This window comes from Taudactylus pleione, unplaced genomic scaffold (genome assembly GCF_031769625.1).
Source record: "Taudactylus pleione unplaced genomic scaffold, aTauple2 ptg000191l, whole genome shotgun sequence".
NCBI lineage: Eukaryota > Metazoa > Chordata > Amphibia > Anura > Myobatrachidae > Taudactylus > Taudactylus pleione.
In genome coordinates, this window is record NW_028284593.1 from 3,682,531 (window position 1) to 3,754,619 (window position 72,089).

The following is a 72,089-nucleotide window of genomic DNA, read 5'->3' on the forward strand; positions in this document are numbered from 1 at the left end:
AAAGGTTTTCTGGTTTTCGAACAATGATAAAGTTATACTTGAAGTTTGTCATAATAAATATACAATGTATACATCTGTAGTGTATGGATGATACTCCTACGGAGTTATTATATAGACACATGTTTAGGTGTCACTGGTCATATACTGATGTGCACATTAGACCCACAGCAGAGACGGCTGTTTGGAGACAGGAGGAGAGCACTGGTTAGGGAGCAGCTATATATGGTCACATCCCTACCACTCTCATCCTTGCAGTAGTCAGTGAGTGAGTGTCGCGACAGTCAGGGTGGCTACCCCGGGCCAGCACACATTCGCCAACCTGAGGACATTACCTTCCTGTGCCCGATTTGCTGCGGGGCTCAGACGTCCCGCCTCCGCCATCTCCTCATTGGGGGAGAGTACCTGAGTACAATGACGTTATCTTCCGTCATTGGCCGAGTGGCGGCGCCGTCCCCCATCCCGCCTCCCTGATTGGAGAACGGGTCGGTGCGGTTGTCTGGAGCCGGCAGTCTATGCAAGATGGCGGCGGGAATCCATCTGGACTGGACATGGTGATGAGTGGCCGGAGCCCTCTCGCTGGAGGTGAGAGAGTGACCTGGTGGGGTGAGTGTAGGCCGGTGTTACGTGTGGTGGGATGTGGATATGTGTTAGCGGGAGGAGGCCGCTGTCCTTAGTCAGTGTGGGCCTGCAGCCTCCATGTAACCGGGCAGCCCGCACTAGTACAGCTCTACATGCATCTCTTCATGTAACCCCCGAGGGGTAGTGCCAGTGGCCACGGCGCTAGTCTCATATAACAATACATCCGTATAACGTAGCTGTCCCGCCTGGTGACCGGACCTTACCGTGCCGCTCGGTGTTAGTGTGAACGAGACGTGGTCAGTATGGGGCCTCGGACTAAAACTGGAAAGCTGCAACAAAACTCACATAAACGAATATAAGTGGTCTTATATGCCTGTCACTGCGAGCAAGTGTAGGCTCTGTTATTATTGTTGGGTAGCTTTCCTGGGGCTTATTAATGCTTATATAGCGCCGGCATATACCGTTATTCTTTACAATATTACGGTTTTTAACTGTTTTTCCCTTTGGCAAATGAATGTGCAATTATCTAACATGTATGAGCCATGTACAAACATCGTTTATTGACTTTACAGTATGTTAACATGGCAAGCTATGCAGTACTCAGGCACTGTCAGCTTGTGCTCCATTCACATTTTACATACAAGCCTTTGCCCCAGCCATATACACAAGCATGTTATATACTGTAAAGGTGGCCATACATCTGCGACGGGATTTAGCAATGCGATTGGAAATGCCGATCTGCCAGGTGGAAACGCCGACCGCCCACCATCGATGTTCAGCGATCCGTCGCAGGATCGCTGAAACTTTACATGTTAAATGTCCCTATTTGACGATCATGATTGTTTTTTGATCGCGATCGTCCTATCTGGAAAATCCAACATGTTGGATTCCTGCAATGCCGGGTTGCAGCATCGCAGGATAGCGGCAATCTGTCGCTGATGTACGGGGCCCATAACTAGCCTATACTTTTCCAGATGTAATCTACCAGACTGATCCTATATAAATTGGAAAGGAGCAATAGAATGTGGCATTGGCATGAAGCGTTTACTTGCTCAATTCCCTATAACATATGTTGCGAGCTCCAGGTCTCTGTAATTATAAGGGCTCAGTCATGCCCTTATATTAAGGCTGGATCGAAAAAAAACGGAATTCTCCATAGAGAATTCCGGGTGGGGGGTGGGGGGGGACGGGTTTATGGTGTTTAAGGGGCTACACCTCAAAAGCTATAGGAAGTACCGAGCTGAAATTTGCCATGGACAGGTGGAACTGTCGCTCGGTGTCGCATGCCAAATTTCAGGGCAAGAAAAATAAAAAATGAGGATTTGGGAACAATCTCTAAAGTTCCAACTGTCAGTTTTTTTCTGACCTCTCAGGACCACTTTACTGCTGCTCTCTATGGGGGATTTTTGGGAAGGCATAACTCAGGGTAGGGGGCGAATTTAGTCTTGGGGTTTGTTTTATTAGGTAGCTCTTGTTCCAGGGTAGGGCCTTTTGGGGTTCAGGTAATTGAGAAAGTTACAGTTTTTAAACTATTACCTCACAATTACGCCATTAAAGAGATGGGAAGCTTCAATTCGTTGCGCAGCCTCAGTAGGAGCCTCCAGCAGGTGTACTCACTGTGGCTTCACTTGGGTGCACCAAGATTGCGGGCTTTAGTAGCGGGGCGACCCTTCAATGGCAGCGGGCGGGAACATGGCGGTGGTGCGGCCTGCGGGACCCAGCGTCTGTGTGGGTGTTGGCGGCGGGCCATGATCCGAGAGGATCTAGTCCTTGCCAGTTAATCTGCCAAGTTCGGCAGCGGAGCCGATTTAAAAAATGGCACCTCAGCGCCATTTTTTAAATTCATATCTGGCTGCTGCGAGCCAATCACGGCTCGCGACGTCATCACCCTGCCCACTTGGCTGGCTTATATAAGCCAGCGCGAGGCGGCGGAATGGCAGTCTGACGGAGGAGAGGGAGCTGTCAAGATTTCCCGAAGAAAGAAGATGCTGGAAGTCCTAGTGGGCAGTGGCCATGCAAAAGAGCTCGCACAGGCTGCCGCCCACTAGGTGAAGAGGACACCAGAAGCCCTAGGGAGGTGGCAGCCGCGCAAAAGAGCTAATTGGCTGCCACCTTCTAGGCGAAGATGCCGAAGCCCTGGCGGGTTGGTGCCTCCCTTTTTCTTTTTTTAATTTTTTTTTTTTTACACATATTCAATTTTTAAATAGATGCATAGATAGATCTCACTGATACATCAATGCATCTGTGTCTTATTGATTTATTTTCTCAGATGCATGCCTTGCGCCAGTGAGCCCCTCTGTCGCCAGCTGATGCCCCTGTGCACTGCTCCCGCTGCCCCGCACTCCTGCAGCCCACCCCACAGCCATCTCTCCCTGTGCACCTCCAAAACACCACCTGTGTGCCGGCCTTCCTCCACCTGCGCTAATGTACCATTTTGTGGCCCGGCAGGTGGCCTAGTTTTCTCCTTCAAACCCTAATGACATTCCATAGACAAAAAACCTAACGGTTTCACATGTCCCATTAAGGCTTCTTAAATATGATCTCAAATTTCACAAAACCTATTGAATTTCTGCCACTCAAACTTAAAAAAGCAATGAAATTCCGATCATTAAGACTGACGCCTTAATGGACGCATGCCTTGCGCAATACAGATATGGTATGCCATCACACCCTGTGGTTAACTGCAGATTCAGCAGTCAGATGGGTGGGACAGAAAGGCGTGTAGGGGGGAGCAAAGTGATACAGATGGGTGGAAAACAGTGGTGCGGATAGGGGTAGGAACAAAGTGATGCAGATGGGTGGAAAATAGTGTAGCAGATGGGGTGGAAACAGTGGCACGGTTTGGGGGGAGGGCACAGAGTGGCATGAACATGGGAAGACAAAGGTGCAGATGGATGAAGACAGATTGGTGCAGATGAGGAGGAAGATAGAGTAGTGGGGGGGAGACAGAGTTGCACAATTGGGGGGGATAGAGTGGTGCAGATGGAGGAAGACAGAGCGGCGTGGCTGGGGGGAAGGCAGTGGTGCAGAAGGAAAGAAAGTGGCACGGATTCAGGGCGGTGCAGCTGGGGAAAGACCGGTGCGGATGAGGGAACACAGACTAGCACAGTTGGGAGACCACACAGCAGTAGGGATTGGGGAAGATATAGCAGCATGGAGGTGTATAGGGGAAGAAAGTGTACATGCAAAGACAGAGTATGATAGTTTTAGCAATTAGGGAGCTGAATGTGAGTGTATTCTGAATAAGATGGCTGTATGGAGTGAGAAGGATGTTGGAACCCAGTGAGACTGCTGTGGTGATCCAATGGGAAGATTGTGGGCACTGAGTGGGATGTGGGAGCCACATACTGCTCAGACCACTTTGCCTCCCCCCCCTCTGTACTGCTTAATATTCTACCCCCCATCCCCTCTACACACCTTTCTGTCTCACCCATCCACACCACTCTTATTCCATATGTGCAGCTCTATCTTCTGCTCAGACCTCAGTTGCATAGACTGCATGTGTGTATTCCAATGAGCACACAGTTCTGTGAATTAGCTCCACCATTTTGTGAGTGACTGCAATCTCACTCTGTGAGAGTTCTGAATCTGCAGTTAACCACAGGGTGTAATGGCATACCGTATCTGTATTGCACAAGGCACACATCCATTAAGGCGTCAGCCTTAATGATCGGAATTTCATTGCTTTGGCAGAAATTCAATAGGTTTTGTGAAATTTCAGATTATGTCTAAGAAGCCTTAATGGGACATGTGAAACCGTAAGGTTTTTTGTCTATGGAATAGCAATATATACTTGTCTAATATTGAGCCAATACTAGTTGCTCCTGGCAGAAACTTAAATTTAGGCTGTCATGTTCCAATAACGAAATTTATCACTGGGCCCCAGTTGCCCCGAAACCTCCCTTTCCCTCTGCCGGCGGCTCCAATCATAGCCCCAATGGCAGTAGTATATAATACAATTTTATTAGAGCTGTGACCACAATATGCAGTATAAAGGACATAAGGTAGTTGCTGTACATGTCCAGTAGTAGCAGCTTTTCCTAACAAGTCTGATGTAATCAATCAGCACATTGGACGAGAGAGGAGCAGCAGGCAGTAATAAGATAGGTGTCTAACCCTGAGGTGGGAGACTGTGCCTAGACAGCTCAGATCTGCCTCTTACTGGTTATATTATGTATGTATACTGATTGTGGGATGTTTATCCTTTTCCTAACCACTTATGTTATTTATATGAGAGACAAAAAGGGGGCGATTTAATTGTTTTTCCTGATCGCTTCTTATTTATCATCTAAAGTGATGGGGTGATATTCAACATATTTTTTTTTTTTAACGCACTTGTTAGCTGCTTAAAACTACTAAACCCATCTAAAGTTTTGGTTAGCACACCCAAACCATAGACTTGTTGCATGTTTCTGCTTGTCACTTCAGGGGCATGCCAGGAAAAATCTTGCTCCCGCGGCTATTTACACCAGAAGCAACAATTGATTTGATCCGTCGGACACTCATTACACCAGAGTTGCGCTAAAAACTATCTTGATCTGTGGTAAAAATAAAATAGGCTAGTAGAAACCCTAGTCTTTCCTTTCCTGTCACTTTATCTAAGTAGAGAGATAAGAGAGATTAATAGGGGTATTCAATTTGGAGCAAAAATTTCGGAATCGGTGATAAATTATCGCTGATGACGTCATTTTCGCCGATTTCAATTATCCCTGTATTCAATTTCAAAGACTTTTCGCAGGTTCGAAAAGTCTTTGAAAAAAAAACGGGGATAACTTTTCACCACTGAATAGGTGGCGAAAAAAAGTGCAGAATTGGGGTTTAGGGGTGCAGGCTTAAAAAAAATAGCCTGCACCCCTGGGAATGACATTTTAAAAATAACTGTGTCAAAAAAAGTATTTAAAAAAAAAAAATAGGGACACCCCAAAAAATTTATTTCAAAATTGGGGTGAAAAAAGTGTGGGAAATAGGTTCAGGGCTATTCTGTAAGTATGCGGCAGGTGTTTTCTAGAATAGTTTATTAGCGGCAGGTGCATTTTTGCTGAATTTTTTTAAAATTACTTTAGGGACATAAAAATATGCTAGTACCCATTTTCATGTACCCCAAATTTGATGGGACCACTTAAAAAAATGAAAAAAAATAACCTAAGTGCTCTTCTGCATCACTTCAATGTCGGAAAAAAACATCTGCCGCGGCTATTTAAAACCCCGACTTTAATTTGCAGGATAAAACGGGGGTACCCATAGTGATTCCCCATGTTTTGACAGCTTTAGGGGGGGTCCTACAATTTATTTCAGGTAAATCCCGGTTTTTGTCGCCGATCCTATTTCGCCGGCCCCGTTTTCATTGAATACGGGGATAAAGCAGGCGCGTGCCCGATACTTTACTTTATCCCAGGAAAAGCTTCGATGTGGAGCGAAAAGTGCAGCATGGACTTTTCGCTCCCATATTGAATACCCCTCTAAGCATGTTTCCTAGTAGCCTAAAGATATAGGGGTCTATGTACTAATAATTGCTGACCAACCGCGCTTATCCCCATCGCTGGGGATACTTTCACTTTTAATGAAAATATCCCCTCTATGTACAAAAGGGAACTTGCAGGGACAGCAGTTGCAATAACTGGTGTTCCTGCGAGTTATATCCTCGGCAAATTGGAGAAGTGAAAGACTTCTCCGGGGAAAAGCTGACACCACGTTTGCGCACAATGTCCACTTCCAGAGCCGGCTGCAGGAAAGAGATCGAAAGATAATAATGGGAACTGCAATCTACAGCGCTACTTAGCACTTTGCTGGAGATTTCTGTGAAATCTACTGCATTGTGTTTTTAGTACATAACTACAATACATAAAATTATGCAAAAATTGAGGTTTCTCCATAATTTTATGTATAAAACGGCTTGATACATAGGCCCCATAGTGCCTTCCAAAATGACTTTGGGATTATGAATAAAAATGTAATATAAGAAATTGTTTTCTAACAATTTTAAAGATCTTTACTTTCTTTGTTTTTCATAATGTATTTTTCAACAGTTTTATTAGCACATCTAAGTTTTTTTTTTTTTGTTGTTTTTTTTTCCCTCCTTTTTTTGTCTTTCTGTTTTCCAGGTAGAAAAAAAGCCGGAAAGTACCACAATGTCTGCCTAGCGATCTCTCTTCTTAAGCTGAATACATTGTGATTTCCAGTAATAGAGACAGTATTTCTGAAGGCTGTCTACATTAATGAAAAGAGCAATGTAGTCAGCTTAACTGAATCATCTGTGTTGCCAATTGAGATATGCTCTATCCACATTGTTGGAAAGTCACCTTCTAGGACTAAAGAATAGTTATTTGTTAAGTACTTTTTGTGTAGTCTTTAGTTGTGCTAACTTAGTATTAAGTATGGAGCAGTGTGAGCTTGTAGTCCCTCCCCCTGACGAACATGGAAGCAAGGAGATGGAATTCACACCTGCTTGTCCCCCACCTCTGCCGCCAAATGAAGAGCCTCCACCACCTCCCCTGCAAACGTCCAGTGACGCAGAGGTAATGGACGTTGGCTCTGGTGGTGATGGACAGTCACAAACCCCAGCTGGGGACCTGCAGCTAAACTACGGAGCACAGCTACTCACTAAAGGGTCGTCTTCATACAAGAGTCATCTTTCAGTGGTAGATCCATTACAATGTGACCAAAGTCCCAGAACAGCTCGCCATGCACCAACAGTTAAAAGGTTTACTCCAGATCTCAAATTACTTAAAGATGTTAAAATTAGTGTAAGTTTTACAGAGAGTTGCAGAAGCAAAGATAGAAAGGTTTTGTACACTGGAGCAGGGTCAGAGGGTCTGACAGCCATAGATAGCAATAAAACTGTCAATGGAGACTTGCATGTTTGTCCTTTTGCTGATAGTAGCAATGGTAAAATTGTGGGTAATAATGAAATTGCAAATAAAAGAAATGAGGAGGCGGAAACTGATCAGGAGAAGAAAGTGGAATATGCTGTTCTTGATGATCTGGAGGATTTCACTGAGAATGTGATGGAGATAGACGAGGACGGAGCAGAGTTTGCACCGGAATCAGTTCCTCAGAGTGATAAGATTGATGAAGAATCCCTGATATACAACTATGAGGTATGTTTGTTTATATAGGCTGACACAACATCCCATATCCTACTAATTCTAAGCATGCCATCTCTTATTTAGACTGCCTTTTGTAATTAATTGTCGTGTGTTCTCATATGCATCCTAACTTCTTGCCTGATATGTATAATGTATATTACTGATTGTAAATGAGTGTTGTGTTGTCACGCATATTGTAGACCTGTTTTTTTGCCATCCTCTCTAGCTCCAGATTGGAGGTACATGCTTCTGCTGAATGTAAATGGGATTTTACCTCTCCCAGCTTTTGGTAGAGGGGGCTTGCCTGATAGTTTGTTTTGCAGGATGACTTTGATAACGATGTGGATGCGCTACTGGAGGAGAGTCTTCATACACCCAAGAAGAGAAAACTGGAAGAAAAATATGACCATGAAAGTGACCACCATTCAGATGGAGAGACCAGTGTGCAACCAATGATAACCAAAATAAAAACAGTTTTAAAAAGTAAGGAATGTTTTGCTCTCTTTATGTTCCAGTGTTGGATGCATGCTATGACTGCAAATCTACATAGAACAGTGGCTCAGTTCAGTTGCTTGACCCAAACTAATTAAATATGCGAATGTATAAGAAATAGATTTAATTCATTTTAGTTTCAATTGACAATGGGACAGGCATAAACCACTTACCTGGTGACATCACGTGATGCGACAGCATCCAGCAGTGCTTCAGCTGGCAAGGTCACATCACATGTGACTGCACCACCCCATTGTGTCCCCCTGCTTTAACAGGGAGATCAGTTCTGCACAAGTACAGAACAATCTCCTTCTGACTCCCCAGACCCCGTGACGTGTCGGTCTATGACTGTCGAAATCACTTCTGGAATCGCTCTCCACAATGCTGTGCTACTGGCACTTCAGGGTGCATGCGCCAAGGATCACAGTGTCTGGAGGGTACTGTTACTAGAATTTATGACCACTGGGTGGTCTATTGTCAGTGGAGGGTGGGAAGTTATTTTATAACTGGGGCCTATGGACATGGTGGGGGGGGTGCAAAACAACCCCTAGAATCCTAGATATAGTTTTTTAAATAATTATTTTTTTTAATATATTAAATACTTTTAAACTTTATTAAAAAAGAAAAGAAAAAATATCTCTGAGCGGTTTTGTGGGGGAAAAAAAATCACCAGTTAAGTGGTTAATAACCCAAAAAGTTATAATTTCAGTTGTTATATAGAAATTGGCTTCATGTAAGGATTTTTTATTTTTTTTATTCCAATATAAAGGTCGTGGTCGCCCTCCTACAGAACCCTTACCTGATGGATGGATCATGACATTCCATAACTCTGGCATTCCTGTTTATTTACATAGAGAAACAAGAGTGGTCACCTGGTCCAGGCCTTACTTCTTGGGAACTGGAAGCATAAGAGTGCGTACAAAAGGAAACCATATGCTGCTTGCCACATTTCTCACTGTTTCACTTGTTGTAAATGTCAGAACACATTTGCTTTTCTCACAAATTTCACCTACTCCACTGAATGCTTTCTTTACTTGAGATATAAATTCACATCCATTTACTTTTAACAGGAGTTTCCAAACCAGTACAGACCTAAAACAAAGGTTTGTTTTTGAAGGCAAAGGGTCATCACACCAAATATTTATTTGATTTAGATTTCTGTTCATTCAATTTGCATTTCTTCTTCGGGGTCCATAGGGTGATCCAGGCACCAAACAGTTAACAAGCTCTCAGCTCCCAGGATGCACTGGGTCCTCCTCCACATATACCCCGCCCCTGGCTACAAGCAGTTAGTTTTTTTGTTTGGCGCACAGGAGGCACCTTACTGAACAGTGGAACTGCTGCAAACAGTCCCAAACAATTTTTTTTTTTTTTTTCTTAGGAGTAAGCAGCACTAGGCGTCCAGACTGACACCCATGCTGCTGCTCCATCTTCCCCTGCCGGCGCTGCAACACCAGTGAGGGAACTGGTGATTTAGGCGGGTGGCAGAAGCTGAGCCCAGGACTGCAGCCGGGAACATCGGGGATGCAGGTAAGGTGGTTCCCCCCCGGCCGATGCGGCTGGGAACCACGTGGCAGTCCGTGCCTCCGGCGGTGGAGGCTCACCGGAGAACGCTGTAGTGAGGAGACAGGTAAACTGCCTCCCACACTGGACCACCGGGACATGAGGGATCCTGACAGCCAGGGGTAAAGTAAATGGCGGCGTCAGTGTGCCGGGTGGATCTGTATAGCAGAGGGGAGGTACGCTCTCCCCGACGGCCCCGACCCAGACGCTGGTCTAGATTCGAGGGTTCCCGCTTCTAGGTTGCTCCGCTCAGCATCCCTGTATGTGAGTCGGCCAGAGACCACTCTCAGGTGCTGTCAGTGGCTGTGTTCTCAGGAGGCTGGGTCTGTCTCCCTGTATGCCTCTCCCTAGGTGATCAGGTTATACAGAGCTCGATATCCTACTTGGCCTGAGGCTGTTTGTAGTTGACTAAAAGAGCTTACTAACTATATATATATATATATATATATATATATATATATATATATATTTGCATTGCATGTGACTTGTGAAATCTGATGTGTGTTATACTGCCTTTTTGTACTAGAATAACTGTCAGTTATATATCACTGCTGTTTCTCCTCATAAATCCTCTGCTACAGGTGTGTGGGTTATTTTGGGTGTGAAACATTGTCACATTATATAAGTACTTTGCATAGCATTAGTGATGTCCAAAGAAACTGAGAAGCAGGTGGCTGAAGCCCCGGTGCTGGTGTCATGTGTGGCCTGTAAAGGGGGGTTATCCCCTCAGGATTTCATACAATATGGATTATGTGGTCACTGTTCTAAAGAGTCACCACATCAGTCAAACCTGCCAGTTCCTTGGCAGGAACCCCCTCGGGCTTTTCCCAGATCATGGCACAGGTTGTAGACTGGTTGGCAGCCCCTAGGCTGGCTCCGACTATGGGGTACCCTCAGCAGCTACAACCTACTATGTTTATCCCCACTCAAATCAGAGGATGGCTTCGTCCTCTGCTGCCTTTCAGCAACCACTGCAAGCAGCTAGACTGGTACAGCCTAAAACCATAAGGCAGTCGGCCTCATCCTATTATTCCGTCCAGCCTACGGACTCTGGGGCATCTTCTGATGAGTGTGGGGATATACAGAGCTCCTCAGGAATCTATCAGGAGAGGACAATTTTCCAACAGCAGACAGTCAAAGCTGTGCTAAAAATAGATAATGAGGAGCCAGTGCAGAGAAAGGCGCTTGAAAGTTGTGAAAGCTGAAATTTCCAAACCTGAGTACCTCTCGGAATTTATGGGGGAAGCATGGAGTTCTCCGGATAGGCGATTCCATATTATAAAGAAGGTTGCAGCCTTATACCCCCTTCCACCAGACGAGTGCGCCAAATGGGAAGGTCCGCCTTCAGTAGACTCGTATGTAGCACATATGGTCAGGAGCGCCACGTTGCCCATACCCGCTGCATTCCTCTCTTATGGGTTTCACAGATAGGAGACTTGAATCCTGTCTCAAGGCGGTCTTTTCTCTATCAGGAGCTGTTACTCACCTGGCCATGGCTACGGCCTGGGTGTCTAAAGTCATTGAGGAATGGATGAAGGCACTGGAAGACCTTCCAGAGAACAGCTGACCATGATCTCCTATGTTAAGGAGGCAGCTTCCTATTGGAGGCAGCGTTGGATGCTATCCTCTAAAGCATCAGCGGTCTCAGTCGTGGCTCACAGAGCTCTTTGGTTAAGGGACTGGAAAGCAGATGCAGGATCCAAAAAAGCCCTGGAATCCCTTCCGTTTACGGGAGGCATTCTGTTTGTTACTGAACTGGATAAGATTGTAGCTACGGTGGCAGCCTCTAAAACAGCTGGTCTACCTTCAGCATCGACTCCTAGACCTAGGCAGTCGTCCTTTCGGCCATACGGAAAAGCAAAAGGTCTGTCTTCCTCTAGAACCAGTTCTCGCAGGAAACCACAATCTCTAAGAAACCCTGGGCAAACACACGTCCGGCTTCCAAGTCCGTGGATAAACCCACGGCCCGATGGAACAGGCCTCCCCTGGGGGATCCCATGGTAGGAGGCCGACTTTATCAATTTTCAGACACCTGGCATCTCAAAACAACAGACGCCTGGGTTCGTGAAGTGGTCTCTCAGGGGTACGCCCTTACCTTCCAGAGAAGTGCCCTGCAAAGGTTTTTTTGCACAACTCCTGCAGCGGAGTCTGTGAAAGCCTTGGCCCTCCAGCAGGCCATTCATTCTCTGCTAGTCTCAAGGGTAATAATCTGGGTTCCAGTGAATCAACTAGGAAAGGTTTATTATTCCAACCTGTTTTGATCCAAAAACCCAGTGGGTCTCACCGGCCTATTCTCAATCTAAAGGGCCTCAATACATTTATCCGGGTACCCAGATTCCGTATGAAAACCCTTTGGTCAATTGTGTTGGCAATGGAACCAGGAGATTTTATGGTGTCTTTGGACATTCAGGATGCATATCTTCATGTGCCAATTACACTGTCCCATCAACGGTTTCTGAGGTTTGCGGCGCTGCAGAAACATTTCCAATTTCAGGTGCTGTGTTTTGGGTTGTCTACCAAAATCATGGCAGTGATGACTGCCTACCTCAGGCGCCAGGGAGTCAGAATACTGCCTTACCTGGACGATCTCCTGATATTGGCACAATCTCCACAGGTGTTGCAGCATCATCTCAGACTGACAATTACCTGTTTACACAGACATGGGTGGATCATAAATTGGAAGAAGTCGTCGCTTCTCCCAGTACAACAGATGGTACATTTAGGGGCTCGCTTAGATTCTCTGGCACAGAGAATATATATGCCAGAAGACCCGATTGCGGCCCTTCAGTTTCTTCACAACCAGTCAGTATCTCTTCACTCGGCAATGCAGGTTCTGGGATCCAAGGTGTCCCCCTTCGACATGGTGGAATATGCTCAATTCCACTCCAGACCATTGCAACGGTTAATCCTCTCACATTGTGACTTTGAGTGGTACTCCCTGTTCCAGACGATCCATCTCTTGCCAGAAGTGCGACTGTCCCGGTCATGGTGGTTAGACATTTCGTCTCAACAGGGGTCACCCATTCTGGATTCCAGATTGGGTACTCCTCACTACTGATGCCGGCCTCCGGATGGGAAGCCGTGACTGGGTCAACACACATTTCAGGGAAAGTGGACGACCAGGGAGAGTCTCCTGCCATTGGTTCACCGACCTCCAGAGTCTCTCCATAGACACTCCATAACCTCTTCCTCTAAGGCCAGACCTGCTAATACAGGGTCTCTGCCTGTATCCGGACCTTCCTCGTCTGCCTTTGACGGTGTGTCTTTCGAAATTTCCATTTTGAGGGCCAAAGATTTCTCCACTTCCGTAATTCAGACAATGCTTAGGGCACGAAACCTTCCTGTGCCCGCATTTATTACAGAATTTGGCACTCGTATTTTCAGTGGTGTGAACATAGAAAATATGATCCTAAAGTGTTTAAGGTCTCTCGAGTGCTGTCTTTTCTTCAGGCCGGATTAGACCGGGGTCTTCGTCTGGCCCCCCTGAGGGTTCAGGCATCTGCACTTGCAGTTTGGTTTCAGCGAAGGATCGCCCCGTTGCCTGATGTTAGGATGTTTTTTCAGGATATTCTGAGGGTTCTGCCTCCCTTTGTTCCTCCGGTAGTGTTTGCTTAAACCTTCAGCTCTGATGTCATTTCTCTCAGTGGCCTCTCTGTCCAGTGCAGCAATGACACTCACCAAGGATTCTCTTAAAGACTGTACAGCAAAGTCAACAGACAGCCACCTAGTGTCACTTGCCATTTTAAGTTTAATCTGAGGACACTTCACTATATTTTGGATTTCAGTTAAACCTGCCATTCTAACTGGGGAATTTTGAAAAAAGAACAGTTGTCTTTGCTACGCCTTTGTGCTTCCCAATCGTAACAGCAGCTCCATCAGAGCCTAGGCCCACCAAGTTAGATTTTTTTCAACCCTATATTGTCAAATTGTTCAATTATTTTGTTATAGTTTTAGCTTTGCCATCAATGATACTACATGTGGATAAAACTAACAGTAATCTCTTTTTTTACTTGACAAACATATTAAATGTATATAATAAGTTGCTTCATAACAGAGATGTCTGTTTCATCACCTAGAACACTGAAATATTCTGCTGAATGCAATTGTTTAAGTACGAGGGTTGTTCAAAAAGTAATGCCTAAGTGCTCACAACTCAAATTTTATTATAGATACAGATTTGAAAATTTGCAGTAAAATACTTTGAAGTCTTGGTAACAGAATGACTCTACTCAAAAAATTCACCATCTGCCCTCAAACATTTTCTCGCATGCGCCCGGCGTCTATTCTCTGGCGGTGACCGGGTCACTGCATGTTTGTCCACCCGCGGGACACTGCGTCCCGCGGGTGAGAACGGCTCCCGCAGGCTGTTAGGGCAGGGCGCTTTTTGCCCTCCAGAAGGAGGGCAGGGCGCCGCGCCCCGCTAAAACAGCCTAGCGGGAACGCTAGTGTTTCTACAATGCCATGGCTACATTCAAGTTCATCACTGATATCTCTGATGGTCACACGACGATCTTTCTGAATCGTGGCATCGACTTTGTGTCGGTTCTTTGCTGTCACTGCAGTTGATGGTCTGCCACCACGAGGTTTGTCGCACACGGATGATTCTCCCTATTGATAACGCTTCATCCACCTTCTGACATTGCTATAGTCAATTGTACGCTCACCATACACTTTTTTCAGTCTTCTGTGGATTTCTGTAGCACTGCAGCCTTCTTTTTCCAGAAATTCAATGACTGCTCTTTGTTTCACCTTTGATTCCATGGTATTTCTTGGACTACCTAAACAAAAAGACATATATAGCTAGCAGACATATTAAACTACAAATTGACATAGTCACAAATAAATATTGCATACTATTTCAGAGTTAGGAGCAGTTAGGCATTACTTTTTGAACAACCCTCGTATTTCACATCTGATCTGTGAAGCTAAGATGTCAAGCAGTTCTTGCATTATTCTTTCAAAAGTGTAATTTGCATAATTTCCAATATCAAGATGGCGTAAATATGTACAACCCATAGCCTTGCAGTGCTTAATCAAATTTCCGTACAGTGTAGTATGTGGTGGTTCGTTTTTTGCCAAGCAATACATACTTCTTAAAGCTCCCACAAAAGCATCTCTCTGCAAGTTAATCAAAATTGAAACTGATCGTTCAATGTCTCCTATCCCTGTTTCTTCAAGAACACGTTTTTGAAGTATATTTGAACATGAATCGGTGTGTAATTTACTTTGCTCATGGTCAAGTAAGCTTTCTTTACGGAGTCTTTTGCATGGAATAGTCACCCAAGTTACCTCCTTATTTGCAGCCGGTCTCTTTCCATATTTTATACAAGTTAACACATCATTCCACTATCTTTTACCAACAACCACTGAAATGTTTTAAACCAGTCATAGTTTACTCCTGATTTGCGATGTTTAGAGAAACATTTATTATGTGAAACAGACTGTGATTCAGAAGATGGTCCGGCCTCGTCTGAAGTGTTCTTGTTGGAAATCTCTGGCTGAGATTTTGTTAGTATTTTCATTTTTCTTAAAAAAAACTTAAAATTGTTGTGTTCTGATTTAAATTCTTACTCATTATGGGTAATAAGTGGCTGAACACAGATGTATTTTTTAACAGCTCCCAGGTACTGTCCCCACTTGCTGGCACCAAATAAATGTTATTTTTAAACAGCCCTCAAATACAGGCCTAACTTGCTGGCACAAATTAATTTCTTTTTTATACCAGCCTCAACTATAGGTGACTTGCTGGCACAAATGAATTTTTTTTATAGCACTCTCAAATACAGGTGACTTTCTGGCACAAATCAATTTCTTTTTATAGCACCCATATTGGTGACTTGCTGGCACAAATTAATTTCTTTTGATAGCACCCTCAAACACAGGTGACTTGCTGGCACAATGATTTTTTTTTTTTTTTTTTATAGCACCCTCAAACACAGGCGACTTGCTGGCACAAATGAATTTCTTTTTATAGCACCCTCAAATACAGGTGACTTGCTGGCACAAATGAATTTCTTTTTTATACAGCACTTAGATACTGGCCCCTAAGGCTCCTAAATACAGTCCCCACAGATTAGTTTGAGCTCCAACACAGAGAGTGGACACAGGACTACTCTCTTTAATCAGCTCAGGCAACTGTTCCCGCCTGAACAGTGCGCCTGTGATTTTATACAGGGGGAGGGATCTTTGCACTGCATCTGACACATCCCCCTGCCCAGCACGGTCATCCACCCGACACCTCCCCCGTTGCATAGCCGCACCCCTTGTCCGGCACCTCCCCCGTCCCAATGCAGCGTCCGCTGCCCGGCACCTACCATAGCAGCATCCCGACTGGCACCTCCCCCCGTCCCAATGCATTGTGTCCACCGCCCGGCACCTCGGAGTCCAGCGTTGGCATCACATCTGGCACCAGCGTCGGCGTCATATCCGTGTTCTTGGCAACAGGCACACATTGAGGGTGACCAGGAGACGTTGCGCATTGTGGCCAGGGGGGGGAATGCTAAGTGAGCGGTGGCAGAGGTTAGGAGACATATAGATCACAAAAGATAAGCAGCGCTTGGTGCATTCAATTAATAGGGAAAAAAAATGTTTATCCATATATAAGTCAAATATTGAATATAAAATGACATATACAGTTTAAAGCAAACTAAAAAGAGGAGAACGGGGTGGTACGGGACTGTACAGTGACTCCATTTTATCCCGTTTTGCTCTCCATCACATCGGGACATTGCCTTGAGCATATTTTTCTTATACTCAGTAACTATTTTTGTTACCAACAGAAATAGACACTATTGCCTTTGGAACTGTTTGGATACAAATTTTAAACATAAGGACATTTTAAACTGAATATATGCAAGTTCCTTTTTTCATTGTTTCACCCTTCGGTGGTACTATTATATGCATAGGCTGTGACTTTTTAAGTATATATGTGGGGATTTATTTCTCCTCTTTTTAGTTTGCTGTAAACTGTATATGTCATTTTATATTCAATATTTGACATATATGAATAAACATTTTTTTTCCCTATTAATTGAATGCTCCAAGCGCTGCTTATCTTTTGTGATCTATATTTCACCAGGACACTACCTGGTAATTGTTTGCAGCAGCTGTAGCATCCAGAGATAGAGAAACTTTAGAATACGCTATATAGCGTTACCTTTTATCACTGTTCATTCTCAGAGGTTAGGAGACGTTGCACATTGTGGCTGGGGGGGGAATGCTAAGTGCCGGGCGGCAGAGATTTCTTGCCGGACGCTGCGCCCGGGACATAGAGCGTGGGGAGAACACTGCAGCTAGGTACACACTGGAGTGACGTGCAACGAATGCCTGTAAACAGTGATTGTGCCTCCACACTGGATGACTTTAATGAACGACTTAACGATGCATTGGCCACAGCAATATCGCTAGGTTTAATGTGCTGCACATCAAACCTGGTGACCGTCGCTAGTGACGCTGGAGTGCGCAATCATGCGTACACACTGTGTGATGTAGACGATATGACATTTCGTAACAGCATATTGTCCCGACATTGCTCCAGTTTGTACCTAGCTTAAGTAATAACAGTGTGGCGTAAACTATAGCTGCTATCGAATTTTATAACCAGTACATGAATAATACACCGTAGGAGAGAGCTGAATTATCTCTTAAGCCATTTACAAACTCTATTAAGGGGAACATTTCACATTATGCGATATCCTGAAATCTAATGTCTTTGTAAATATCAGTCAGGGAAATCTATTTTACAAATAATAATCAGTTCATAATTTTGTTTATTCAACTCACTATTACTATATTTTTTCACACTAATTCTTGACTTAAAAAAATAGTTTTAACTTCGAATGACAATAGCTGTGCGTTTAAAATACATTTTAGTAATGAATTAAAGTATGTAAATTTAACAGTCATAGGGCCTTGCTGGTTAGCATACACAACGAATGTTTAGGCGTCTGCGCATGTACAGAACAGGTCCAGTGATGTCGCTCAGTCTCTCCCATTAGCTGCAGCATGATTGACATGCTGCAGTGTTTGGGGGGCGGAATGGGGGCATGGCTGTACACTGTTCCCGGAAACATTAGATGAAATGTTTATGCATTGTTCTACATAAAAGCAATAAATATGCTACAAGATTTGAGTAAAACAGGGCCCAAAAATAGAAGAATTCTGCATATATATTTCTCGCTTTTAAATAAATGTCTATATAATGGTTGGTATATAATGGTTGGGGTGATCTGTATGTATGCTCTTTGTCATTTTAGAAACATGATCCTCCCGTCAGTAGTATTCCTTGCTTGCATTATAAGAAAATGAAGGACAATGAAGAGAAGGAGCGGAATAATGATTTTGCATTAGCCCGCCGTCCTCTGGAAATCCCATGTGAAAAATCTTTGGAGCACCAGACTGAAGAGCCGGACTCCACTGCTGCTGATAACTTTGCTTCAGATGAGCGAGAGACTACAGGGGACATAGCACAGGGAGCACTGGGGCAGGTGAAGGCAAAAGTGGAAGTGTGCAAAGATGAATCCATTGGTGAGTAGCATTAGATATTACAATCATATAACAAAATATTATTTTATACCATATTTTAATTTAATAACCGAGGTCAACCTAAGGTGCGTACACACGGTACGATAGCAATATCGTTCAATGATATAGCGTTCATTTTTATGCAGTGAACTACCCAACGATGCACGTTCCCGTATGAGCGATAACGACATCTATGATCGTCCGTACATGAAGGCCAACTTGCACGATATCGTCAACTTTGCCTGTTCAGAGATGTGGCAGGATGACTTCACTGAAAGATATCTTTGAAAGATACCTTTCAAGTCATTGGTGGTACAGATTGTACCGTGTGTATGCAGCTTTAGCTGTCAGAGGTCCCATTCTCTGTTCTGCACGTATAAGGGGAGCTTTCCAGTGTTGTGCTAGACTTTCTGCTGTCTGCAGAGAAATGTATAGCTCAAATATTAGAGGGGACTCCTAGGCCAAAAACCCATTCCAAGCTTTTGACGTGAGGGAAACATGCCTGGGAGTATTGTGGTTTAGGATACACCATGATGAGGCCTGAATTTTGAATGCAGGTGGTTAGTTATGGATTTATGTAGAAATATCACATAAAATGTTTTGTGTTATTAGACCTGGAAGATTTCCGAAGCTATTTGGAAAAAAGATTTGATTTCGAGCAAGTTACTGTTAAGAAATTCAGGACATGGGCAGAAAGGAGGCAGTTCAACCGCGAGGTGAAACGTAAGCAGGCGGAGTCTGAGAGACCCATTTTACCTGCCAATCAGAAACTTATCACCTTGTCTGTCCAGGATGCTCCAACAAAGAAAGGTTTGTTGACCTCATTTCTGTTACTATTCTATATTGTACTGCATGTGTGTATGTGTGTGTGTGTGTGTGTGTGTATGTATGTGTGTGTGTGTGTGTATATATAAATATATATATATATATATATATATATGTATGTATGTGTGTGTGTGTGTGTGTGTGTATATGTATATATTTATTATGTATTCAAGATGCAGCTAAAATTGATCAAACTTGCATTGGTCATGTCAGTGAGTGTACAGTATATATTTTATTATTTTTCCTAATACTTTATTGAAATAACTTTGTACTTATTCTATAAAGTTGTGGATCACTGTCAGATCTGTAGGTACTCTTGGAGTTCTCTGAGAATAATACACATGGTAGGCATAATGTTTTAAAAACCTATAATTTTTTTTTATGACAACCAACCAATGTTTTTATTTGTTAGAGTTTGTTATTAATCCCAATGGGAAGTCTGAAGTTTGCATCCTCCATGAATATATGCAGCGAGTCCTGAAAGTTCGCCCTGTTTACAACTTTTTTGAATGTGGTAAGAATTGTAAAATTCATTGCATGCTTCTGCATGGTGTAATGGAGTGTTGTAGCAGTTCAGCGCATCACATAGGGAAAATGCTAATAATTCCTGGTGATAAACTTTTGAAGATGTTTTTGCTGATAGAAATAATTTCATATTAATGAAAAATAAAAACCTACATATAACAAACTGGAAGTTGATTTATGAAGTGTGTGTGTGTATAGATAGATATATATATAGATCTATCTCATAACAGCCTACAAGCCAACTTGTAAAAACTTACTCATACATCTAAATCAGCATATAACAGATATAATTGCAACATATTAAATGGCAACAACAGAATTGTCCACAGCTATGTATTGATAATTGTAGCAGCTTGAGTTGAATTTATACTTTTTCCTTATTATATGCTTGATCAAAAGGAAAACATAACTGTAGGTAAAGTCGGTTGCACTTGTAATATTTAAAAATGTACAGCCCGCTCTTACAGCATTAGATTTATCAGAACTTTAGCGGAGCTGTTAACAACAATTACCTCCGGTGTGTAGGGCTATTAGTTCGCCCAGGGTATAGGTGCCGAGAGTCCCCTGTGTTTGGGGAGGGTCTCGATCAGCACTCTTAAAAATGTCCTCCTTTTATGGGTTATTTACCGTTATCTGTGTGCCCAGTGATTGAGGCATACCTGTCCACGTCAGCTGGTTCACATGTTTCTTGCAGGTGGATGTTCGTGCAGTAACACCACTTCCGCCGCTGGGTCTGGGACGTCTGAGGCCGCATACAACGGAGGAGCACCTGCAGGATGTTGGGAGCAACTGCACGTTTCGGTCACACTCCTGTGACATTTTTTCAAGTTGGTAGCTCCTCCTTACAACATGCTAAAATAAATAGCAAGGTCCTCGATCCTATTGGTTATTACAAATTGGGAATTCATTTGATTAAACTTTTGGACTGCTGGTGCAAATCCCACTTTCTTTGGCTTGTAATTCTTTCCAATTTGTATCTGTATATTGCACAGGTTTTTCACCATACACTGTATGTATTATAAACACATTTTTTTTTCCTTATCAAGATGGCATAAGTCTATTTAAAATCAACAAAAAATATAAATAGCATAAATCCCCATAATTAATCAGGAGCATATATGTTGTTATATCAGAATTTATTAAAATGGCTTAAGGGGAATTATTCATAACAAAAATTCGGGGAGAAAATTCAAGACACCCCAATCATATACATTAAATTTCTAAACCATAAATTAGAATTAGTGTTAATCATAATAATAATCCTCATAATAATAAAAAAGGAAGAAAACAATGATGCCACTAATAGTGACAGTAGTAGTAGTAGTTACAGTTTTGTTATCATAATAAAAATAATGAAAAATTACTAACAATATATACACTATATCTGAATGTTAGTTCTATATATGAGAGAATCTATATGTAAATGACCCTAAGACCACATGTTCTATTACATTATTACCATTACTAGGGAATTTATCAGAATGCACCTACACATGACTTGATGCCAGTTTTATAATGATTAGAATAATACTGCCATTATTATCAACAACAATCATAGTATATTGAGATGTAGATAGATAGATATATATATATATATATATATGTATGTATTTATTTTGAGTTTTTATTAATTCTGGTGAAAGGAAAAAGGGAAGACCAGAAGGGCGGTGGGCAGAAAACCGATGCCACCAAGCTAGAGAAGGATGCGAGCATGGGGTGTATGTCCCCTGCATCCACCAGACAGTACGTATGGATGGAGAGACAAATCCCACGCCCGCATCCATCGTTCCAAAAATTCCAAAGCCTCATTTAGGCCATCTAGTTGTAGGGTCTGGAGTCTGTGTAAAGCTGAGTCAGAGTGGATATTCAATCTAAGGCACCTATCGCCACCTCTTTTTTTTTCTATAATTTCGACACTCAGTACTGTCAACCCCTGTGGGTTGCACTCACGTTTCTCTTTAAAGTGCATGGACACACTGTGACTAGGCCTTTTGTGATATTAATACGGTGTTCCCTGAACCTTTCTTTCAGGGTTCTAGTAGTGCGGCCCACATATAATTTGGGGCTATTACAGTGCAAGACATACATGACAAAACTTGATTGCCAGTTTATAAATGGTTTGATGTTAAAGCTATCTCCATTGGTGGCATTAACCATGCTTTCTCTATTTATCATATACATAGTTAAACATCTAGAGTGGTTGCAACAAAAGTTGCCTATCTCTTTCTTTGGAAGCCATGTTACCAAATTGTCATTAGTCTGCTTATTTTTGAAAGTACTGGGTGCCAAAAAACTTTGAACATTTCTGTTTTGAATACTATTCTAGGTTTCTCCTCTATTGTCCTTGACAATATTGGATCATGATGTAATATCTTATAGTTCTTATTTATTATGGATTTGATTCGTCTCGAGTTGTTATTAAATTGAGAAATAAAAATGAGTGAAGATCTCTCTATCCTCATTCTTTATATCCTTTTTATCATTAGGGCTGGCTTGCTGTTTATATGTTGTACTTGTATTTCCTTTATTCAATTTATTTATTTTAAAATTGTGGACCTTGCTAGCATGGTTTTATACTTCATCTATTAGTTCTTCTGGATAACCCCTTTCTCAGAAATGCCGCAATTTTAATGCATGCGTTTCAAAATCTCGATCTCTTGTGCAATTACGTCTAATCCGTCCCATTTGGCTTTTTGGTATATTAACCCAAGGTCGTTAATGGCCACTGATATAATGCAAATAGGAACAACAGTCCACTGATTTGGTGTATGAAGTTCATATAATTTTATTACCCTCCACAGATAGGGTCATATCCAAAAAGTCAATAGATACATGACTAAAATGTGAAGTGTAGATTAATATTTTTCTGATTTAAAAAAAAAAAAAATAGTGAATTCTTTTGCATATAAGTGATCCCCATTCCAAATAAAAAAACAAATCTATATAATGGCCATAGTAACTAGCCCTGCACCCACATGACCATTCCAGATACAGTCCTCTTCAAAGGCCCCCATATGTAGATTGGCATAGCTCGGGGTGAATTTGGTGCCCATGGCTGTGACGTGCACCTGTAAATAGTGGGTGGAGTCAAACAGAAAATAATTGTGTGTTAAAATAAATAGCATCCAACAGAAAGCTGCGTTGTCCATCAGAGACCCCCTTTCTGATAATGCCTTTTTAAATGTTAGTGTAGAGAGCCTGGACGTCCAGGGTGAAAAAAACATCCTGGACGCCAGGTGATCTTTAGTTTCTGGAATAAGTATATGGTGTCACGTATATGTGATCTCTGATTGACAACCTAGCCCTGCAATAAGTGATCAACGTAAAGGGATAAATTCCTCTCACCAGAATTATTAAAAACGTGTATATATATATGGCTTCCCTGTAAATAACTTTTATTACCCCTGAGGAAGCCTTTTACAAGGCGAAATGCGTTGACCTACTTACCAGCCCTATCCAGAATCCCCATTACTTACAAAAGGACTGTTTGGACTACTCCACATAAACCTATGGGAAAATAAGATGAACACCTTTCTTTAACTTTATTTTTATATGTATACTGTGTTAATAAATTCTGTTGTTCACAACAGACTATTCAGGTACTATGAAGGCAATTTATTTGCTTAGGTAAGGTTGCTACATATTATCCAGTTTCCCTGAACTTTGAAAATATAAGGTGAGGAGAAAGGATCTTCCAGTGAGGAGTCCAGACTGATATTGAAAGGCACTTAATATGCTTAACTGACAAGCGTACATGCGGTATGCGCATATATGCTAAATACATATCATCTAAATATTTAATATCAGAGATACCACACTATCAGGTGCTTGTCCTTTTTTCCACACTTTCTTATCTTAGAAATCCACCGTTGAACCAAGTGGCCAAAGTAAAGGGACCAAGCAGTCACCCATCTTGAGTATAGTGCAGAGTGAATTTGAGACTTGAAAACCAGCAAGACACAGTCAATATATATATATATGTGTGTGTATATGTATATATATATATATGTATATATGTGTATGCATATGTGTATATATATATATGTATATATGTGTATATATATATAATATAGGGCAGCGCCATAATTCCACTATCATTTGCACATACATATATTGATTGTTGCTGATAAAAATGGTAGTATTGTTATTAATGTAATCACTCATAAAGTTATGTGTAGGTACATTCTGATAAATTCTACAGTAATAATGTAATAGAATTTGTGCTCTTAGGGTTATTTATATATATATATATATATATATATATATATATATATAACTAATATATATATATATCTATTCAGATATATTGTTAGTATATTTATTCATTTTTTTATTGTAATAAAATCTTACTACTACTATCACTATTAGTCATAGTTTTCCTACTTTTTTATTATTATGATTATCACTAATATTCTCATTCGTGGTTTAGATATTTATTGTATATGATTGGGATGTCTTGTATGTTCTGCCCTGTTTTTTTTGTTTTGAACAATTCCCCCTTAAGTCATTTTAAAACTCTGATGTAAAAACATATATGCTCCTGATTAATTATGGGGATTTATGCTTTGCATATTTTTCGTTTGATTTTAAATAATAGATTTATGCCATCTTGATAAGGGAAAAAAATTAAATTTGTTTATATACATACAGCAGGGGTCTTCAACCCGTGGCCCGCAGAGCTCTGTCGGGTGGCCCGACGGCCGGGGGCAGCTGTTCCCCGCAGCCAGCCAACAGGCTCCATTTGCCGGGCGCCCGCTGAGATTTTGTTCCAAGCGGGCACCTGGCTCCCTACCTGCACCACACCTCCAGCCGGAGCTCACTCCTGAGCTCCGGCTCCCGCAGTGTGTGCAGTGCACTATGGGAGAGATTTCATGACATCTCTCCCATAGTTCAGACAGAAGAGCAGCTTGCGGACCGGAGGCGGCAGATGCGGGAGCAGGGTTTAAGGTAAGTAGTGTGTGTGTGTGTGTGTGTATGTATATATATATATGTGTATATATATGTGTGTATGTATAGTATGTATATGTGTATATATATATATATATATATATATACACACACACACATATATGTATATATATATATACACACACACACACACACACACACACACACACACACACACACACACACACACACACACACACACACACACACACACACACACACACACACACACACACACACACACACACACACACACACACACACACACACACACACATATATATATATATATATGTGTGTGTATGTATATATATATGTGTATATATATATATGTATGTGTATATATATATATTATAATTTTTGTAAGCTGCTTCACTACTGGGAGCACTTCTATTAGGGGCATTAGTACTGGGGACACTAGTACTTGGGGACATTACTACCGGGGGCACTAGTACTTGTGGACATTACTACCGGGGGCACTAGTACTTGGGGGCATTGCATAGGGGGCACCACCACTACTGGGGATGCTGCATAAGGGGCAGTACCAATGTGGGCACTGCATAATGGGCAGCACTACTGGGGGCACTGCATAAAAGACAGCACTACTGGGGGGCACTGAATAAGTATTACTAACACTACAGAGGGCACTACATAAGTCATTACCACTGTGGGCACTGCACTATCACTACTGTGGGCCATGCATATGGGGCACTACCACTTCTGAGGGTACTGACTGCACATGGGGCACTACCACTGCTGAGGACACTGCACATGTGGCACTACCACTACTGAGGACACTGCATAAGGGGCACTACCACTACTAGGGCACTGCATAAGTGGCATTGCATTAGGGGCACTACTGCTGTTGGTATTATGTGTAAGGGGCACTACTGCTGTAGGCATTGTGTAGAAGGGGCACAAATGTGAGCATTGTGTAGAAGGGGCACTGCTGTGTGTCCTACATGAATACGGGACACGACTATGTGGTGTTATGTGAATTGGGTGAATCAAAATTGTGCTACTGTGTGGCGTATTGCTTAGTGGCCCTCGGGCTTAGTCAAATTTTTTAATGTGGCCCACAGTGTGAAAAAGGTTGAAGACCCCTTACATACAGTATATGGTGAAACACTTGTGCAATATACAGATACAAACTGGAAAGAATTACAACAAGCCAAAGAAAGCGGGATTTGTACCAGCACTCGAAAAGTTAAATTATATGGATTCCCAATTTGTAATAACCAATAGGATTGAGGACCTTGCTATTTATTTTAGCATGTTGTAAGGAGGAGCAATCAACTTGAAAAAAAAAAGTCATAGGAGTGACCGAAACGCGCAGTTGCTCCCGACATCCTGTAGGTGCTCCTCCGTTGTATGCGGCCCCAGACGTCCCAAACCCAGCAACGGAAGTGGTGTTACTGCACAGACATCCACCTGCAAGAAAGGTGAACCGGCTGACGTGGACATGCATGCCTCAATCACTGGGCACACATTTACCGGTAAATAACCCATTAAGGAGGACATTTTTAAGAGCTCTGGTAAAGACCCTCCACAAAAACGGGGACCCTCGGCACCTATACCCTGGGCGAACTAATAGCCCTACACACCGGAGGTAATTGTTGTTAACAGCTCTGCTAAAGATCTGATAAATCTAATGCTGTAAGAGCGGGCTGTACATTTTTAAACATTACAAGTGCAACTGACTTTACCTACAGTTATGTTTTCCTTTTGATCGAGCATATAATAAGCAAAAAATATCAATTAAACTCAAGCTGCTACAAATTATCATCAGTGCATAGCTGTGGACAATTCTGATGTTGCCATTTAATGTTTCAATTAATTATGGGGCTGGTTCAGCAAGGAACGCAGATGAGAATTTGCACGCACCCAGCCGATGTTTTCGCACTGCACACGCGTATGCATTGCACGAACTAGCCAGTTGCTAGCGGGTAACGGTATGCAGGCTACACGCAGTGTGTACACAGACCCTTCTGATATTGATTGACAGGAAGTGCCGTTAGTGGGTGGTGATGGGGGGGTGGTCAGGCGAATGCAGGCGTTACTGTGCGTTGGGAAGCCGTTATAGGGGCGTGCATAATTAAGGCAGTGTGGCCGTATACGCAGCCAGATGACTCCATGCACGCAGGAAGTGGCCAAAATTTTGCACGAGATCTTGTCAACCTCTATTGTGCGTATGTTTCCGATGGTTCTCGATGTTTCCACTGTCTTACAGACTACTCAGGCTTTGAGTAAAGGGAAGTGGGCGGCATTGTGTAGTGCTGGGCGTCTGCAACTTATTGATTAGCATATATTCGCAGCGGCCGAGTGCGTGCGCACACTTGCGTTCCTTGCTGAATCAGGTCCTATATCTGTAATATGCTGATTTAGATGTATATGAGTGAGCTTTTACTAGTTGGCTTTTAGGCTATCTGTACTTTTTTGTGAAATAGATATATATATTCTAAAGTAAATGTAATTTATAGGTGTACCAAATAAATGCATTGACTTTTATACTCCAGCGCAGAATTTTGGTGTGTAAAGAGGTTTATATCAGCTGAGCTGCTAAAAACAGGCGCTGAGATCTTATTTGAATATAAGTTTTAAGAATCATATCGAAGTGTCCTCCTGCACTCCCTGCTTGGTCAGTTTAATAGCTTCATAATATTTGTAATGTTTAGTTCATACAAATTGGGGGGAAGGAACTCAATTGAACACCATTTTATTTGGCTCCCGGTATGAGTGCCCGGAGCTTATTTAGTTGTCCACATCGTGTATGGCACAGAAGTCGGGAGATGCCGTTTACCTCAACTAATGCCCTGGGGCATATTCGCGAGAAACTACATTATCCAACTTAAGTGGCGTGTGCGATGCTGTTAATGCACATGGTAAGCCCGCAACTAGCATCGCGGCACTAGTTAAACCTGATATCTGCCCTCACCCCAGGAGGGTGCGAGCAGAAATTCTCTAGTCATTGGTTTACAGTGCGGCCAATTAAATAGCTCCCGGCACTCATTCCCGAAGCTAAACAAACTTGCGTTCAATCGAATTGCCCCCTTATTGTGTGGACACTTTAAGTTACTTTGTTTAATAAAATGTTTCTAATTTGACATTGTTCATCGTTTTCATAGTCCTCCAGCTGGGGGATATTGGGAAAACTTTGGACTTGGTGATCTACTTTTTAAAGCTAAAAATCTTCAGTGATCTACAGATTATCAACATTTGCTCGCACCGTAGGAGCACGCCTTGAAAAGGGGGCATGGTGTGCCAAAAAGGGGGATGTGACCTCGCAGCAAGAGGCTTGTGGAACTGTCCTGCCGAAATCGCACATTGCCCCCCCAGGGGGAAAAAAAAATACACACACATTGGCCCTCACAGGAAAAAAAACCCAAACACAATGTCTCCCCACAGGAAAAAACAAGACATTGTCCCTCACATAACAAAAATAAAACATACATTAAATTGTCCCTGCCCCCCACAGATTATTGACCTGTCAGAGAGAGGAGCTCCCAGTCCCTCCCTACCCTCAGGCGTGGGCGACACCAGCAGTCCAGCAGCAACCACAGTGCAGGCCCACCAGTCTCGATAGGTGCAGCACTGCGCCCCCTTCTGGGTTTGGCTCCTTCAAGATGGCCCTGCCCTCTTGCCCCTCTTAACCCAGCTCTGGCACCAGTGCAATAGAAGCTGTTACATGTGACCGCCTCAGCTAATAAGAATCAGCCTGGTTCTTAGACAACTGACAGACAGCTGCGGCTTCAGTTCAGCGCAGTTGAGCTAGCCAATAAGAATTACTCAGCATTAGTTTTTTATTTGTACTTTAATCTGATCACTTTGCTTCTGAACCACAGCTGGGACAAATTATTTTAGAAGTGGTCTCTCATAGAGGTATTTCGCTAACAAGGCCCTGGAAGAGCAGGGTCACTGCAGATGACTGGAATTACTGGGACTCCTTTGCAGTGACTGGCCTACTGCATGACCGGGACAGCTTGCATGTAAGCGAGTCTCCTCCCTTTTTTAAGAGAGGTAATTTTGTTGTTGGATTTCTTTTGGGCTCTGTGACCAGGGGTGTGTATCCATTAGGGGTGCAGACCTCAGAATTGTAGGGGCTAAACCAGTAGAGGCTTATGACTGGCAGTAAGATTCTAGACTAAGGAGGAACTAGCTTTGAGTTAGAGGTTGTGCCTTATTTTTGCAGGGTTGATTAATGCCTCCTTGTAGAAATTGTTGAATGTTCTGGCTGTTTTGTGTTTGCCAAAGTGTCTTCAGTGCTTCAGGTTTAGGAAGACTGGAGATCGGACACTTCATCCCACGGGGAGAGAAAGTGGCACTATGACTTGGTTTCCCCTTAGTTTAGTTTCCTTTTAGTTTGAGAACGAATCCTTGGTTCAGTAGGGCACAGATGTCTTGGTAAGGGCCGTATGCCAAGGGCTGGCAATACCAAAAACTGAAAGGTTCCTGAAACTACTTGGTTCAAGCCTAAGGTAAAGAGATTAATTTCCTCATTCTTTGTATGTGGATGATCTAGTTAGCCGAGCTTGGGAATGGATGAACTACAAATTCCAGTACACATGCAAATTTTTGCCTAGCCTATAATCTTCCTAGTGATAATTTGAGTATGTGGGGATCTCTTCCACTTGTGGATGTCTCCATTTCATAGTTGTCAAAATCCACCAATATTCCTATCCCTGGTGCTGCATCCCTTAAAGATGATGCAGATAAGAGTGGATTGGCTCCTGTCTCATTTTAGGTGTGTGGGGCCTCCTTTAGGCCTATTTTGTCTTGTGTGATTTATTAAGGCAATGGAGAAGTGGATGTTACAGCTGTCTCAGGCTTTTACAGTCCAATAAGCTAAGAGCACAGTTAACTTGGTGAAACACTCTGGACATACTTCGTTGATGCAGCTTAGGAGTTTAACTGTGCTGGGTGAGCATTTCTCTGTCGGCAGTCTCAGCATGACGGACTCTAAGGGCTTAATTCAGATATGGGGCCAAATGTAATAACCTGCTGGATGGGATAAGTGCAGAGATTTTGGTTGAGTAGTGAGATTTAAAGCAGTAATTTCTTTCATTCAAAATCAGGTTGGCTCTGTCTTTATTTAAATTGCCGTTTTAAATCTCGCAGCTAAATCGCTGCAATCTCTGCACTTACCCCAACCAGTGGGCTATTACATTTGTACACTTATCGGGGGGTTGGTTTCAAAACTTTAAGTGCCACTAATATTCAGTGTAAAGCTTTGAGTTTTGCACTTGTTGTTCCTTTAAATGTTGAGAGCAAACTGCTGATTTGTAAATATGCCACCTAGAATAATCTGTAGTCAGAATGAAAATTAACTGCCATTTATTTAGAGCAGGGGTGGGGAACCTTCTTTCTGCCGAGGGCCATTTTGATATATATAACATTATTCGTGGGCCTGATGCAGACCACTCCTCCTCCGTGTGACATCACACGGGGCTGGGCCACAATCGCTGGTCATTACAGCAATGCCCAGACCATCCCTGGATGCGGGGAGCTGTAAGGGCAGTGGCACAACCATCTGAAGCGTCCTAAGGATGCCCCTGATGGCACTACTGCATAGATTCTGGCTACAGTGTGCCATTCTAGGCACCCTGCTAGCCAGATGAGGTTAGCAGAAAAAAGCTCTGAGGGCCAGACCAAATGATTCCGAGGGCCTTGTACGGCCCCTGGGCAGGAGGTTCCCCATCCCTGATTAGAGGCTCAAGTTTATATAATATGGCACTGCAGTTATGCTTGCTATGAAAACAGGGCAACTTTTGCCTTAATACTGCAAGTTACACACTTGGAGCCGAATTCAATCAGCCGTAAAAGCTGCCGTTTGGAGAGAAGTTTTCGCCGATTTGTGCTTTTCAACTGTCTTCGATTTTTTTCCGTATTCAATTCCATGACTTTTTCCCCTTCGCGAAAACTTTGTATGGGAAAAATAGGCGAAAAAATTTCTCCACATATAGGCAGGCAAATTGGAAGTGCAAAATCGTTATTTTGGGGTGCAAATGTGGGGATTTGATCCAGAGCCCTTTGCACTCCCCTCCCCCCTCTAATGACTAATCGGTCAAAAAAACTTGTTGGGAAATGGATAACAAGTGGGGGGCCTGGTATTTTGGGGGGCTATATGGATGGTGTTTCTGAGATTGCAGGAGTCTGCATCAGGTGTATTTAGTTTTTTAAATCTTCATTTTAGAGACCTCAAAATATACTAGCACCCATTTTCATGTACCCCAAATTTAACTACGTTGCTTATTTTTCTGAAAAACTTTGCTATCATTTTCCCACACATATGCAAATATGCATATAACAACCCTTTGCCTCAAAATAAGTTGACTAAATACTTTTATTAGGGCTACTACTTCTATTTTATATTGAATCCCAGGGTCACTGAAGCTTTTTATGGGGTACAAACTGATATCCCCCCAAAAAATGTCCTTTTAGCTTTGTAAAACATTCGCCTATCTGCGTTTTTTGCCTGTTTTACATTTGAATAGGGCAAAAAGCGGGGACACGCATGGAGAAAACATCACGTCAAAACAGGCGAATGAGGCAAATTCATTCCGCTTTTTGCTAGACGGCACTTTTTGCGGCTAATTGAATTCGGCCCTTACTCTAGTTTTTGCACTAGCCAAGTTCTAAAGATTAGCATTGCCCTCAAAAGCTGATATTTTAGTGTTTACTTAAGATATTGGGATGTGGCAGCTAGCATAGAGAGGTTTTTTCTTTTTTTTTTGTATAATATTTACAAATGATATTGCGCTATTTTGCAGTAGTGCTTACTTGCTGTTTACTTTGGCATGTTCTAAGGTTGCAGTTATAGTCAATATCCAGTGAAAGACTATTGTAATGGTTTTGTTTCAAAAAATGTTCTGTAGAGAACCCAAGTGAGCCTTTTGGAGCGTCTGTGATTATTGACGGAGTGACTTATGGTACTGGAACTGCAAGCAGCAAAAAACTGGCAAAGAATAAAGCTGGTAATGTCCATAGAATATTATGTTACCATGTACTTATGTTTTTGATATTGCAATGCTTCTTTAATCTTTTATTTTTCTTCAGCCCGATCTACACTGGAAATCCTTATTCCGGACTTTATAAAGCAGACCTCTGATGAAAAGCCCAAAGACAGCGATGAGCTGGAGGTTAGGGAAATCTCTGTAGAAAAATCGTTTTTCTCGTACTTTTTCCAGCAATCTGCTTTATCTACTGTATATTGTATTTTATACTGGCTATTCAGTTTTGAGAATGTCAAAACCCCCACGAAAAGTCTTATTTATGTCACCTATGCCTATTTTTTTAGTATTTCAACCATATCAGTATTGAGGATTCACGAGTTTATGAGTTGACCAATAAAGCTGGACTCTTATCGCCATATCAAATTCTTCACGAGTGCCTTAAACGGTATGTATGTTTATTCAATATGGTAATTTAAGTGAAGTTGACTCAGAGACCTATTTAAATATTTTCTTCCTAATCAAAAAATTGACATGTCCAAAACCAGAACCATAATTTATTTTATTTTTTTAAAACTTTCTTTTAAAGTTTATTTTTGTACATTTTCCTTTTCCTTAACTTGGTGCGGTCAGCCATCATTTTAAACTGTTATGATGCGCAAATTACATGGAGATTTAGCAGGCATTCTACCATTGGCAATTGAGATCGATAAAATTGTTTTCCAGTTAAAGCTATAACAAAAACAATTTCTGAATGCCTTCCTGATGACAGGCTGCTCAATGTTGTATTATGAAAATGTTACAACCCTTTTTTTGTCTGCATGGGTAAAGGTGTTTTACTTCTGGTGGGAATATGCTTAGTATAGATAAAGGTGTACAATTGTGATATGATGTAATGTCCGATTTATGATAAGTCTGTAGCTGCTATGTATATTTAGTGCCACTCAATAACTTATAAACTGCTTAAATTGGCCTTCACTAAACAGTACTAGTTAAGCCTTTACTCTTGTGCTAATAATGGTGTTTTTAAGGTTTGTTTTAACAATACTGCAGATGAAGTGACTCTAAATTCCACAAAATACATTTTTAGGTGATCGAACATACTATGTTGCTAAAAGCTCTAAACAGTGAAAAGCCTCTATACTAGAGTATGATAGTCTTCTGTAAAATTACATACTACATAAATAAACTGCACAATTGGTACTTGTTTATATGGGTGCCACTCTGGGGAGTGTTACCCGTACCTTCTAATAAGATTATGCATAAGATCAGTGCAAAGTGATTTAAAATCTCCTGCTGAGCCACACTAAACCAGCTCATGGGGCAGACTTAACTAAGCGCAAGTAAAGTGCCTGGAGCTATTCATTTACAGACCCATGAGCAGCCCCCAGGCTGCGATTAATGCTCATTTCTGTTTGCAGAGATCAACTTCGAGCTAATTGAATTTACCCATGTGTGTTATCGTATAAGAATGTATGGGCATTAGTGACCAAGGTGAACCTGTAAATTAACAAGTACCCAAACATCTAACTCTAGTCAAGATTCCACCAAACAAGGGGATTTTTGTCCTTACCTGTAAAAAAAATTTTTTCGGAGTCCATAGGGTACACAGGGAATACAATGGGTATAGGTGGTGATCTGGAGCCTCGGCACCAAATAGTTAAGTTTCTTTACCCAGCAGGACAGTCTCCATCTCCCCTATACCCTGACCCCAGCCTACAGAACCAGCTTTAGTTAAGAAGCCCAAGCCAAGGAGCAAGAGGAAGGAGAGGAAAGACCAGCGCGCGCACACAGATGGCGAAAGGAGAAACTGGCAACAGTACAACCAGTGATTGCAAATATGCACTATAGTGCGTATTTGACCCACGTTTGAGCACCGGAACTCTATTTTCAAAAATCGATGGGTCCCCGCGGACGTGCTCTGCTGCAACCAATCCTTGGCCAACCTTTAGGTGTACGACCGGGATGTGTTGGGCCGGGAGGGAAATATCCCTCCCGAGCTTGATCCCTCTGTAATGAACCTGTGATGCAGACGCAGACCACTATGTGCGGACGTGACAGAGAGAAACCTCTCTTTTGGCCAGCTCCCATTCGGCAGGACCGCCCTCTTGGTTTCGTCAGACGCTGTGGAGCTTTAGCCTGGGAAGGGGGTATGTTGCAGCTGATGGCGCCGGTTGGTCCTGCTAGCAGGGACTTACTGTGTTGCAGCCAAGAGCATGGGAAAAGGATGAGGGCAGAAGGAGCATATGCAGTGTCGGATGCCCTCCCTCCAGCACTTCGTGGCATAGGCATGGCCGGGACGATTGCTGGGGGAGCAGTCCCCCTGCTGGACGGTCAACGGGGGGGGGGTCTGCTGCAGGACGTGGCCATGTAGTCTCACTTGGGGCGCCCATAGAGGGTGTCAGGCGGGACCTGGCTGGCTTTCTAACATACATATGCAGTCAGATTGAATTGCAACAAAATCACGCACCCGGCTTCCCGCAAGCTTCAAGTTGCAGGGTCGTGCAACACTGAGACGTCAGAGTGCCAAGAAGCTCTGAGGAGGGCCCTCCCGGGACTAAACAGCGTTCCCTGCCTACTGCAGTGATCTTTGCCAGCAGCTGAGGTCAGTCCAAACTGGAATAGCATTTCAGAGCTGTGCAGATTTTTTTTTTTTTTTCCTGAGGGCGGGAATGGACTAGCTACTAACTACTACTACTACTTTATGCTGCTATCTACCCTTAGCCCCTCCTTCAGCCCAGCACTGCCTGCCCCTAACCTCCTCCTTACCCCCTGTACTGCCCCAGCTGCTATCTAACCTTCTCCCATCCCTATCCCCCAGTACTGTCTGACCCTAACCACCTCCTTGCGCCCAGTATTGCCCCAGCTATCTACCCTTAATTCCTCCCTACCTCCTGCACTGCCTGCCCCTTGACCCCAGCACTGTCGCAACTGCTGTCTGCACTTACCCCTTCCCTACCCCAGTGCTGCCTGCCCTCACCCCCCATAATATGTGATGGGACCCATAAACAGTGGCGTAGGACCCCAATTATATAACGTTAGGGGTCCCAGAGAAATGCGTTATTTATAAAATAACAAAGAGCGCATATAAATAATATAATTAAGTTAATAGAAATGAATATCAATATACAGGTTGAGTCTCCCATATCCAAATATTCCAAAATACAGAATTTTTTTGGCATGACTGAGATAATGAAACCTTTGATCTTTGATGGTTTAATGTACACAAACTTTGTCTAAGGCACAAATTATTTAAAATATTGTATAAAATTACCTTCAGGCTTTGTGTATAAGGTGTACAGTATATGAATCATAAATGAATTTCATGTATGTACACAAACTTTGTTTAAGCCACAAAATTATTGAAAATATTGTATAAAATGACCTGCAGGCTGTGTGTATAAGGTGTATATAGAACACAAATGTATTCTGTGTGTATATTGGGGTCCCATTCCGAAGATATTTCATTATGATCTGCATATATTCCAAAATACGGAATATTCCGTTATCCAAAATACCCCTGGTCCCAAGCATTTTGGATATGGGAGACTCAACCTGTATCAACATTTTAAAAATACTTTGATATATAATAGCACAAAAATATACTCCAATGCAGTAAATTTTAAATTTTCCACTCCTCCTAGTAGACGACAAAAATAGAAATATTAGGTGATATAATTAAAGAGTCCGCCTTGTAAAAGCCCAATTCAGGGCAGCTATTCAATGTCCTTGTTTAATCATAGTTCAACAGCTGATCGTCTGTAAACCCTTGACTCCAAAACACCTAACTCAACCTTTCATTGGGGATACAACCCGGTGTTAATGAATTTAATGCAATCAAGTGAGGAGCACTTTCACTTCTCACGTTTAGGTCTTACCGCTCCTTTGTACATAGTCAGTGTTGGCTAAATTCTCCCCGCTGTCCTGACACTGTGAAGCAGGCTGGTAGTGTCCGGCAGAATCAATCTCTTGGAAGGAGTGTGCAGGTGATCACACTTCTCCGGCTGCTAGAAAAAAGGGTGAAATAAACGGCTGTGGTAGTTCTTGCAGGTAATGGCAAACAGGCAGAGATTCCTTTGATCCTTGACGCGTTTTTCCGCTTTTATCAATTAGCGGTTTCCTCAGAAGGCAAAAAGGTGTATAGTTGCTGAGGCACTCTAGTGAGATATTTAAAAGTCGCTCAGCCAATCCAAAAGGGTCTTGGTAATTAAAGCACCTGTGTTAAGAAGGTGAGTGCATATAACAGACATCTGTGTCAGACTTTTCTTGTTAGAAATTTAACCTGATACATCGGGAATACAATTAAACTTAAAACAATCATACAATATTCAGATCTATAGTGTTACAACTTAATATTAATAAAAATGGCATAACTGAGAAGAAAAAATAATAAATATATAAATATGTACATATTTGTTACATACGAAGTCATTTTTAGACTACTCAATAGATACAGGATATTTAGCAATTCTCTGAAGCTAAGCTGCTATAGCTCAGCGGGCTAGTGCAGTCATTCACTTTGTACGGTGTCCCTGGTTCTAATTAAGGTCCTTAGAGAAAGTTTCTTATTTCAAATTATATTTAATTTTCAATCAAGAATACTTTTCCTTTTGATAAATTTCACGGATACATCTCCTAAAATAATTCCTGAAGCCGCTATCTATCTAACTAGATAACCTGATTACTAATACATAATACAGAAAACAAAACTGAACTACAGTCATTGACCAAGGTTCCCAATGTTTATTTTTTTACAAAGTATGTTAAACCTGTCTCCTCTCTATCGGTTTAACAACCTCAATCCCCAATTAGTACTCTTACATCTCCATTGTGAAGGTTCATAACGTGTCTAGATGAACTATGTTTAGTATTCCATTTTATTGCATTCCTTATGTTCTAGGAATCTTATATTTAGGGATAGAGTTGTGCGACCAACATATTGCGATCCACATTTGCAGGTTATCAAGTACACCACGTAGGTTGGTTGACAGTTTAACCTGTTTTTATATTAAAAGTCTATCAAAGAAGTTGAGACAAATTCTTTGCTTCTATGCAGAATGAAATCTCAAGTCATACAGTGGTTCTTACCACATTTGAAACATTCTGTAATATTCCCATTAAGCCAATTGGATGGATTTGGATCCCCTATTTTTAGGTCTTGAAAATGACTAGGTGCAAAATGTTCCTTCAGATTAGCAGCCTTTTGAAATTGACTATAGGTTCTTCCTCTAAATAGTCGGTTAGTATCTTATCTAGTTTTAATACAGGGTAAATTTTCCTTAGATCTTGAGTTAAATTTAGACACAAAACATGGGAGTCTGCTTCATATGTTTTTTAGTACTCTCATTTAATTTCAAAGGATTCAAGAAAGATTCTCTATCTCTGTGTCTCACTGAGGCAGGACCTGGACGGTCCACCAGGAAATAGGCATGGTGAATAGTTAGGCGGAGCCACCTGGCCAAGGTCTGCTTAGGACAAAAAGCTAATTGAATTTCCGTAAGTCCCAGGTCCTGTCTACACAAAGTACAATAAGGTCTGCTCTGGAGAAGCATCGGAAACCATGAAAGTATGGAACCAGTATTTCTCGGTTGAGGTGATACCGGAACACTACCTTTTAGAAGGTAACCTAAACTCGTCTGAAGGTTGGCTCGGTCAAAATGAAAAACTAGAAAAGGAAAGCACTAGGACAAAGCGCCCAATTCCGACACACTCCGGGCCGAAGCAATTGCGAGGAAGACCACTGTCTTCGCTTAAGCCAGTGAAGGTCAAAACGTATCCAAGGCTCCCAAAGGGGCAGACTGGAGAGCCAGCAGGACTACGGGCAAATTCCACAGAACCACCGATTAAATAAAAGAGGGCTGCACGTGGAGAACCCCCTGCAGAAAAGTCTGCACATCGTGCGAAAGCTCCACTTGCGCTGGAAAAGAACAGAGAGCGCAGAAACCTACTTTAATGGAAGAAATGCGGAGACCCAAATCCAGACCCGTCAGAAAAGAAAAGACAGGACTCTCGATAGGCGAAAGGACTTATGGTTTTGAGGATCCACGGCGTCAACCTTGTGAAGTAAGCTTTTTCCAAGTTCTGTGTTAGAGCCTTACCAAGGAAGTCATCCTAGCGGTACGGATCATTGACGTAGAGAACTCCTTAGCTTTTTGGATGGATGTCTCGAGCCACTCTGTCAAAGCTAGATGGGCCATATCTGGATGCAAGCACTGGCTTTGAGACAGAAGATCAGGGCAGATAGGGAGAGACCACGGGGTGTCCATGGAGAGACATAGAAGATCGGTGTACCAAGCTCTGTGTGGCCAATCTGGAGCAATGAGGATGACCGTGACGCCCTCCAACTTCAACTTGCGGAGGATCTGGAATATTTTAAATTGAAGGAAAGATTTAGATGAATGGAAACGTCCTCTGAACCTCTAGAGCATTTACCAGAAGAGCTCCTGGATCTCTGGTGTGGGAACAGTACCTTGGCAGCTAGTGATTGTGTTGTGAGGCCATCATGTCAAGGTCCGGACGGCCCCAGTGCTGAACTAGGAGTTGAAAAACATCTGGATGGACAGACCATTCACCCGCATGTACATCCTGGCGGCTGAGAATCTGCCTCCTAGTTCTATACTCCGGGAATGTACACTGCCAACCGGACTGGGAGATAATGCTCTGCCCAATGGATGATACGACTTTCCTCTCTCATGGTACTTTGACTGCGGGTGCCATCTTGATGATTGATGTAGGCGACAGTTGTCTGACTAAACTTGGCTGTTGAGGAGACGTGGAAAACCAAATGGCAAAGTCCAAAGCTGGAGGTGGTTCTCCCTTACCGCAAACCTGAGGTAACGCTGATTGTCCCAGATAGGAATATGTAAGTAGGCATCCTGGATATTATGGAATAGATTTGTCCAGCTTTTGAATTTGAAAAAGGTTGGGGTAAAAGCCTGTGCCTCTTTGAGACTGGGGAACTGGGGCTATAACCTGAGAATCCAGAAGAGTGAATGGACTTTCGTAGAGCTCCTATCTGCCTTTGATCCACCGGAAGACCTGTAGAGAAAAAAACACTGGAGGACGTTCCCTGGAGGTAAGGGTGTATTCCTGGGATACTATTCCTCTTACCCAGGCGTTCGAACTTGTCGACATCAAGACCTCTGAGAAAATGAGAAGATGGCCACACTGGGGCTTCCGAGGTGAGGCCTGCCCCATTATCCGGAAGGCTTGGTAGCTGGGCATCAAGTAGGCCAGGTTTTCTTTCCTCTGGACTTTGAGGACTGACCTTTTGGCTCTTCCCTGAGGATGAAAGGAGTGAAATTTTAGAAATGCCACAGATGGAAAAACGGGTGTTTTTAGAAGTCGTTACCAGCTCGAGGAGAGCTGCATTAGAATCCGCATCTGCACGCCAGGTACAAAGCCAGAGGGCTCTCCTGGCAGCGACTGCAGATGCCATGACATTAGAAGGTGAGGATTCAGGCGTCAATGGCGACCTACCCAAAATAAGTGACTGCTTCCCTGATGTGCTCAACCAGAGATAATTCTGACCTCCGATAATTCTGTGAGCGTTGGAGCGAAAACTTCTGCAGGGAGTCTGTCCAGCGTCTAACGGGTTTAGCCACTCAAGCGGCTGCAAGGGCTGGGCACGTGACTGTCCCTGCATTAGAAAAAATGTCTTAAGGGAAGTTTCTAGTTTGCTATCTGTTGGATCCTTAAAGGAAGCTGTGTTTTGGGATAGATCTCTCCAATCTGGCAATGTATGTGGCTACCGGAGGAGGGGACTCACACTTGGTCCAATTCACAGCTGGATAGAATGTGGAACTGCGTTTAGACCCTACAAAATGCTTGTTAGGATGAGCCCACACCTCCGATAGGAGGACTTCTGGCTGAGCAGAGGAAGGGAACTCAGCCGCCTTCGGACTTAACCTCCCTAATTAGGGCCTCAATGTCCACCTGGGGTTGGGAATACACCAGAACAGGAGGTTTCCACTTCAGAAGGAATGGAGATGTTGTCCTCGCCATCTGAGGAAACATCTGAATTGAAGTCACACACAACGGGTCATAGAGCTGTCCTGCCGAGTAGTCAACATGGTCCCAACTAGCCAGCATCGCCAGTGGCCTCTTAGCCGACAACAACAGCTGTGACGAGTGCAAGTGGGGAGCTGCCTTACCTGATCTCCGGCGTTCTGGCTGCGGCTCCATGGTGTGCTGAACAGACTGGCCTGGGACACTGACTCAGTTTCCAGTGCTCTGGCCACCAGCAGGGAAATCGTTGGAGAAGCGGTGGGAGCGTCTCTAGGATGCTGTCCCACTGTCCATATTTAAATTAAAATAATAAAAACCAGGGGACTGACAGGAGCCCCCTAACAAATGTGCCCTTGCAACAGGCACCAAACTAAAACTGGTCCTGTAGGCGGGAGTGGGGTATAGGGGAGAGGGGGGGAGCCTTTGCTGCTGGGTAAATTAATTTAACTGTTTTGTGCCCAGGCTCCAGCTCATGACCTATACCCATAGTCATACTTCTGGCCCCCATGGATGAAGGAGAATAGTAGAATTAACATATGCAGATCTATACTGCTAAAACTCAGAGCCTCCCCAGAATTGGCAGATTATTATTTTTTTTTTTGTCCCCTATTTATATTATAAAAAAATTCCAAAGAATGTTTACTGAATTTATATCCCTTTACTCTTTTAGAAACCATGGTATGGGCGACACATCAATCAAGTTTGAAGTGATTCCTGGAAAGAACCAGAAGAGTGAATATGTGATGACTTGTGGAAAGCACACTGTCAGGGGCTGGTGTGAGTTCCCTGAGCGTTGCTTTTCTTTACCATGGTTACTGGGATTTGTTTTCCTTATTTGTGCCATAATATATACAGCAGTTTAGTCTTGCAGATGTGAAGCCAATAAAAAATGTGAATAAAAACCTTCTTAAGTGCACCTCCAAAAGCTGCCTTTATTACAGTATGTCACCTTCACCCCAAATTTATAACAAATATAGGAAATGTGTAAATCTTGCTGATTACTTATGATATAATATATAAAGGTCATATAACTAAATCCATAAAAGTAAATCGGCCTGAGTGGCATTTTTTCCTCCTGAGACTATTCTGTGTTGAGTGCTCAAAGAAAAGAGAGAACAAATACAGAGGTATTGCACTTACTGGCATCCAGTGTCTGAGCAGATAGGCTATTCCTCACCTTCCTTCTAATGTTCTTAATATTGATCATTTTAGTTATTTCTAACTTCAATGAAAGGCATTTACTTATACAGTCATACAATTCTGTAATTAGGCTTTGTATTATAACTTAAACTATTTTCTATTAATTTTAGGCAAAAACAAGCGGGTAGGGAAGCAGTTGGCCTCACAAAAAATCCTTCAACTCCTGCATCCCCATGTGAAAAACTGGGGCTCCCTACTACGTATGTATGGACGAGAGAGCACCAAAATGGTGAAACAGGTGAGTCCGTGCATCTAGTGAGTGGTTTTATAGAGATCTCATGTTTGTTTTATTTGGCCGTGAAATATGTTGCCAATGATGAACAGAGCCATGATGAGAGGGAAACCTTGATTTATTGTTGACTGTTTATTTCTTGATCAGGAAACCTCGGATAAAAGTGTGATAGAATTACAGCAGTATGCCAAAAAGAATAAGCCAAATCTCCATATCCTGAATAAGCTGCAGGAAGAGATGAAACGGCTGGCTGAGGAGAGGGTGAGTGCTGCTGAAGGGGCCAGTTATTTTCTCTGCGCAGTTTTAGAAATGCCTCTTTAGCGTGTGTGGTCTAGACCATGCAAAACGGCATACCCACTTAGCTGTGGCTCTTTATATAAGGACTACATTTTAGATTAATCAATCTGTTTTGTTGGTAAAATAATTAAAATACAAAGTGTACAGATGCTGGAGATTTTGATATCCTTTTGTAGGAGAAGGAAGAAGTTGTCAGTAAGCTGATCTTGCCCTTAATTGCTTGTCACACAATGAAGAGAAATACATTTTCTTTCTTAAGAGGTCTGCAGCAAGCCATGTACAGGCCCCAAAAGAGTCTCGTGGAAGAATTGGTTCATTAGTGGGGTTTAAAAAGTTTTGGAAAATATATATCATTACTAATATGTGAAGTTCAATAAGAAGCTTATTTTGTGAAGATGATGGACATTACTTGAAGCTTTGTTACAGGGCTTTTTCGTTTCATAAACAAAACTGCTGTAATAGGACTAATTAATTTCATAATGAGCCCAATACGGAAGCTGGAAGAGTGGTGACGTCTGTGTGCAGCCCTTGCAGCTGTGTGGCATGCTGAAAGCAGCATTTCCCTGATGTATCTCATCCAGGCTGGGAGGTGGCTCAAAATTCTTCACGTCATCAGAGCATACTAGGCTCCTCTTCTCTGTCGGTGGCGTCCTTCTGAAAGACTAAATACTGTTTCCTTTTGTGACTTGTTTTATTTTTATGTAACTCAGAGACACTGATTTATTTGCCCCTCTCATTTGTGTTTTTCCCTTTACGCGGTAACGGTAGGCCATTGAGGCTAAAGGTGTTGCTATAGGTTTGTTTCCTTGGGCCGTGCACAACTCCTCCTTCCCAGGGCGCTGCCATGACCTGCAGCTGTCACACCGACTGCTGGCGTGACGCTGAGGCTGGCCACTTGAACCGAGAGACAATGCCATGGCTAATTGCCATGTGGACAGACTGCCTCGGGGGCGCTATTACGCGGTCGTGTGGGGCCTGGTGACGTGCGACCTTCAGGTGGTGCGGTGTATACCCTGTTGGAAACAGTGTGGGTGCTTGCTTCGGCAGCTAAAATTGGTATGATACACAGACTATTAGCATGGCCCCTGTGCTAGGATGGCATGCATATTCGTAAAGCGTTCCATAGCACAGGCTTAGTCGGTCAGTCTCAGACTCTCTTTCGCTGAAGCGCTACCAGCGTCACTAACTGGGCACCTTCTCCTGGCAGTGCGGTTCTGGAGAGGGGTGACAGATGGCCTGCTTCCCTGTGGAGGCCTAAGCAGAGGCTGTGGGTCCGTTTAAGCGGCGGCGCAAGATGGTCGTCCCTTTTTGTTTCATTTTTATTTTTTTCAGATGTCTCCGATCTGGAAGGTGCCAAATAGGGCGTTCTCTGTTCCTTGGAACTTTGCTTCCTCTTCTGCCGGATCATGTGTCCAAGTGGGAATTGCTTCCCAAGGTGGTACGTTTGACTAACCACTTGGCTCTGCCTGTTCAGGAATCCTTTAAGGATTCGGTTGATATAAAAAATTGGAAGGTTGTCTCGGGTCCATTTTTCATGGGCTCCGCAGTCGCTCCCCAACCATTATAGGCCTTTCTATGGTAGGCTGGAGCTATGGTGACTTAGGATGACAACCTTGTCGTGGGGTTTCAGAGTGTTAGTGTGGGGATTCCCTACTGGGCTTAGTGGTACAGCTACGTGTAAGGCCGAACAAGATGGTGCTCAGGTGGCTTCCAGGGTTTCAGCTCCGGCCGTCTCGGCTCGGAATGCCTTTGGTTCCATGCATGGAGTAGTGTATTCGGAATCGAACGGTTCCTTGGACTCTTCCGTTTATGTAGGGGCGTTCTCTTAGCCTGGGCAATAATAGTATCCATGCTCAGATCAACCGGGGGAAAAGCACCTTTTCGTCTGGTAGCTGCTCTTCAACGGGGGTCCACAGCTCTCAGTCTTTTGCTTCTCTTTTTGGGGTGAAGCGTCCTCTAAGGGTCAGTCTGCCAAAGGCCACTTCTTCCCAGCAGGGGTTCAGCTCCCGTTTTTTTTGGTGCCAACTGGCATTTGGGGGCCAAGGCTCCCGATAAGGCTGACAGGATCTCTCTCCACCCAGTCCGGTCACCTGTCTAAATGCAGCTGCTCCAGTTCAGCGACCGAGTTTTTTTCAGACGTCTGGGTGCTGGGCATCCTTTCCAACGGTTACATAATCAACTCCAGGCTTCAGTCTCCACGGCAGTTTTTCACCACTGCTCTTCCTCTGGATGTGGAGAAGAGGGTGCCATTGGCCTAAGCCACAGGTTTTCAAACTCTGTCTTCAAGACTCCAAACAGTGCATGTTTTGCAGGTCTCCTCACAGAATCAGTGACATAATTAGCTCCGCCTGTGGATCTTTTTAAAATGTGTCAGTGAGTAATGAATACACCTGTGCCCCTGCTGGTTGACCTGGAAAACATGACCTGTGTGGGGTCCTGAGGATCAAGTTTGCGAACCACTGGCCTAAGCTATCGAGTCTCTCCTCTTGGAGGGAGTCATTACTCCAGTTCCGCTGCTGTGTGACGGAAACTGGGGTTTTTTACTCCAACTTGTTCCTTGTTTGGAAGCTTATTTTATTTCAGCTAATCTTGAACCTTCACGCCTTGAACACCAGGTTTTCGGTGGATCATTTTTGAATGGTATCAATCGGATCGGTGATCCACAGCATGGAGGCCAACAAGTTTTTGGCCTCCCTAGATGTCAGGGATGCGTATCTACTCATTCCAATTTTGGCAGGTCGTCATTTTCTCTTCCCTTTTGCAGTCTGATACAATCACGATCAATTCCAGGCACTACCATTCAGTATGGCCATACTGCGCTGGGAAGGTATCGCAATCGTACCTTATTTAGACCATCTCCTCGTGAAGGCAGAGTCGGCTTCACAGTTACGGAGACACCTGGAGAGCACTGTTCCGGTAGTTCAGGATCAAGGCTCGATCCTCAACTTCGAGAAATCTTGCCTAATCCATTGTCAGCACTTTCTGTTCCTGGGGGGGTCTTCGACACCTCTCTTCAGCGAGGTTTTCTTGCCAGAGTCCAAAGCACGGACCCTACAAACCTTGATCTTGACTGTGCTCTCTGTGCCTCGTCTGTCAACTTTGTTGTGCATTAAGTTATTGGGCATGATGGCCTCCACCTTCGAGACCCTTCAGTACGCCTGATTAGAATGGAGTTAATTCCAGAGGGAGATTCTCCAATCAGCGTCCCTCCTCTGTTTGTCATTTGACAGCACTTGTTAATCTCTCACTTGGTGGCTGGTTTCCACGGCCGGTCCTTGGTCACTCGGATTTTGGTCTTGCGACCATGGATGCCAGTCTCCTTGGTTAGGATGCCGTGACATTACTTCTGCGGCTCAAAGACCCTTTGTCAACATTGGAGACAGCTTTTCCAGTCGTTGTGCTCATGTTCCCAAGCTTCTTTCTAACTCTCTTGGGAGCCCAGTCCGTCCTGGTTGATAGTCGGTGTGTATTCAGTTAGACAGCGTAACGGCGGTGGCATATGTAGGTCATCAGGGAGGCACATGTACCGCAGGAACAATGGCGAAGGCAGCCCAAATTCTTTCCTGGGCAGAGGCCTTTGTTCCAGTGCTCTCAGCAGTGTTCATGTCAGCAGTGGCAAGTTGCAAAATGTGGTCTTCCTCAGCAAAACCACGTTCTCCCACGGGAGTGGTCTCTCCATCCAAAGGTCTTCCTACAGTTGGTTCGACAGTGGGGCCTTCCGCAGGTGGATCACGTGGCCTCTTGACACAATTTCAAGGATCCACACTTCTGTGTGAGATCCAGGGACCCAATGGCTTTCACTGTAGATGCCATGACCGTTCTGTGGGATTTTTATCTGGGTATTTGTTTTCCCCAGTTCTAATATTGCCTTGAGGGTTCTCAAGTGGATCACTGATCAAGGGGCGACTGTAATCCTAGTGGTTCCATCCTGACCAAGAAGATAGTGGTACACAGACGTTCTCGATTTTGTCGTTGGGTCCCGGGTGGCGTCTTCCACTACGTCCAGACCTGCTCCCATAGAATCCGTTTTCTACACAAGGATGTCATGTGCTAGGTTGGCTTTTGCGCCCTGGCTTTTGAACCAGGTTTTTTCTCTGTAGTTCGTTTTATGCTGCAAGCCCGGCAATGTGTTTCGTCACGCTTACCACTAAGCATGGGACAATCTGGGTTAGCTATAGGATCTACAGACAGCGGCATCCCGACAGTGAGAATCCCAACTCCCATAAGTACCATAACCCTTCCCCTCTCCCTACCCCTGCTTCTCAGGTGCCTAAACCTAACCCTCCCCCCAGTACCTAACACTAATCTTAACCCTCCCCTATCTCCTGATACTTACCTTCGGGATTCTGGAGCCAGGATTCCGGCACCGGTATTTAGACCATCTGCATCCCACACGCCGGGATGCTGACTGCATCCATGACAACCTACATTTTGTGTTGTGAACAAAGGTTCATACCTACCAGGTTTTGTTTTTCTTGGCCTTCCATCATGGAGTTTGGAGGAATGTTTTAAAGTACAATTTTTCTGCCTGGTCAAATTATTACTAGTGGCATATGGCCTTTCCAGAGGTTCAAACCTTGTTACAGGGTGTGTTCAACCACCGTTTTGTCCGCCAGTAGCACCTTGGGATCTTGATCTTTGCTCTCATGCGGGCTCCATTTAAGCCTGTGTATTTAACAGACCTTCAGTTCATTCTTGCATGCTGGTCTCTTGTAGGGCCAGACGTAAGTTGGTTCGACTTCCACTTACCCCAGACAATTGTCTTGGCAGTTTTACCTCCATCCACGACTTCCCGGAACCCTGATGATCTGGGTAAGTTACAAGTAGTCCAAGCTCTGTAGCTTTCCTACGATGAGATTTCTTCTATCTGCCGCATAAATTCTCTGCTTGTTCTTTGCACATCACCGAAATGTGGTTGGCCATCTACAATGTAGGCCATTGCACGTTGCATCCGCTTGGTCATCACTCAGGCTTCTTCTAGTACATGGCAACACGAGAACGAGTGACTGCATATTTCAATAGGGCGGTGGCGACTTCCTGGGTGGCACGACACAGGGATTCGGCGGGACAAGTCTGCCATGCAGCTACCTGGCCCTCTGTCCGAGCGTCTTTAGCATTTTCAGGTTTTTGCCTCTGGCAACGTCCACTTTGGCCATACAGTTCTCTGGTCAGCTAGCCTGAACTCCCCCCTCCCCCCTGGAGGCGGGTGTCGAACGTCCCATGGTCCAGTGTCCCCCAGCCTTGCTGCCAGAGAAAAGAGGATTTTTGGTCACTTACCGTTGAATCCTTTTCTCTTAAGCAGGCTGGGGGACACTGTGTTTCCTCCCTCACGCTCAGTCTTGTGGGTTTTTCACCCAATTGTCTTTTCCCTACTGTTCTGTTTTATTGTTCTAACAGTTTCACTGGGTTACTGCTTCTGCTTCCGGGCTTTTTAAAGTGCACTGGCTTGTGTGGAGTTGCGGGGGGGTTGAGCTTATATTTAAAGTTACAGGTTTTAATTTAGTGCCAGCTCCTTGATCCCCATCTGCAATCCCATGGTCCGGTGTCCCCCATCCTGCTTAAGAGAAAAGACTTCAATGGTAAGTGACCAAAAATTAGATTAGGACAGAAATTGACCTATAAATATATAGCAGCGATCAATTTTTTTTCCCCTTGCCAAGACTTAAGTTTTCATCAACAGAGAACATACAAACTGAAGAGTGGGTAATAAAGGTTTTTTTTGTTTTGTTTTTTAATTTTAATAGGAGGAAACACGGAAAAAACCCAAGATGACGATTGTTGAATCTGCACAGCCTGGCAATGAACCTCTGTGTACGGTGGATGTCTGACCTGTACACTAAAGGGAGCAATAAGAAACTCTGGAAGCTTTCTTCAGTAAACTGTCCGACTGATTGTGATGAAGGTGATGTGTTAACAGGGCTGCTTCCTTATGCATTGTCCATTCTGCATCATTTGGACAACACTATAGAAATATTACCTCCTTTATGAAACATGCTGTTTTGGTCTCATTTCATTTACTCTTATGTCCTCCAAAAAAAAGCAATGCTGCGATGTGCAAATCTTAAAGGTGTAAGCATTATATTTAGGACATCATGCACTTTCCCTTCCAGGGACGCTTCTCGTAGTTGTGTGTTATGTATGTTTTGTGTAAACTCTTATTTTTTTATTTTATTTTTTTTGTTTGTTAAACTGGACCTCTAAAATATTCTCAGCAGTTTCTATTTCACAAAAATGTTTAGTTTCAGTATGTACTGAATGCACTGATTTAGATGGTTGATGAGTCTTAAGATCCGAAGAGCCAGCAACATAACCAATATGAAAGCTTTCCAGCTAGGGTAACCACTGCAATATGATTTATTGTGGTTACTGCCCTCTGTGCACAGACAATGTGTAAATATAGCCCTTAAATGGGTTTCTTGCATTTATCTTTACCATTGATGTAAGAGGGACACAGCACAATTTCCAGCACATGTATCTAAAAATTTGGTTTTGCACATGTCTCAGCTGCTTGTTGTATTCTAAACACAATGTTGCTCTGTCACATCTGCTGTACGGCCTCCTTAACCTGAGTGGCATGTGCTGCAGATGTGCCTTCTACTGCCAAATTCAGAGCAATCAACTGCTGTAGTCTCTTTTGTGTAAAGGATGTGGACTCAAGACGTCTTGTAAGCACAGCCTGTATGCAAATTGAATGAATGCTGTTTTCCTATGCCCTTTAATAGCTGCATCAGTCTGCAATGCAAATACTACTACTGTATGTGACACACAACACAGTGTGTGCAACATATGGAGTCTGTGTGATCACACTGCCTTGTATTCTAGAGGTCACATCAGCAGGAAGTTTTACAGAGGGCGCTCAAGCTGTCCTGATAAATTGACTAAGCACACAAAGGAGTGGCAGGCTCTTTCAAGGTATTTTGGAGCCGCCTTGGTTTATATAGGGTGTCTGTAGGTTGTAGGCTAATGTCCCTCAATAGAGGCATGAAGTATTAGCTGTAAGACGGATTACTTTGCATTTCATGAATTTTGTACTTTTCAGTAAAATGTATTAATAGTAAATTAGTGCAGGCTTCTTTGTTATGTTAAGTTATATTTAAAAAAAATCATGTAAATGTTTTTACCAGATTTGAAGAATAGTCAATAAATGTATGTAGGATCCTATTGATGTTAGAAATGTTTTTTTTGTAATATTGGTATGTTGTAGGTTTTCTTTACCACACAATCATTTAATGTCTAGTAAAGCCTTATATGAACCAAAGGCAATGACTGGCAGTTTTTAGGCCATGGTTTCCGAGTGTGAGAGAGGGTGTGGGTAAAAGCAGGGTAAAATGTTGTCATCATCCCCATTTATTTTTTTGCATTATTTTTAAAGAGGGAAACTCTCTAGAATTTAATTTTTTTTTATTTTCCATTCCTTTTTTCTCTATATAAATTCACTGAACATGTGAGTTGTCTCACATACACCCTATGGGTGAAGTTTTACTTTATGCATCATAGCAATATTTTCTTTGTACAAAAACATTTATTCACATCACTCTTTAACTGGGTGACTGTACTAAGATCATTGCAGTCATAGGGGGAACAATTTAGTGGAGGAAAGTAATTTTTTATTATTTTTATATATTCTTTATAATTTTTCATGTAGAAACGAAATTACAACCAGTTCAATGTACATTATAATGTAGGGAGCAATGCAAAGCTATAGTTTTTACCTAATACAGCATCAAAACTGGCATGACATAGAAGCTACCCAATTAATGAAAGGAACACACAGAACAGGAAAGGGTGGCTGAAGGTCTAGAGGCGGAAGGGGAAACCAGTTTGCCCAAGGTAATGACCATGCCCTGGAATGCTTGTACAATAGAAGGAAAGTATCTTATTGAAATTTCTATTATTGTCTTGAGATTTTATTCAATTTAACATAGCCATCAACACCATAGTGATTGCTTGGCCACAAAATTGTTATCCAGCTTTTTTTTTTTTTTTTTTTTTTTTTTTTTGACAAATGGTTGTGTAATTATATGACCAATTGTTTCAAATAACTGTTGACTTATTCACAGCTCTTCTTTCCTGGTTAGCCACAACTACACTATATTTTGAATGCAAAGTAATTTATATAACTGCTTAAGACTACATCCTCCAAACAGAAGTAGTATGGTGTGCTTGCCATATATAAAGAACTACACAGTGTAGGCAGAATTACATGCAGGATAAAGTTCCATGGTACCATACTGAATACCATACAGGATGTGGTATTTGGGTAATTCCATGCCAAATTAAGTAATGTAACCCACCAATTCATTTTTATGAATTTTAAGACATGCCAGATAAAAAGCCATGCCAAATTTAAATTTTCTGTAACTTTTTTTTTATTTTATTTTTTAAGGGCTTAAAGTTAGACATCAAATTGCAAAATATGTCTTTGATTTCATCTGCTTTTATTTTTTTTATTGTTTAGAAACTAGCCAATTGGGTTCTTTTAACACATTTGTGAAAAACAGGTTAAGACATTTTGCCTACAAAATTTGATTCACTGATAATTGGCTGCAATTTTCTGAAGGATTTTTCATAAAATGGATGTGAAGATATGGGAAAATAGCCTTTTCATGTGCATTCTGATTAAATGTTTTATTACCAAAGGTTTAAAAATATTGTGATGTTTTCAGTTCTCAGTGCTGCCAGTCATATACTCCTCTAGTAACCTTTTGTCGTCTTAAGTCTAACTCCAAAGGCCTCATACCAACCCTTTTCGGTCCACAATCAACCTGGGAGGGACACTGGGGAGGCAGCGGAATGGGATTAAAATTTGAGAATACACAAGTAAATCTTCCATTTGTGACAGGATTAAGGAGAATACTTGCATACCACTGGTATAAACATTTGTAATACCTATTCATCTTCGAGCCATATTTCCCTCAAACCTCTGATAGATTTTTGAGGAATTGTTGGGAAGAGGGCACATTAGCTTAGGCAATTTTGGGCTAGTTGAAACGCAGACAAGGGAGCAGATTGCTTCCGCCTTGTCTCGTGTTTTCCCTTTACCACAACCTATCCCCAATGCGCACAACCTTACTCAAGCACTAATTGGGCACATTCTCAATGCAGCCAACTGTTTCTTTGTAACTAACTGGAAAAAGCAGACCCCCCCTTCCTCTTCTGCACTACACAATTCCATTTGGCATACTTTATTACCTGGAATATATCACCAGTTGTCTACATGAACACCCCCACAAATTCTTTGGCATATAGTCACTTTGGCTCTCCTATCATGAGGCTCACACTTGACACTCAGTACATTTCCTTTAGCTGTACTTCCTGTCAGCAGTTCCCTATCCTTCCTTTTACTAACACTACCCCTCTCCTTATTTTCATGTATCTTCCATCTCTCTAACCTTTCTTTCCTGGTAAAATTTAAGACTGGTCATGTGTCTCATAAAAGTTCACACTCTAGAAAGATTATGGACTCTTTCCCTTAGCTCTCTTGCTATTGTGCTTGACGTGCAGCATAATCTGATCCTTATATAATTTTACAGTGGGGGACTTTTTAATTTAGTTTGTAGCAGCTCTATGAGATGGTCCAGATCTGCTGTTTTGTTTGCAGTTCTAGGATCTTGTGGGACTTGCTGAATTTCCTTTTGGCGATGGATCTACTTTTCAAACTTTAGGCTGGGTACACATCAGAATGATGTGTATCCCAGCCGGCCGACCGCTGTATCGTTCCATCAGGCCTTTGGTCAATGCCTGATGGAATGATACTGCGGCCGGCCATACAAATTGCATAATCCTGTGTACACCTGCAGGATACAGCCTTCCATCCTCCACTTACTGTACCTGCATACTGTCGCCAGCAACGTCGTCCAATCTGACGTGCAGCACAGCCAACGGGACAATGTCGCAGATGACGTATGTGCATGCACAATTGTGCAAACGCATTAGACGATGTTCCAATCCGCATTGAAACTATATATCCTCTGTGTACCCAGCCTTACACATTTTGTTGTAGATTCAAAACTTTTTAACTTTCTGCCTCTATAGTAGGGGTGGGCAATAAGCCACCCTCTTGCTGTTGTTGAACTTCAAATCCCAGCATGTTTGCAACAATTTTAGCAGGGCATGCTGGGGCGTATAGTTTTACAACAGCTGAGGGGCCGCTTATTGCCCACCCCTACTGTATAGGATGCACTTTGCTACGGTATGGAGTATAACTTGAGTGGAGAACACCCTTCTTTAATAAAGGACTAATTCAACTGTTCCAGCTCCACCACCTTGGCTTAGTTTGACCGTTAAATCACTGTAGATTCATTAATCTGTTTCCATTTCTGTGGCATCTGCCATGCACTGAGCGCAACAATTTTTTATAACAAACAATAGACTGTTCTTTGATTTTCACTCAAGTCTGTCATATTGTACTCTCCTACATTGGATTTTATTTTTTTGTGCCACACCATCAGTGAGTTCAGTAACGAGACTTTTTGATTTATTCCATTTGCTATTAAGCTTAAACCAGTCCAGTACTAGTTTCCATTTTGTGTTAAAAAAAGAGAACTTTATATTTAAAACACATTTACATTTGTAGTCCTAAACTGAAGAATACATTAAGTAACTCAGTTATACCTATGCACAACACCAAGCAAAATGATTCACTGACAAAGAACTGCAGCACCATAAAGAAACTGCACAACCTCTTACTACAGCAGTCACTGAGACAATGGAGTAACAGTCCACAGGGAGACTTTAGGGGTCAATCCAATTATGTGCGAAGGGTGCGATGTGCCGTTGCAACGGCACCGCATCTCTCACCCTTCGCTACCCGACCCGAGATTCACATAAATTTGCTCGCAGCCCTATGGGGCTGCGATCAATATTAGGCTAATCCGGGATGCCGTAAAGTGCAGCCACTGCCGAGATCATCGCACCTAATAGGTTTGACACCTTAGTGCAAGCTGAGACATGCATAGAATGGGGTCAGGCATGTAGAAGTTTGCAACTCCCCACCATCCTCACTTGTCAATTCAGTGGCCTAGAATGCATAATCTTTCGGTTTTAATTTATGAACTAATTATATTTTAAGACCTGTTCTTGTCTAAAACTCAGAATGCTTTAAAGTTGTTGTTTTTGTAGTTTAATTAAAACAATTTTTTTAAGTGTGCACGCATATTACATTATCAAATAAACAAATGTAAAAAAATTAACTAAAAGCAATAATAAATACTAAGTTTCAAGCTTTACTGTAAATTATCAGATTAAGTTGTTTCATTTTGAATTGGGTGATTTTATTTACAGAATGATCCATGATGCTGACTCTCACTATCATCAATGATAGTAAAACTTGTTTTTCACAAATGTGGTATTGTTTTTTTTCTACACCTCAGTACATGAAGTAAAGAGTATTACAACAACAAAAAAGCTTCAGGTAGAGGGAATTTTCATTTTTAGTATAGTTTTTAACTATAACAATCTAATGTTAACTTTTTATGACTAATTCCCTCATTAAAACTAAATGTTTCTTGGATTCCTCATGAAGAGAAGTTCCAGTGGTAAAAAAATATTAAACTTTCTATTATGTTTAAGCCCTTAGATCTATGCCTAAAGCTGCATACACACACAACGATTTAGTTAATGAACGATTTTAGTAAACGATTTGTTCCCTTGAAAAAATTAACTAAAATCGTTTACTAAAGTTGTTCATGTACTAAATGTAATGAACGATTTTTTAGAACTACAAACGATTTTTGCATATTAACTTACTGAAAATCGTTCAGTTGACAAGTCTGACTGAACTACAAACGTGAACGCGCATGAACGATAATCGTTCATCGTTTGACTCAGAAAGTGAATGATTTTTACAAACGATTATCGTTAAACGATATCGTTTAACGATAATCGGTCAAAAAATCGTTGTGTATGTATGCACCTTAACTCTTAGAGCATAGGGAAAAAGTTTTTTGTTCCAAGTCATAGAAAATGTAAATTTGGCATGGCGTTCTAGCTGGTATGTTAGTTTGTCTAAAATGTCATTTAACATTGGAGTTGGCGGGTTACATGGCATGGTTGAAGTGGCATGAAATTGACCCATGTTGCAGGTGTGTATTAATAGAAAGAAGACATTCCTTGGATAAGACCATTACATATAAAATATGAAATATTTCTAACTAAATGGGGGGAATTCAATTTAAGGTGATGGACAAGAAAACTTCCGACAACTGCATTACCGTAAATAGCCACAGCCGGGCATCACCACGATACCAGTCTGCACATTGCGTTGATTTGAGTTGATTTGATTCTGCACAGTGTGTAGGTAAATACATTTCAACTGAAAAGTCAGATTACAAATGACAATGGAATTTTTACACAGCGTAAGGCACATTGTCCACCATATTAAATGCACAAAAAACACAAATATGGGTGGGCATGCAGAGAAATGTACACATGTGACGGGATAGTTAAATGGGGCAGCACAAATAGATCTAACTAGTTATGTGTAAGACTGCGTGCTGGTAATGATGGAGATTTGAGCACTTGCATAGTACACATCCACAAGCTATGCAGGGTTTACGTCTTTAATTTGCTGTGTTATCAGACCCAAAACCTGCAGTAGTTAGACTAAATATCTGCAAGGGAACATTACGACTCCCATCATTAACAGTAAGCATTATGACACCTCTATTATACAGTTAAGTCCATATATATTTGGACGCTAACACAATTTTCATAATTTCAGCTCTACGTCACCACAAAGGAATGGAGATGCAATTGAAATGCAGCTTTAATTCAAAGGGTTGAACAAAAGTGTTGTATGAAATATTTAGGAATTGCAACCATGTTTATACACATTCCCCTATTTTCAGTAACTGGTTCCAAATGCAAATGCCACACTTGGAATCACCTCCAGACCTTTTGCCTGCTTAATTGATAAAGAAATAATGAAGGAATAGTCCTCCCGGTCCATGAAACGGATGTTGTCAACAGTCCAGTTACTTTTGGTCCCTTGAAAAAACAGGGGTCTACATATTAAACAGCTGTAATTCCTAAACCCTTCCTCTAATTTGTATGTGGATACCCTTTAAATGAAACCATATTCATTATATAACTGTTACTTGAATGTTTGGTAAACAGCTAAATTAACAAAAATTGTCAGTGACCCAATATACGTGGAACTGTATGTTTCCTCATTAAAAGATTTTCCCATTTGTGTGAGTGTCCTCCCCCATGTTTGTCTCTCTGCCTTTTTGAGAGATGCCCAATTCCACGCCTGGCCAACCTGTGGTTCTCCAGCTATTGTGAAACTACAAGTCCCAGCATGTTTTACCAGCTGCTTGGGAGGGTTTGCTGGGACTTGTAGTTTCACAACAGCTGGAGAGGCACAGGTTGGCCAGGCCTGTCCTACAGGTAATGAACAGTGATTTATCTGACAAATCATTTACACACAAAGTTCAGATGGAATTTATACAAAGTATACATATCTGCCATAAGAAAGGGGCATTTACAACTTGCAAGAGTTTTCTAACACAGTTATCACCTTTTTTTATATACTTTTTGCCCTTACAGCTAACACTGCACATATTATTGAAAGGATTTCTGACCAAAAAACAAACAAAACACTTGGAGTTTTATTCTTTTCCTGGCATTTTCCATGGTGATCAGCGGCTAGCACCTTTCTAAGCACATTAAGACGTTGCGTCCTCCAATAACAAAACTTAAGCCTGTGATGGGCTCACCTAAGAAAAAGCGGCACTTTTTGTGTATGGAAAATACAATACTTTTTCATTGAAATTGCTTGGCTGGGTGGGAGGTCACCCACTGTTAGACATTAAATAGGAAATTGCACCAGATTAGTATAACTGCTGCCTGCTTTTTTTTTTTTTTTTTTTGTGATACGTGTGTACCCTCAGGGGCGTATTGCTGACAGGTTCTTGGAGCAATTCAGCCTGGTACATTTTAACTTTAAATGGCTCTTTACTATATTACAGAAAAATATATAGCCTTTATCTGAGGGGATATTTTGTAAATGTATTGACCGAAGGGATTACATGGTATAAGTTTAGACTATTTTTAGAACCTTTACAGACACGAATGGCTACGTGTGTGGAGAAATAATGGAATATAGGGCAGTGATGATTGGTAATATGCACTGGATGAATGTAACAAAATAGCAATTGCTGTACATAATATGCATGTTTCTAATCTGCTTCTGTGTCTTACAGATGAGATGTAGGAAACCAGCCTCAGTCTGGTTTTACTCATGAGCCTTACCTTTTGATTGTATAAAGTTGAATGAGCTTTGCTTAGAAGGCCATAACCTATGGAAAACTAAATGCAAATATATAGTTTCTGATTGTTCAGTACAAGTGACAGATGGCAAAGATACTGAGCATCAAATAATGAAAGCTTAATTCAACAGCCAAACTCTCCCTGTATAAAAGCTTTCAAAACCTGTAGTTATTTCATTTTAATCATAGGTCCTGCTTTAATTTGTATTATTTACTCCTTATAAATGATCATAACTTGCTATGCTACCTATCCATTTAAAGGCAACCACAAACTGAAAGATACTTAAATCAATTTACTCCCCCGCCTCCCACCCTTTCCCCATGAATGGATTGATCCATGGCTGAGCAAAGGTGGGCAAATCAAATTGCCTGGGGTACTAATTATGCTGACTGGTCAATAATGGATATCCTTAAAACCTGGACTGTTAGGGTGCCTTGAGGACAGAGTTTGGGACCCTATGGTGTCATATTCTACATATTAGGGGACTAGTTCTATAAATACTATTCTAACTTGTTGCAAATCAGGGGGAAATTTATTACCCTAAATGTATTTGTTCAAAAATCCACTGGCCATTGCCACAGTTCTGTGAAAGTCCTTCCCTCGTCCCTAGATGCAGCCTTGCAGTAATAATTTGCCCACCTCCTCCTTTTATTTTCCCGATTAACATCGCACTTAATGATGGACAATCAGACCAGATAATTTCTCTTACAATTTTTCTGTATCATTATATATTGCTCACTATCCACAGCATGCTGCATTTAAGGGATCCATATGGAACTCTGTCAACAAACACTGTAATTATAACATTGTTGTGAGGTGGGCTATATTGCCCATCTATCACTTATTTCACATAAAAAGGTATATACATATGCACTTTTATTTTTTGGAGTTTTGTATCCCAGTTAAATTTTCTACCATATAAATAACTTGTGATCATTTTATACACTTCCTAGTCTGGAGTGGAAGTATGCCTATTATTGTTTTGTCAGTATTATTTCATTTCAGAGCTATGTAATATGGCTGTTACTGAACGACCTGAAGGCAATAGTGTAATAAGGGGTCCTACACAAAACAGCTTGTTTGTAGCAGGAAGTACTTTTCTATACTATTAACACAAATAATCTACTATATTGTCACCACCCAAGGTGTATTGCTGTGCTTCATTCACTGATACAATCTGGGTCAAATTTGCTTTAATTCACTACTAATGTCTTTATATAGGAGTTCACAAACCAAAGCTTTTAATTCAGAATGGAACTTTTAGACTTCATAATAATCTGCATTGTAGAAAAGTAATGCAATAACTATATCCTCTATTTAGTGTGCATGGATGGTCGTGTTTGCTTCCAAGTGACAGCCCCATGCATTTACGTAGGCTCATCATTTAGAAGGTCTGTAGTCTTTATCATTTTCAGAATCAGATTTCTGACTTTTTTTTTTTTCAATAGATTTACACATGATTATCAATTTAACAATGTTTTATAGAAATATTTTGGTAACTTTATTTTTTTTGACATGTCCTCAATGGGTAAGGGGGGGGGGGCAGAGAATGTCTTCACTTGGGTTTAAAAGAGTTCTCCTGAGTTTGTATCTTTCCCATAATGCATTCAGATGCACGGTCCTTCCCTAGGGCATTCCATACCCCAAAGGAAAAGTGAATTGGATTCTGGAGTCTGGGAAGCTGTTTTACAACTGCCAAGATGTTCTGTATCTGGGACATGGAAGTATTGTGCATCTAGTCTGTGTTACAGATACAGTAAGACTGGTGGGGGCAGATCCACAGTACTTTCACAGATGTCTGTGTGATAAGACCCCATCTGACTGCTATATTGGGGGGGGGGGTTCAGATTAACGAAGATGGACTGTTCTTGAATGTGTTAGTTCCTTTAACGGCTATATGTTCTATCTGATCCATATAACAAACTACCCTTTCCGGTCACACATGAAACTGTTAATTCATTATTTACACTTTGACCTACAAACTAAATGTTATGTGCATATTTGTTGCTAATCTGTACAGCAATAGTGAGACCTATTTTTGCTGCATGAAGTTTTAAAGCTGGTTTTATCTTATCATTAGAGGAATGTGTATGAAATTGCTCCAGCATTTGTGATCCTTTCAGTGGTTAGAGTATCATGAACTTGAAGTGGTGCAATCAATTGCCTAGATTCTGTTTCTCCTTTTTTTTTTTTTCTTTCAAATTGTTGAAAATGGTACCCCCTCTTGTGCTGGAGCTACCCACAAAGTATCGTACAGCTGAAGGTACATGACTGGTACACACATGCCATGCTTATTTATATGGGTATTTAGTGCCTGTCTCTGCCTATACATTTAAGTAAGAAGCTGGTGGCTTTTTAGGATTTTTGCTGTAAGCCATCCAGAAGCAAACTGCTTTATCATTGATGTTGCCCTGTGCTGTATTTATATATAAATGCTGATATGCGGGCTAACCTATAATAAAAATAATCTGTAAAGTCGTTATTTGGATATGTTTCTGTTCCAGGCACTGTTCCTAAAAAGAAATATTTTGTGTAGCCACTGGTGAGATAAAAGATTTGTTTATCTCTAGGTGGTTTTAGTAACCAGCGTAAGTATTGTCTGCACGGTGAAAACTTGTGATCTTATTAATGGTTGCTGTATGAATTGTGTTGAGTGACTGTCAGATAAGTGATTTGTAATACTTGTCATCTGTCTAAAATGGGTTTCTGCTTTCAATACTGATGTAAATTGTGCATTCGACCCTAAGTATTGTGTTTTTAAAACCTTTTTGGTTTATTAGTTTTAAGCAATAAAGTTTGATATTACAGTTGAACAGTTTGGTTCCTTTTTTAAAAAACAAAAAACAAAATGGAGAATACCAGTGGCATGCTGAAAATGCCAATTTACAGATATTAAATTCTATAATTTAAAATGGGGACGGACTCTTGTGTATTTTTGTTTTAGTGTTGGATTGATGATCTATATGTATAATAAAGATTTGCACTGCATGACATCACCATATTATAATACGCAGTACACAATATGCAGAAGACAGTCAATCCAGATGGTACCACTTCTGAAGTCCTGCATGCCTAAATACCCTGTATATTCTTCAGCATTTTACAGGCCACACTAACCAATCTGAAGAATTTAGGTGTAAATTGAGATTTCAAAATATATTCAGTAAACCTTTTAAAATAAGTCTATAGAGTATAAGATACTGTTATAGAAGGGCCACTGTCAATTAAGGAGCGTTTAAGTCTTTTTGACATTAAAAGGTAAAATAAGATCGCACTACACAGGTATTGAATCCTAAAATTAATATATTAAATAATAGACAGCAGGAAAGTCTCTATAATAGCAAAGATAAGAATTTAAAAAAATTAATGTATCACTATTTGACAGTAAATAGATGCACAGTCAGTTAAACAGCCTTAAACATTTGTCACCGTACATCATAAGACTTGTAGATCCATATTAGCTAATGTTATAAACACACAAGTTGCCACATAACCTAAGTATCTTTGATGAAACCACCTCTAATTCAGCTAAAATGTGTCAATGATTTATTACTCACCAGGAAAGACTGCAGATATACACACTTCTGAAATCTACTCTGCTCACTGCAATATACTTTTCTTCTTCAGGGTCCATGGGCTACACAGGGAGACCTTAGGGGTGTAGGTTGGATCTGGATCCCGGGCACCACGCAGTTAAAGCTTTTGCTCCCAGGATGCACTGGTCCATCCTTCCTATACCGCACCCCCCGAGCCAGAGGCACCGCAGTTTGTGTTGGTGCTCGGCCGGAGTTGGGTCACTGTTATCGCAGAGGCCTAAAGCTATTTTATTTAATTTTATGATTTGGTAGGTTTTTTTTTTTAACTATCTTCAGAGCGCGCAGCAACAGACTGTCCATTTGACGTACATGCTGCCGCTAAGTCACCCCGCCGAATCCGCAACGCCATTACCGATATGGGGATCTCGGTGGGACTCCGGGGTCTGTGCTAGCCGGGCCTCGCGGACTTCCCAGACTGTGGGCGGATATACGGGGACAAGGTAAGGCGGGTCACCGCTTGCGGTGACCCGCGTATTAACAGTCATTGCCCCGGTCTCAGGGGACAGACCGGAGGCGCTGAGGTGGACGCAGGCCCCCCCATACCACTAGACTACCAGGGACAGTATTGGTGCAGGAAGCCAGCGTCCCAGGGGTTAATATTCGGGAGTCAGCCTTACCTGTTGTTGCAGCTCCTCAGCTCAGCGCGCCTTTCCACTGCGGTGTGGCTTTGCTGAGTGGTTTCCTCCTGTGGCCACACCCCTTTTGAGGTCTCCAGCGGCCATTTTATCTGGTGGTTATTCGCTGATCTCTCAGGTCAGCGTGTGGTCCATTCCTCCTGCATACCTCTCCCTTGGGTTGAGGTATGCAGCACTATAGCTGTCCCAGACACTGAATCTGGGCAGTTGATTGTAGTGCCACTTTGCAGTATACTTCCTGCATTGTATGTGACTTATGCTAGCGCTGTCTGTCTGGGTCTTTGTTTCCTAACTGTCAGCATATATCTATAATTCTGCCCTAATACAGGTGTAGTTAAGGTGGTTCTTTTACCTCACATATATAAAAGATAATATTTGTGGGGTCTGACACATACTGTTGTGTGCTGCGTGGTGCCATATTTAGGTAAAGGTGCTCCTGCAGCTTACCAAAGTGTCAGACCGGATCAGTGTGTCGCATACTTAGTGTGCTCCTGCAACTTATCCAAGCATCAGTCAGGACCAGTGTTTTTTTCCTCGGACTATTACCTTAACATAAAGGTGTATTCAGGGGTTTTCCATGTGCCTCACATTTATGGAACTAAGTATTTGTGAGGTTTGGTCACATACATTCGTTGCACTGTGCCATATTTGGGCTGTGTGCTCCTGCAGCTTACCCAGGCATAAGACAGGACCAGTATATTGCTCCCTACTAGTATTCTACATACACGGTGATATATATAATTTATATTGCAGCCTGGTAAGAGGTTTCATACTGACCTCATGTTACTCTTTTCATGTGGCTCATTGTGCTAAATGGGAACACCCCTTGCGGTGGATTCATGTTACATGTTTAATTAAAAGCGCTACGTTGCCTATTCCTACGGTTACTTCCTTGAAGAATCCTACAGATAGGAAGGTGAAAGCTTGCCTGAAATCGATATACTCTCTTTCAGGGGATGTTGCCATTCCAACCATGGCTATTACATGGGTGGCTAAAGCTATAGAGAGCTGGATTGATGCACTTGAAGACTTTTTTTTTTTTTTTCCCTCGGATGCTTCTAGGGATCAGTTGTCTTTGCTCACATTCGAGATGCAGCTTTTTATATTGGAGAAGCGACAAGGGATTCCAGTCTCCTAACCTCCAGAGTCTTGGCCGCGGCTGTGTCTGCCCGCCGTACACTGTGGCTACGCTCATGGAAGGCAGATGCGTATTCCAAGAAAGGCCTAGAAGGGTTACCCTACAATGGGGAGATCTTGTTTGGCTCACACCCTGACAAGTTTGTAACCACGTTTGCAGCATCAGAAACTACATTTCTACCTGAGCAACTACTTCTATTAGGCCTCGGTCTACATCATTTAAGTCCTTTTGTCCTCGGGGACAGCCTAAAGGTTAGTCCTTTCCTAGGCAGTATGCTTCCACTAGGGCCGCTAAAGCCAGAACCAACCAGACCTGGAACACCAGATGCCCTGCTTCAAAACCAGAGTATAAACCCTCAGCCTGACGGGATGGGCCTCCCTCTGGGAGGTGGTCCCTCACGGGTATGCCCTCTCCTTTCTTAGATGGCCTCCCCACCAATTTTTCTACACAGACCCTCCTTCAGACCTGAACAAGGCCTTACAATACAGTCCTTGCTGCAAGCATGGAATTGTCAGTCCTACTATCTCAGTGGTGGACTGGTTATTATTCTACTCTTTCTAGCTCAGAAGCCGAATGGGTCTTACAGGCCTTTCCTCAACCTCAAATCCTTGAACAAATTACTCAGGTTCAGGATGGAAACCCTACACAATCATCCTGAGTACCCTAACTATGGAGCCTGGGGACTTCATGGTGTCTCTGGATATTCAGGACGTGTACCTACATGTACCTATAGCGCCCTCACATCAGCGATATCTCAAGTTTGCTATACAGCAACACTTCCAATTTCAGGCTCTGCCCTTTGGACTATTCACAGCTCCACGGGTGTTTACTAAAATTATGGCTATCATGGTGGCCCACCTACGTGGTCTTGGTGTCCGACTGTGGCCATATCTGGACGACCACCTGCTCTTAGCAGGATCCCCAGAAGTGCTTCACCACCGTTTGGAGTTAACCATTGCTTTCGAGCACAACTGGAAAAAGTTCTCCTTGAATCCCTCACAGAATGATTGATTCATTTGGGAGCCCTGCTGGATTCTCAGGATCAGAGAATCTTTCTGACATCAGACAAGATTTCCACACATGACTACGAGTGCGCAGATGTCTCCACAGTCTCCGAGTGTCAATCCACTCAGCAATGCAGGTTCTGGAATCCATGGTGTCCACCTTCGACATGGTGGAATATGCTCAATTCCACTCCAGGCCTTTGCAAAGGCTGATCCTCTCAAGGTGGAACGGGTTACCCCATCGGATCAAAGCTCAGACGAGGGTGCTCTCTCCAGAGGTGAGTCTGTCTCTATCTTGGTGGCTACAGACATCTCATCTAACCAAGGGTCGCCCTTTCTGGATTCCGGACTGGGTAATGCTAACAACGGACGCCAGTCTCCGGGGCGGGGGGTGCAGTGACCAGTCCGCACTCTTTTAGGACCGTTGGACATTGGTCGAATCAACCCTGCCAATCAACATATTGGAACTTCGAGCTGTCTACAGGGCCCTCAACTTGGCCCAACACATACTTCACAGAAAACCTTTACAGGTTCAGTCTGACATTGCCACAAAAGTGGCTTACATCGACCATCAAGGAGGCACTCCAAGTCGGGCAGCAATGACAGAAGTGTCATGCATTCTGATGTGGCATCATAATGTACACTTTTTTACTTCTTTAGTTTGTTTTTTGTATATGTAGCACTTTATACACTTTTTATTAGAACCTCCTACTTATGTAGGACTTAACACATAGGCTTCCTTCTTAATTATTCTTTAACCCTCACTTTAAATCTCTCACTAGTGTGATGCCATGGGGTGGTTCTGCTGGGTTGGCCTGGGGGGTCCCGTGCATAGGAGTGTTAGGGACCTGCCTGATCACCTGGACGTGGTGGGCAGGCCCATACTTATGGCCATTATGCTAAGAACCTCTTGGATGAAATTTAGCAGTATTATTATTAGGTTCAGCATAGTTAGAGTGTGCGCTTGCATCTGTCTTTTTGCTTGCAGCACTACAAATCTCAGCAAGTAGCACCTCACATTGTGCTTAGGGTGTGCAATCTAGGGCCCCTCCCCCTATGTATTATGGACCGAGGGCCACCTCCCGGCCATCTCTGCAGTGTTCCTTCTGGGAGTTCTCAATTGGGAAGCAGACTTCCTCAGCCTTCTCGACGTGCATCCCAGGGAATGGTCGCTTCTACAAGAGGTGTTTAAACTCCTAGTGCACAGATGGGGCCTCTCAGTGGTGGACCTCATGGCCTCCCAACACAATCACAAACTGCTAGTATACGGATCCAGAACATGAGATGCCGAGGCAACCTTGGTAGACGCACCAGTGAAGTGGACCTTCCAGTTTGTTTACCTATTCCCTCCAGTCCCCCTTCCTCAAGTTCTTCGGAAGTTCAAACAAGACAGAGGCACTGTCCTGCTGTTGACTCCAGCTTGGCCCAGACGTCACTGGTGCTCAGATCTTCGGAGTCTCAACATCGACACTCCTTTCCTGCTGTCTCAACGTCTGGACCTGTTGTCTCAAGGTCCTTGCCTTTACCCGGATCTGGGTCGTCTGTCTTTGATGGCGTGGCTCCTGAGACATCCCTCTTGAGGTCAAAAGGATTTTCTAGTTCTGTAGTCAGCACTATGCTCAGCGCGCGTAAGCCTGCCTCTGCTCGGATCTACCACAGTGTGGCATACATATATCCAATGGCGTTATACCAGAAGCTACGATCCTCAATGTTTAGGATTTCCAGAGTCCTGGCCTTCCTTCAAGCTGGATTGGACCTTGGACTTTGCCTTGCTTCACTGAAAGTGCATATCTCTGCTCTATCCATTTGGTTCCAGTGTAGACTTGCTCCACTACTTCCATATAAGCAGGAAATTATAGTACTGGCCTTTCCATCACTAGACCTCTCGGCTGGTGAGGCCTCATTGGATGTGGTCCGCGCTCTCTGGATTTCTGTGGGCCGTACCAGTTCCCTTTTGGAAATTGGACTCCTTGTTTGTGATCTATGGATTTCACAAAAAGGGATGGCCAGCCAATAAACAAACATTGGACAGATGGCTTCGTATGACTATCTCAGAGGCTTACACACAGGCAGGCCTGCCTGTTCTGGCTTCTGTTACTGCTCATTCTACTCAGTCTGTGGGTGGCTTGGCCTCGGCTGTTCAGCTTTGTAAGGCGGCCATGTGGTCTTCCTTTAAGACCTTTCTAAGCTTCCTATGCATTTGATACCTTAGCCTCTCAGGATGCTTCCTTTGGGCGCCAGATTGTCCTCTCAGCGCAGGAGCATCCCTACCCTTAAAAGGACTGCTTTGGGACATAACCAAGGTCTTCCTGTGGAGCCTATGGACCCTGAAGAAGAAAATGAGAGGTAAGGTAAGTACTTATGTATGTTAACTTTCCTTGAAGTCCATAGGGTCCACAGGGCACCTGCCCTGATGCACCTGGCTATATATGGACTACACTTCTGGTCACCGGTTTCCAGTCTCCTTCTCTGAGTGTGATATTCTTGTGTGTACCAGTCTTCCTTCTCTCTTCTCCGGCCTTTGGCTACTTACCAACTGAGGTGCCTCTGATTCAGGGGGCAAGGATGGACCAGTGCATCCTTGGAACAAAAGCTTTAACTGCCTGGTGCCCGGGATCCAGATCCAATGTCTCCCTCTGGACCTCGAAGAAAGAGAGTTAACAAAGGTAAGTTCTTACCATAACACATTATTTGTGAATTATTATGGGAACTTCTCCTGTACCCAGATAATATACAGTAGCAATCTCTGCAAATTAATTTTACATTGATTCCACACACAGAAATACCTGCAGGTGAGAATTCAATAGCGGGTGAGCTGTGCTCACAGAGAAATGACTTTAGTTTTGCCTTTCACTAACCTCTGGTCTGAAAATCTTTTCGCTGCCACTTTGGGAACTATAAAGCTGTAATCCCACTCAGTTAGGACTGTTTTTTTTTTTTTTCATTAGTCTTTGCTTTAAATATAAGAGCTGGTCAATGTTAATAGTATGCATAGTAATGCTAAAGTTTTCAAGCCAATAGTATGACATGTCACGTGATTGCTTTATTGTTCCTCAACTGCTGGGAGAGGTCTGGTCAGTTTCTGGCTTTAGGAGGAGTTATGGTGACCATGGGTGGTAATGAATATTTCCCCCAGACCTGGATTATTTGCCATTTGTTGGTTTTGTGTCAACCTAATCTGAGTTTATTAATAATTGGAAATAGGGATTTATTTTTTAAAACCATTTAATCATGACTATTTTTCAGTTAAAAATGGTAACATAAAGGGGAAGATGTATCAAGCCTTGGAGAGTGAAAATGACAGTAGCTGACTTGTAGATAGTTTATCGAACATCCTGTAAATTTACAGGAGGTGATTGGGTGGTACTTTATATCTCTGCACTTTTTAGGTGTGATACATCTCCCCAAAAATGAAAATAACTGATATACAGCTATGGCCAAAAGTTTTGAGAATGAGACAAGTATTTGTCTCACAAACTTTGCGGCTTCAGTATTTTTAGACCTTTTTGTCAGATGTTACTATGGTATACTGAAGTAAAATTACAAGCATTTCATAAGTGTCAAAGGTTTTTATTGACAATTGCGTTAAGTTTATGCAAAGAGTCAATATTTGCAGTGTTGACCCTTCTTTTTCAAGACCTCTGCAATTTGCCCTGGCATGCTGTCATCCAACTTCTGGGCCACATACTGACTGATGGCCGCCCATTCTTGCCTAATCAATGCTTGGAGTTTGTCAGAATATTTGGGTTTTTGTTTGTCCACCTTTCTTTTGAGGATTGACCACAAGTTCTCAATGGGATTAAGGTCTGGGGAGTTTCCTGGCCATGGACCCAAAATGTTGATGTTTTTTTTCCCCCGAGCCACTTAGTTATCACTTTTGACTTATGGCAAGGTGCTCCATCATGCTGGAAAAGGCATTATTCGTCACCAAACTGTTCTTGGATGGTTGGGAGAAGTTGTTCTTGGAGGATGTTTTGGTGCCATTCTTTATTCATGTCTGTGTTCTTAGGCAAAATTGTGAGTGAGCCCACTCCCTTGGCTGAAAAGCAGCCTCATACATGTATGGTCTCAGGATGCTTTACTGTTGGCATGACACAGGACTGATGGTAACGCTCACCTTTCCTTCTCCGGACAATCATTTTTCCAGATGCCTCAAACCATCTGAAAGGGGGATTCATCAGAGAAAATAACTTAAACCCAGTCCTCAACAGTCCAATCCCTGTACCTTTCTCAGAGTATGTCTGTCCCTGATGTTTTCCTGAAGAGAAGTGGCTTCTTTGCTGCCCTTCTTGACACCAGGCCATCCTCCACAAGTCTTCACCTCACTGTGTGTGAAGATGCCTGCTGCCATTCCTTAGCAAGCTCTGCAATGGTGGTGCCCCGATCCCGCAGCTGAATCAACTTTGCAATTCATCTGGTCACTCTTCATGACATTCTGGAGTATATGCAAATTGCCATCATAAAAACTGAAGCAGCAGACTTTGTGAAAACCAATACTTGTCATTCTCAACTCTTGGCCAAGGCTGTAGATCCTTCTTCTCTATGGGTGGTATATACGCACTATGCTGAAAAAATGCGGTCTGTATTTTTGGAGGTTTGACCACAATCATAATAGGAAAAAGCTCTGGAAAACTTTGCACACTAACACCATCTATAGATGGCGTTTCCTAATAGAAGCCACAGGGCCTTTTATCGTGAGTTTACCCTGAGAGGGATCCAATAGGGTCCATCGCTACTCTCACATCTGCAGATGGACTTCCTTGTCATTAAACTCGAAAATCCCCACACCACAAAGGACAGCTTTTATGTGCTATTCGTACTATAAATATCTAAAATATGACACACTCCTCCTGCCTGTGGGTCGATCACAAGAATTTCTCAGACGCATGTAACACGCTTGAATTATTTGTATTTCTGCTGTTTCAAAGTGTTTTGTAAATGCATTTTTTTTTTTTTTTTTAAACCTATTTATAAAATCAAAAGTAATGCACGATTAGTCTCCTTTATTGGAGAGCTTTTCTTTTCCTGTTTATGCATTCTGTTGGAATTAATCATGCCTTTATCCCATTAAACATATACCATTTTTGATTAGCTGCAGGAATTGTCGCAAGAAAGTGTTTCCTTTAGGATGTTAATATACATTTATGTCTGGTACAGTGGTTCCAACTACTTTCCAGGTCATGTTTTGATTTCTGTCTGTGGAAGCAGGTGAGTAGTTCATGAATCATCCTAAAGTGGTGGCAGACAAATTAAGACCCAGTTATCAGTACCCAAATAATAACCTGTAGTACAGATATGATACATGGATAAGCCGAATCCACAGGCAAAATGGATCTGATAAGCTTGGTCTCAGAATCTTAAGTTTAAACACTATGAGCCTCTCTCTCATATTTAAGTATTTTGGAAAAAGAAATATGCATGGCATACAAGGATAGTCTTATGCTAATAATTTTCTCTAAATAAAAATTTCTCACTTCTATGAATCTGTTTGTGGGCAGATGCAAGAAGATGGAGCAATTCTTAATGTCATGGTATTTTATGCCTGTCTGGGCTGTCGTACCGCTGTCACTGCTTGCTCATTGGATTGTATTGATGCTAGTTAAGTTTCATGGTCCTTTGTGCAGAGCATACTGTTACTCAGGCAGTGGTGGAACTAGAGAGTTGTGGGCCCAGGTCCAAAAATATGCTTTGGCTCCTCTCCATCGCCTCACCTCAAGTTCATAATAGGCGTATTGGGCACCACACTACCACAAGGTAGAGGGGTGGGATGGGGGGAGGCAGTGGGTGACGGAGGGCGGTATGTTCTAAACTCCAAAATGCGGTCAAATCTTGGAAAACTGCCATTTTCACAGGTTTACCACAATCCCCATATCCATTAAAGTGGTCCACAGTGAAAGTTGGAGTTATCAGTTGAACTGCAGTCCCCATAGAATGCTATGGGGCTGAGATGTGCTATACTTTCCAGAGCTTGTGCCCCACACAATCGATCGATTTGTGTCGCCTATAGAAACCTACGGATTTCTTTATGCACCTTTCCCCTGAGCGAGAACAAAAGGATTCCTCTCCATCCTCCTGCAGCTTACGCATGCACTGGCTAGCAGGGGCAGTAGTTTCCCTAGGTCATAAACTGAAAGCCTTCTATTTGCAAGGGACAGCTTTTATCAAAAGAGATGTCCCTTTGTTTAAAAATTCATGTATATGGCATTAACAAATTCAATGCGACACATACCACCCTTTATCTCCTAAAATGAGATACTTGCTGCCAATGGTGATGCAGAGGGTGATAGAGGAATGCAGTGGGTGACAGGCAGACAGTCCCCTGTGCCCACTGAGGCAGCCACCATGTTCTTGCTGCAGATATCTCTTTGGGTCCTGCAGCATCTTCTGCACTGACGCATTCAGCTGTAGTGTTCTCCACTGGCTTCACAAGGACTCTCCAGCGGTGTCAGCTAGAGAGAGGGAAGTGGCCAGGGACCCCCTGTGGCTGCTCCTCTATCTAGACCATATCCTCCCTATTTGTTATGGTGTGGCGGTGTTCTACGATGAGTCAGTCTGACTATATGCTGTTGGCTGCGAGAGCCTTCATTACGGCAATGCACCACCGCTAGTTCCATCCCTGCACTCCAGTATCAGTGATCGCGCTGAGAGAAAAAAATTGTGGGTCCCAGTGACCCCTCACTTTATAAAATTGGGGTCCTAATCCATTGTTTCCGGGTCCCATCACATATGCGGGGTGAGGGCAGAGAGCAGCTGGCGCAGTACTGGTGGGAAGCAAGCAGGGGGTTAGGGGCGGGCAGAACTCTGGGGCAAGGTTAGATAGCAGCTGGCACAGTTCTGAAAGGCAAGAATGGGGTTAGGGGGAGGGGTTAGAATAGCAGCTGGGGCAGCCCTGGGGGTAGGGAGGGTGCAAGTGTAGATAGAGGCTGGTGCAGTACTAGGGGCAAGAAAAGTTAGGGACAGGCAGTACTGTGGGTAGAGAGGGGGTAAGGGTAGATAGCAACTAGTGCAGTAGGGCAAGAAGGGGGTTAGGGGCAGACAGATCTCTGGTTGGGAGGGGCACAAGGTTAGATAGCAGCTGGCACAGTACTGGGGGGCAAGAATGGGGCTAGGGGGAGGGGTTAGAATAGCAGCAGGGGCAGCCCTGGGGGTAAGGAGGGTGCTAGTGTAGATAGCAGCTGGGGCAGTGAGGGGGCACGGGTCGATAGCTGGCACAGTACTGGGGTTAGGGAGGGGGTAAGGGTAGATAGCAGCTAGGGCAGTACTTGGGGGCAAGAAGGGGGTTAGGGACAGGCAATAATGGAGGCAGTGCTGGGAGTAGGGAGGATGCAAGTGTAGATAGATATGTGGGGCAGTGAATCTGTCAATTATAACTATCACTGTTATTTCTTTCTGAAGTACTTCATTGAGATTTTGTGAAGGCTGTCACATAACTTTTCGATTGTGCCTTTACTTTGAATATGTCAAAAGATAAAGGGAAACAGGAGGTGGAGCCACCTGTGCTGGCTTCATGTAAATCATGTAATGGTGCGTACACACTACACGATATGCTCCCTGAGCGATATCGTGTAGTGTGTCCCCGGCAGGCTGTACTCAATGTCGTTCATGACATTGAGCATAGCCGCTGAACGATATCATTAATGATATCGTTCAGCGCCGGGCTCTCTCCCCCATTCCCCAACATGCAGCAACCTGACGAGGTCGTCAGATTGTGCTGCATGTTCAGGCGATGGACAATGTCGAAAACGACCAGCGGGAGTGCGCATTGATGGTCGTTTCCGACATAAAAGTGCACGATTACTGAGCGATTGCACGATTACGATGTCGTAATGGTGCAGTCGCTCAGTAATATCGCCCAGTGTGTACCCACCATAAGGCTTGTGTGTCCTCACAGGACATAAATGAGGGTTTGTGTGTTGAGTGTTATAAAGTACCACCTTTCCAGTCCAAATGTACCTGTTGTTGGACAAGAGCCATCTTGGGTTATCTCTCTGTCCCAGGTTATGATGCAGGTGGTGGATCGTTTGGCTACTCCATCGATGCCTCCTTGGATGGGGTGTCCACATATACATTTTCAACTCGTATGCATTCCGCAATGAGGGATTTTGATGACCATTTTAGTCAGTGGCACCGACCAGTAGTGACTAAAGTGCCTAAACGTAAGTTGTCTACCTCAGTCTGCCCAACATATGGATTCAGATGCATCATCAGAGGAATCTGATATGCACAAGATTCCTCTCCAGGATTTACTTCTGGGGAGGAGGATCATCTATCTACTGTGGATGTTACTTCTTTGGTGAGGGCGGTTAAATCAGTCCTAAATATTCAGGATGATGAACTGGCTCATAGTAAGAAGACTCCAGTGTTTAAATACCACCGAATGGTGGTCAAAACGAAGTTCCCTGTGTCAGAACAGCTCACTGAGCTTATTGAGGAGGCATGGGGTAGTCCTGATGAGCGGTTTTATGTACATAGTAGGATAAATAATTGTATCCATTCCCACCTTCTGTATGTGTTAAGTGGGAAGTACCTCCTACTGTGGATGCTCATGTAACGCATTTAATCAGAAATGCTACATTGCCTATCCCATCCGCATCTTCTCTGAGGGTATCCACAGATAAAAAGTTTGAAGCCTGTCTTAAGGCAATATTTTCATCATCTGGAGCTGTTACCTGTCCGGCTATAGCTGGAACCTGTGTAGCCAAGGCTGTTGAAGAATGGATTGAGGCATTGGAAAATTCTCTACCAAATGCTACTAGAGAACAGATGATGAAGATCTCCACATATGGGAAATTGCTTCCTTTCTGGGAGGAGCTGCAGTAGATGCTGGAATTTTAGCTTCTAAGGCATCAGCAGCATCCATAGTAGCACACAGGGTGCTTTGATTAAGATCTTGGAAAGCTGATACAGGATCAAAGAGGGCACTGGAAGTTTTACCTTTTCATGGAAAGGTACTTTTTGGAGCAGAGTTGGATAACCTAAATTCTACTCTGGCGGCTTCAAAGTCAGCAGGTCTGCCATCTAAGTCAAATAGTAAAGGTAGGCAGGTTTGTTTTCAGTCCTTCCATCCTCAGGGAAATGGTAAGGTACAGACTTCTAGGTCAACTAGTTTTTGTAAGTCAAAACGACAAACTTATGCAACACGTTCAGCTTCTAAGCCGGAACACAAGCCTGATTAAGTTGGCCTCCTCCTGGGGGATCCCAGGGTGGGGGTCTGACTACTTAAGTTTGTGGATTATTGGCTTCAAACAACTACAGATGCCTGGGTCTGAGAAGTGGTGTCTCAGTGGTATGCCCTCACTTTCAAGAGACATCCCCGCCAGAATTTTTTGCCACACAGCCTCCATCAGATGTGGACAATGCCTTGGCTTTTCTGGAAACCATTCATTCCCTGCTACAGGCAGGGGTAATAACTCCTTCCTTGTTGGGACACAGGAACTGGGACTATTACTCAATTTATTTTTGGTCCAGTAGCCGAATGGGGCATATCGCCCTATATTGAATCTAAAAACCCTCAACAGGTTTATCCATGTTCCCAAATTCCACATGCAATGGTGGCTAAAAAAGGAGCATCTCAACAAAGGTCGACCACTCTGGGTTCCAAATTGGGTGCTTCTCACCACGGATGCCAGTCTTTGTGGATGGGGGGCAGTGACTGGTCATCACACCTTCCAGGGGAGATGGACAAATCAAGAAAGTCATCTGCCAATAAACATTCTGGAACTGCAAGCAATATACAAAGCACTTGTCAGGGCACAGGACCTGCTCCAGATCAGGCCTGTCCAGGTCCAGTCCGACAATGCAACTACAGTGGCCTACCTCAATCATCAGGGTGGCACAAGAAGTTATGCGGTCATGAAGGAAGTGACAAAGGTTCTCATTTGGGCAGAACGTCATCTTCCGGCCATCTTGGCAATATTCATTCCAGGGGTACTCAATTGGGAAGCAGACTTCCTAAGTCACCAGGACATACACGCCGGAGAGTGGTCTCTCCATCCGGGAGTGTTTCAGCTCCTGGTAAACAAATGGGGTCTACCAGAGATAGATCTCATGGCGTCATGCCACAACCACAAGGTCCCCAGGTTCGGGGCCAGGTCCAGAGACCCATCGGCAGCCTTCGTGGATGCACTGGCAGTAAGATGGGACTTCAAGTTGGCGTATCTCTTTCCTTCAATTTCCCTGCTCCCAAGTGTTCTCAGGAAATTCAAGCAGGAAGGTGGAACAGT

The 72,089-nt window shown here is 42.8% G+C and overlaps 1 protein-coding gene and 1 pseudogene across 2 annotated transcripts; both read left to right on the forward strand.

Annotated features, from left to right (window-relative positions):
• The first annotated feature begins 479 nt into the window (after positions 1-479).
• DGCR8 (DGCR8 microprocessor complex subunit) lies at positions 480-49,207 on the forward strand. 2 transcript variants are annotated; one of them, XM_088476680.1, is made up of 14 exons: positions 480-582; positions 6,681-7,676; positions 7,988-8,147; positions 8,926-9,068; positions 17,975-18,245; positions 18,855-19,052; positions 19,480-19,581; positions 31,412-31,510; positions 31,593-31,675; positions 31,834-31,934; positions 40,164-40,270; positions 40,804-40,931; positions 41,073-41,186; positions 46,967-49,207. In XM_088476680.1, the coding sequence occupies exons 2-14, from the start codon at positions 6,954-6,956 to the stop codon at positions 47,048-47,050; spliced, it is 2,313 nt and encodes a 770-aa protein (XP_088332806.1). In that variant the 5' UTR covers positions 480-582; positions 6,681-6,953; the 3' UTR covers positions 47,051-49,207. The 2 variants fall into 2 exon arrangements, with proteins under 2 accessions (XP_088332806.1, XP_088332807.1); XM_088476681.1 differs by having other exon boundaries at positions 499-603.
• On the forward strand, positions 42,253-42,352 carry LOC148519307 (U6 spliceosomal RNA; annotated as a pseudogene).
• Positions 49,208-72,089: the final 22,882 nt, after the last annotated feature.

Excerpts from the sequence above, each read along its gene's own strand:
- DGCR8 (XM_088476680.1), top strand. The coding sequence starts at position 6,954 with ATGGAGCAGTGTGAGCTTGTAGTCCCTCCCCCTGACGAACATGGAAGC. Across the intron at positions 19,582-31,411 it reads TTACAACTTTTTTGAATGTG|AGAACCCAAGTGAGCCTTTT; the intron begins GTAAGAATTGTA and ends AATGTTCTGTAG. Across the intron at positions 31,676-31,833 it reads AAGACAGCGATGAGCTGGAG|TATTTCAACCATATCAGTAT; the intron begins GTTAGGGAAATC and ends CTATTTTTTTAG.